Consider the following 72,089-nt stretch of genomic DNA (forward strand, 5'->3'; position numbering starts at 1 on the left):
CCACTCAATGACCGGAAGTGCCTGGTGCAAATCATCCTGTAGACCATGCTTATGGACGACGTGGGAGCAACTCATTAATCATCATTCTAAGATCTATCGCTCTTTAGAATACCTTCTCCCTTCCCACCACTATCCATAGGATAGCTCATCAGTCACTGATTGGTGGGGTGCCCACACCTTCCACCCGCACCAATCAATTTTCTGGTTTCCTACTACAGTTTGTCTCTATTCATTGCGTAGCGTTGGTGACCTGTAACTGCCGCTCAGCTCCTTTTCTTTAAAATGGGAGCTGAGCTGCAGTTACACATTGCCACCACTACTCAATGAACTTAGACAAACTATGTTTACTGTGTGGTGAGGCACTGAACAGCTTTTTCTTGTTTAACTCCTAATAAAAAATAAATAAATTGTAATTGTTTTGTTTTGCTAAATGGTGTGTTCACACATACAAGATCCAAAGCAAATTTGATGGAGCAGATTTGATGCTGTGTTCAGTCATTTAGTTACTTTGATATCTGTAGCATCAAATCTGTGCCTTCAAATCTGTTGCGGTTCCTGTATGAGTGTGAGTGTACGCTAAAAACAACACATTAGTACTCCTCTATATATATGTATGGTAAAGTTGGTTCTGATTTTACAGACTATGCTTCATGATACAACCCTTTTGCTCTTCTTATTTTATTAAATATAGATCATGGTCAATTGACTTTTCTTTATGTATTATAATAGTAAAGTGCTAAAAACTTTAATCCCTTCACATCCACAATCCATATACACTACCGTTCAAAATTTTGGGGTCACATTGAAATGTCCTTATTTTTGAAGGAAAAGCACTGTACTTTTTAATGAAGATAACTTTAAACTAGTCCTACAAATACACTCTATACATTGCTAATGTGGTAAATGACTATTCTAGCTGCAAATGTCTGTTTTTTGGTGCAATATCTACATAGGTGTATAGAGGCCCATTTCCAGCAACTATCACTCCAGTGTTCTAATGGTACAATGTGTTTGCTCATTGGCTCATAAGGCTAATTGATGATTAGAAAATCCTTGTGCAATCATGTTCACACATCTGAAAACAGTCTAGCTCGTTACAGAAGCTACAAAACTGACTTTCCTTTGAGCAGATTGTGTTTCTGGAGCATCACATTTGTGGGGTCAATTAAACTCAAAATGCCCAGAAAAAGAGAACTTTCATCTAAAACTAGACAGTCTATTCTTGTTCTTAGAAATGAAGGCTATTTCATGAGAGAAATTGCTAAGAAATTGAAGATTTTCTACAACGGTCTGTACTACTCCCTTCAGAGGACAGCACAAACAGGCTCTAACCAGAGTAGAAAAAGAAGTGGGAGGCCGCTTTGCACAACTAAGCAAGAAGATAAGCACATTCGAGTCTCTAGTTTGAGAAACAGACGCCTCACAGGTCCCCAACTGGCATCTTCATTAAATAGTACCCGCAAAACACCAGCGTCAACATCTACAGTGAAGAGACGGCTGCAGGATTTTGGGCTTCAGGGCAGAGTGGCAAAGAAAAAGCCATATCTGAGACTGGCCAATAAAAGAAAAAGATTAAGATGGGCAAAAGAACACAGACATTGGACAGAGGAAGACTGGAAAAAAGTGTTGTGGACGGATGAATCCAAGTTTGAGGTGTTTGGATCACAAAGAAGAACATTTGTGAGACGCAGAACAAATGAAAAGATGCTGGAAGAATGCCTGACGCCATCTGTTAAGCATGGTGGAGGTAATGTGATGGTCTGGGGTTGCTTTTGGTGCTGGTAAGGTGGGAGATTTGTACAGGGTAAAAGGGATTCTGAATAAGGAAGGCTATCACTCAATTTTGCAACGCCATGCCATACCCAGTGGACAGCGCTTGATTGGAGCCAATTTCATCCTACAACAGGACAATGACCCTAAACACACCTCCGAATTGTGTAAGACCTATTTACAGCAGAAGCAGGCAGCTGGTATTCTATTGGTAATGGAGTGGCCAGCGCAGTCACCAGATCTGAACCCCATTGAGCTGTTGTGGGAGCAGCTTGACCGTATGGTACGCCAGAAGTGCCCATCCAACCAATCCAACTTGTGGGAGCTGCTTCTAGAAGCGTGGGGTGCAATTTCTCCAGCTTACCTCAACAGATTAATAGCTAGAATGCCAAAGGTGTGCAATGCTGTAATTGCTGCAAAAGGAGGATTCTTTGATGAAAGCAAAGTTTGATGTAAAAACAATGTTATTTCAAATACAAATCATTATTTCTAACCTTGTCAGTGTCTTGACTCTATTTTCTATTCATTTCACATTGTATGGTGGTGAATAAGTGTGACTTCATGGAAAACACAAAATTGTTTGGGTGACCCCAAACCTTTGAACGGTAGTGTATATACCAGAGCTAAGGACTGGCAACTGCAGTCATGCAGCTGCCTGTCATTAACCCCCTTAAAAGCTGCAATGCATAGCAATAACAGCATTTAAGGTAGTCAGTGGCAGGACAAGCACCTGTCACTGGTCGAGACCACTTATCTTCATCTGTCGGATCCGCAATCTGTGCATAGAGTCTGTTCTCAGGCAGGCTCTATGCACAGACCGCCGATTATACTGATGAATGCTATGCTATGGCATAGCATTCTTCAGTATATGCAATCAGAGCATTGATTAAGTCCATTGATTAAGTCCCCTTAAAATAAATAAATAATAAATAAATATAAAAACATGTTACATATCCTAACATGAAAACTTGTCTGTCTATTAAACTATAACAATATATTTCCCGCACGGTGAACAGCGTAAATGAGAAGCTAAAAAAATAAAAGAAAACATCAGGATTGATGATTTTTTTAAATTATATGTTAGAAAAAAATGTATTTAAAAAAAAATAAAAAATTTCTTTTACACTTCTTTTTAAAAACTAGAAATCGTAAAAATAAAAGCGCTATGGCTCTTAGAAGGCAAAAAGGAACATTGCTTCAATTTGACCTGGAATGAAGGTGGTCATGAATGGGGTTAAGTAGGTTAACTAATAAAAAATTGAAAAGAAATTACAATTTTACAATTTAATATTCTGGAGATGTTATCATTTTAAATATCTATGTGAATGACCTTCAGTTATTCCACATTGCTCCTGTTATTTTACTGCCCTTTATATTTTTTCCATTATACATATTTGCATCACTGTCCTACTCAGAAAAGCCTGGGAGGACTGGATGAAAAATTATGTACTTATCCCCAGCAATCTATGATTACACAAACTGTGCACATCCAGCAATATCTCAGAACTGACAAGGACATCTCTACATATTGCCAGAACCACAATACTATACAATTAGATCTATAGCAAACTTCGTCACCATCGTCAATAGCCTTGACTAATAGAAATTTATTCATATGACTGATTTTTATTTTTTAAAAAACAATAAAACAATGTGCGCATTTGTAATAAATATGTTAGTCATTTATCATTAGCATTATTTGTATGTCACATTTACAGACTCTGTATCCACAATCTGCTTGTACCTTCGGATAGTACCTTTTGCTTGTACCTTCGGATAGCTGCTTTTAATCCAAGATCTGTCCTGAGGTCTGTTCGGCAGGTGATGCAGTTATTGTCCTAAAAAACTACTTTTAAACTGGCAGCCACGTGCCCAACGGCCCATCAGCTATCTGAATGTGCAAGTTGTTTGGGAGGGTCAGATTGTGGGTACAGAGTCCCTTTAAATGCAATGATATGCGGCCACTTTAACTAGAACCACAGTCACACATTATTAAAGTAAGATTTATTGTCAGCAAACAAAGTAAAATAGTAGGACTTAGCATTAGATCTCCCTTCTACATGGTGGTGTGTGTGTTTTTGTGTGTGTGTGTGGGGGGGGGGGGGGGTGATGGTGGAAAAGGCCTGAATCCAATGTTATAATACGTATGTTGTATACTTTGTTATAAAGGACAACTTCTTTAGCAGAGTGGTCCCTCAACCTACAATGGCCTCAGGTTACAATATTTTTAACATACAATGATCCTTTCTGGACAATTGTAACTTGAGATCAGACTCAACATGCCATGCTACAGGCAGGATCTGCGGCACATGTAACTAAGTAGATGATTGACCAATATAAGTGGCCTTTTTACTAGTAAAACCCAGTCTTAGTGTAGTGCATGCACTGGCTGACTGTCTAGTATCTCCTCTCTGCAGTACAGTGTGATACTACATGTCCTGTACTGCTATGTGTGTCTAGTATCTCCTCTCTACAGTACAGTGTGATACTACATGTCCTGTACTGCTGTGTGTGTATAGTATCTCTTCTCTACAGTATAGTGTGATACTACGTGTCCTGTACTGCTGTGTGTCTAGTATCTCCTCTCTACAGTACAGTGTGATACTACATGTCCTGTACTGCTGTGTGTGTCTAGTATCTACGCTCTACAGTACAGTGTGATACTACATGTCCTGTACTGCTGTGTGTGTCTAGTATCTCCTCTCTACAGTACAGTGTTATACTACATGTCCTGTACTGCTGTGTGTGTATAGTATCTCCTCTCTACAGTATAGTGTGATACTACGTGTCCTGTACTGCTGTATGTCTAGTATCTCCTCTCTACAGTATAGTGTGATACTACATGTCCTGTAATGCTGTGTGTGTGTCTAGTATCTCCTCTCTACAGTACAGTGTGATACTACATGTCCTGTACTGTTGTGTGTGTCTAGTATCTACACTCTACAGTATAGTGTGATACTACATGTCCTGTACTGCTATGTGTGTCTAGTATCTCCTCTCTACAGTACAGTGTGATACTACATGTCTTGTACTGCTGTTTGTGTCTAGTTTTTCCTCTCTACAGTACAGTGTGATACTATATGTCCTGTACTGCTGTGAATTTCTAGTATCTCCACTCTACAGTACAGTGTGATACTACATGTCCTGTACTGCTGTGTGTCTTTTATCTCCTCTCTACAGTGCAGTGGGATACTACATGTCCTGTACTGCTGTGTGTCTATTATCTCCTCTCTACAGTGCAGTGGGATACTACATGTCCTGTACTGCTGTGTGTCTATTATCTCCTCTCTACAGTACAGTGGGATACTACATGTCCTGTACTGCTGTGAGTGTCTAGTATTTCCTCTCTACAGTACAGTGTAAGGCTATGTTCACACTACATAAGTTTCCGGCCGTAGCGCGCTCCGTGAATAAGCGGCCGGAGATTTACGTAGTTTGCGTACAATGGAAAGTATACGATGTACGGCTGCACAGTTCACACTACGTACGAACTTAAGCCCGGATCGTATGCGGCGCCGTAAAAAATGAACCAGACCATTGTTTCGGGACGGAAATGCTGTAACTTACGGCCGTAGCGTAACATGCAGTCCCGTACGGAGTGGTGATTGTTTTCATTTGTACACCTTTTTGTGCCGATCCAAAAGGTTCTGTGGGGTGTCCGGGGCTAGGCGAAGATATCCCAGTAAAAGACCGCTGACAGATCGCTACGTACGCAGCTCGGGAAGCGTACGTAGCTTACGGGCGTAAGTTCGCGGACCGTACGTAGCCGGCCGCAACTTGCGTAAATTCCGGCCGGAGTTTTACACGTATATGTCTGGCCGCAAAAAATATCCGGCCGGACATATACGTAGTGTGAACATAGCCTAATAGTATATGTCCTGTACGTCCATTTACTAGTTTTCCATAGAGTTTTGGCCTCAACATACAATATTTTTAACATACAATGGTCGTCCTGGAACCAATTAATATTGTAACTTGAGGGACCACTGTGCGAGGAACTAGAGATAAGCGAATTAAGCGGAACTAGTGATAAGTGAAACAGTAGGAAGGAAGCAAAGCGCTTCAGCTGCATTCTGCTTATCAGGCTGCCGGTTTTGAACTCCGCTCACCTCCCTGCTGCTCCTCCCCAGTTGCTAGGATAAAATAAATTCAGTCTTGGGAAACTGGGAGAGGTTTCTCAGGACTGGATCCATCTTTCCCAGCACCTGGGGAGGAGGAACAAGGAGTGAAACAGACTTTAAAGCCGGCAGCTTGATAAACAGAATGCAGATAGGAACAAAGCATTTTGTATATTCGCTCATCTCTACAGGGAACCCAGTGCAGTTACCTTTGTGCATATAAATCAAAAGCTCATGTCAAGATGCTACACTCTGTTTTTACTAGGTTCTTGACCAACAAAAAGCTAAATTGCTTTTCAATTTATGGAAAATGTGGAAAATTTGTTGGTGAAAAAAGGAAACTGCCACCCTTTTCTCATACTCAAATCTAACACCACTTAAAGCGACTCTGTACCCACAATCTGACCCCCCAAGCCACTTGTACCTTCGGATAGCTGTTTTTAATCCAAGATCTTTCCTGGGGTGCGTTTGGCAGGTGATGCAGTTATTGTCCTAAAAAATAACTTTTAAACTTGCAGCCCCATGCCCAACACCCGGGGCTTAGAGTATCTGTGCCATAACTTTGCACCACTCCTCCATCCCTCCTCCCCACTCTCTTCATCATTAGGAAAGCCACTGGAACATTTTCACCTGTCTGAACATTGCACAGGTGCCTTAAAGGACAACTCCGGCGGGACCCCCCAAAAAAAACGAAACACAGACACCATACTCACCATCCCTCCGGTGACGATCGCCACTCCATTCGCCCGCCGTCCGCCTCACCGTCACCTGCCTCCGCCGTCCAGCGATGTCTCTTGCTTCTGGGTCCATGAGAGAGAAAAGGCTGCCAGTGCGCTTGCGCACCGGCAGCCTTTTCATTGGCTGGAGCGCATCACATGGCTTCCAGCAAGTTCAGCCAATCAGGGCTGAGCACGCTGGAAGCCATGTGATGCGCTCCAGCCAATGAAAAGGCTGCTGGTGCGCATGTGCACCAGCAGCCTTTTCTCTCCCATTCACTCTCAATGAAGACGCCGAGGAGGAAGAAGACCCGGACCGCCCCCCAGCTCTGACGTCACTCGACACCAGAGAAGAGGACTGTGACGACCGTAATAGGTAATGTATATATTCTTTAACTTCCGGGGTGGGGGGTCGGGGTTGGAAAGTGGGGGAAGGGGGCCAGACCGGGTATTTAAGCACATTACAAAGTTATATAACTTTGTAATGTGTGTTAAATAAGCCAAAAAAAATTTTCGCCGGAGTTGTCCTTTAAAGGACAAGTGCCATGAAAAACTTTTTCCCAGTAATTGAAGCACATTAGAAAGTTATATAACTCTGTAATATGCTTCAATCACCTATCTGCCTCCCTTCCCTGTCTTCCCCCCCCCCTCCACCCCCCACCAGGAAGTGTCCTGACTCACACAGACCTGATTACTGTCGTCACTGTCACCAAACTCTTCTCTCAGCTCCTTCTCCTGTTACACTAGCCTCCCCCTCCCCTGCCTTGTCAGGTGAAAGGCTTGCTCAGCTCCCATTGGCTGAACAACTGCAAGCCATCACTTGTCAGATCTCACTTGTTTATCTTCCCTCAGACTGACTCTGGCACTTAGGAAGCTCCCCCCTCCCCTCATACCCTCTCTCCTGCTGCCGTGGACTCAGTGAAGGAGTCATGTCACTAGAGAACATAAGCTGAGCAAGCAGAGTCACCTGACAAGGAGGGGGAGGGGGAGGCTGGTGTAACAGGACCTAGAACAGCCCTCCTGCTAATAACTCATCCTCACAAGAAGGAGCTGCCTGGTGACGGTGACGACAGTAATCAGGTCTGTGTGAGTTTAGTGCACTTCCTGGTGGGGGGTGGAGGGGGGGCAAAGACAGGGAAGGGAGGCAGATAGGTGATTGAAGCACATTACAGAGTTATACAACTTTGTAATGTGCTTCAATTACTGGGAAAAAGTTTTTCATGGCACTTGTCCTTTAACGATCCAGCCCATGTCTGGCCGATTACTGGGAAAGATAAGGCTGAACTAAAGCAAAGCTAAGGGGTGGCCTACATGACAGGGGTCTTTAAGGAGTTGCAGGTGTGGGGTAGTAAAGGGCGTGAATTGCAGGTATTAGACTAGAGGGGAGAAGGCGCTGTTTAGGGGGAAATAGGGGGTAAATCTTTATAGGGGATCCTTAAGGAGAACCTAATGGAACAGGTTCTGTACTTTTGACGAGTGTGGTTAATTTGGGTGCTTGCAAGGTGTGGTTGTCCGGTGGAGAGGTGGCATCTTAGGTCCTGGTTTAATAATTGGATTTTTCAATTTTATTTCAATTTTAAGTATTTCACGGGTGAATATTTTTAGATGTGACTTTTTTTTTAACCTGCCTGTTTTGAGTATTCACCCAAAAAGTCGCATAATCTGGGATTAGCGCCCAACTTATCATTTGCAATTTTTAAAAAGTCGCACAAACTGGTGTAGGCCTACATCCTGTCAGTACCAGGTGAATATGCTTGCACATTTTTTTGTGAATATTCTGAGAACATTCTGTGAATATTCTATTCACAAATTTATCAATAGTTAAATTCGCCCTATTTAGTAAAAAAACAAAACAAATACTCTGTAGAAAATCACACATTTTAGACTCAATAATAAATGTCCCCCATAGACTATTGAGGCAGAGCATACATACATAATATACAAATGCTCTACAAAACAAAGCATGCACCATGCACTACTTCAGTATTGTTTGTGCTATTCAGTATTGTTTGTGCACACCCAATATGTTCAGTAACAACACTTACAGAATCATGACAAGTATACAATATACTACAAACTGAATCTCTCCAACTTCCTCAAGGTCAATATATAGTAGAAATAGGTTGATACGGCTTATGCTGAGAGGTAGGCATTGCTGTCCCCTGTTGCTATACACCAGAATAGATGTCAACTCAAATACCCAACATGGTTATGTCACTGTTTTCCAGGAAAAAAGATTTTGTTAGTAAATGGTCTCATGACTTCATTCGTATACCAGCATGGAGCATTTTCCATCTAATGGCAGCTTTTTCCCTCTAGCTGAGCTCTAACCCTGGTCTGTAATCATAAGGCTTAAGCTCTGAAGATCAATGCGTTCTGTGTAATAGTCACTTTATTATAAGGAAAGCTTGACATCAATAAGATTTATCAAAGTTCGCTAAAATCACATTATGTTCGATAATGATGGAAAATGGCTTCTACATTGGAGACTTTTTCACAGGCCATGCATTGGCCTCTTGCATGTAGACAGCTATGGATTTCATGGATTTCTAATACAAGAAAGTTCTTAGGAGTATATACCAGTTTTGGGTGCCAGTGAAGTTTTTAATGCATTGGCACTGGAGTCTTCAGGTTTATAATGCTGATGGCCTATCCACCATTAATGTGTGATCCGTTGAGGTGCGGACACCCACAACACCCTGGGGCAGGGCCGGATTAAGGTTGGTAGAGGCCCTGGGCAACAATTTTGTTGGGGGCTCCCCCCATTTTCTTCCCCCACAAATAAACCATAGAGCAATATATATAGGTGGCTGATTACTGTCGGGGACTTCGCACCTACCCCACCTCACTCCAGGCTGTATGGCTCAGCATCCTCCTCCGTTCTGCATATGATGGTCCCTAGAGGCTGCAGTCCAGAGGAAGATGCCAGGCCCTAGAGACAGGATGGGGAGGGGTGGGCATTGTGGTGTGATCCCACTTAATTCAATGCGAGAACACAGCACTTTAGCACTTTCTGTGCTCTCTTGCCCACTGTGTTAGCCACCACAGCTAGCATGTGCAGTTGTGAATTGCAGGCAGAACCTGGACTTCCCAAAAAGTCCTATTTTCAGTTCCCAACCATATAAACTACCTGAAGCAGTAAAGAGCACCCAGAAAGTACTTAAAGGCTGTGTAGGATCTATATATCATAGAAGCTATATATCATAGGCTGCACACAGGCTATTTGTCATATGCTGCACAGGCTATATATATACACACACATACATACTCCTGCTGATATATGCCCCCATAGTATATGCCCCCATAGTATGTGCCCCCTGCTTTGATATGTGCCCGTATAGTATATTTCCCTGCTCTGATATATGCCCCTATAGCATATAACCCTGCTCTGATGTGCCAATACAAAACAAAGCCTCATACTCACCTGATCTGGGCAGGTGACAGGTCTTCTCTCTTTGGGCTCTTCTCTGTTTCTTCAGCCTGAAAGCCACTGTGACAGATCCTCCAGCATGCTCCATGATATCACATCCCTGCTGGAGAGATCAGGTTTCCTTGCTGAAGTCCCACGCTGTCCTCTCCTTAGTGGGGGGGAGTGAGGACCTCTGCAGGAGACAGGCACCCAGAAGCTTGACAGGAAGAATCCATTCAAAGACCCACCAGGGGGGAGTCTGAGCCTGGCTCTGGGACTGGCTCCTAGACACCACTTCAGGGTTTGGGCTGGTGGAGGCCCCCTAGTGGAGGCTCCCTTTAATCCGGCCCTGCCCTGGGGACCTGCTGCACCAGCACCCATGCTTGCAGCATCATTCACTGTGTATGCGTCCAGATGCATCCCTGCAATCATTTATGGTCTACAAGGTTATAAAGCCTTTAAGCCATGCCAAACAAATTGGAAATATAAGAGATGGACATACAGTATATCTCATCCAGTATGTTGTCCATTGACATCCATGTGTAGTTTGAGTAATGCATGTATATTATATATTCCAAGAGCCTTTATCTTTTAAAGGGAACCTGTCACTAGTGTCATGCTGCTCAACCTAGATCTGGGCAGTCCAATTCCAACGAAGAAAGGTTCCTAAGCACTCAATCCCTTAAAATTGTAATCATATATGAATGAGTACAAAATAGTCCACATAAAATACAGGGTATAAAGCTTCATACACACAAAAACACAGAAAAGTGCAACAGCTCACCGCAACAGCAAGATACAGACCCACCATAGACATGAAAATAATTAAAAGCAGCCCCCCCAACTGCCTAAAAAATTCCCACAAAAATAATGAGTCTCTTGGTTACTATTTGCAAACAGCGTAAACTGCCTCACCACGATAAGGTGGACTCATATCGAGGCAGACCCTACACTGTATGTACACTATGGCCTCTCCATGGCGTGTAATACGCCTATGCTCTGGGCATGCAAGATCCGTCTAATACCTGCAAAAATAATTGCATCACCTGGGTGAGACAGGTGGAGTGCACGACCAAATAGAGGCAGCCACTCCCCCAACTAGAAAACAGAAAAAAAAGGAAAAAATTGGTCAGCTCTCCTAGAACACTGTTCACACTAGGCAGGAGCACGTTGCCATGGCTGAAATAGCAAACACACAAAAACACAGAAAAGTGCAACAGCTCACCGCAACAGCAAGATACAGACCCAGGTGATGCAATTATTTTTGCAGGTATTAGACGGATCTTGCATGCCCAGAGCATAGGCGTATTACACGCCATGGAGAGGCCATAGTGTACATACAGTGTAGGGTCTGCCTCGATATGAGTCCACCTTATCGTGGTGAGGCAGTTTATGCTGTTTGCAAATAGTAACCAAGAGACTCATTATTTTTGTGGGAATTTTTTGGGCAGTTGGGTGGGCTGCTTTTAACTATTTTCATGTCTATGGTGGGTCTGTATCTTGCTGTTGCGGTGAGCTGTTGCACTTTTCTGTGTTTTTGTGTGTTTGCTATTTCAGCCATGGCAACGTGCTCCTGCCTAGTGTGAACAGTGTTCTAGGAGAGCTGACCAATTTTTTCCTTTTTTTTTTTTTTATATAAAGCTTCATACCCTGTATTTTAAGGTCCCTCCCTAGATCCAGAGACACCATTAGGACAGGCAGGTATTACCACCTTCTACAGATTTCTAGCATGTTTATGGTTAAGCAGGACCTTTGATGTTTGCTACTTCATATGTGCAGTCCCTGACCCTTATCGATACCTCTCTATTTGCATATAGGAAAAGATCTGCCAATTGGGATCTGGAACGGGCCCACTGTGAGATGTCAACAGATGACTGACAGTTTGCTCAGGTCCGATTAGCTGAGCAAGCTGTCAGTCATCTGACGCTGCCGGTTGAAGAACAAGGAAGTACTGACAACGACAGTAGCTCACCCACAACTTGCAGCACTGTGTCAAATTGACGTGGCCTAGAGTGTCTGTGCCCTAGGCTTGCACCACCTCTCCATCCCTCCTCCCCACCCTCTTCACCATTAGAAACGCCCCTGGGCAGGATTTCTCCTATTTATCACTTGTCAAAACACTGCACAGGTGCCTTAACGATCCACCACATGTGCAGTGTTCAGATAGGCATTCCTAATGATGAATGACTCCAGGACAGATCTTGGATTAAAAGCAGCTATCCGACAGTACAAGCAGTTTGGAGGAGGCAGATTGTGGGTACAGAGTCACTTTCATTTTTTTACCTAGAGACCCACATGAGCCCTTATTTTTTGCAACACCAATTGTACTTTGCAATGAGACTTTTTTTCCATTAAATATGCTGTGAAATCGGAAAAAAAATCATTTCAAATTGAAAAAAAAAGGAATTTGTTTTCATTTCAGGGAGTTTCGTGTTTACGCCGTTCACCCTGGGGTAAAACTGACGTGTTATATATGTTCCTCAAGTTTTTACGATTACAACAATATGTAACATGTATAACTTTTATTTTATTTGATGGCTTGTAAAAAATTCAAACCATTGTTAACAAATATGTTCCTTAAAATCGCTCTATTCCCATGTTTATGGCGCTTTTATCCTTTGGTCTATGGGGTTGTGTGAGGTGTCATTTTTTGCGCATATGTGACTTTTTATTCGCTTTTTATTAAATTTTTTCTGGATTTGATGCGACCAAAATTATTTTGCGCTTGTGCCGTTTACCGTGTGAGATCAGGAATGTGGTAATTTAATAGTTCGGGCGATTACGCGCGCGGCGATACCAAATATGTTTATCTGTTTATTTATTTATATTTATAAAATGGGAAAAGGGGGGTGATTTGGACTTTTAATAGGGGAAGGGAACACTTTTTTTTTTTACATTAACTAGAAGTCTTCTATATACACAGTACTGATGTCTCATAGAGATCAATGCTGTGTATATACACAGCAAAGATCAGTCACATCAGTGATAGATTGCACTGGCCTGCTGCAGGCCATAGCAATCCATTGCCGAGCCGGGATCAGCGTCATTGCGACGCTGAGGCCCGGCACGGGCAGAAGATGCGATCGCGGGGGGGGGGGGGGGAGATCCGACCCACTAGACACCAGGGAGATTATGTGTAAAGCACTTCAATGCAGCTGTCATGTTTGACAGCTGCATTGAAGTGCTTAATTAGCCGGCGCGACAACAGGACCCGTTCCGGCTAATAGAGGCGCTCCCCGGCTGCAGATCAGATCAGCGGCGTCGTTCAGAGTGGGGTCCCGGCGGGAGGTCAGAGAGGGTCAGACATCAGAGGAGATAGCCTGGTAATGAAGCTGTAAATTAACTCTTAGTTGTCCTGTTTTGGTGCCTCATCTCCCTTAGCCCCTCCCCTCTCCATAGAAAACAATGAAGACAGGGGGGAGAGCTTCAAACTGCTTTTTCATGATAAAGCATTTTTCGCCTAATAAACCCAATTACAAAGTTTCTTAAAATCGCCTGTAAAAATTTAAACTACAGTGTTCTAATGAGTTTTCTCTAATAGGGAACAATATTTTTTTTTCTTACAGAGAGCAGAATACAATGCTCCAATATGACTAACCAGGAAGATGTCTTATATCGCTTATTATTATTGAGATGGAATAAAAGATCTGCGAAATGTTACAATGACATTTCTAAACCTGCATAAGGTTTTATTCACATGTACTGCTTTATTATTGTAAACGTGCCATTTCATAAGATTGCGCCATGGTCTTTTAATTATAAATTTGCTTCCCATAGAACCAATTTAAGAAGTATTCCTTATAAAGAAACTTTATAGAAAGTTTATTATTAAAAGGAGTAGTTCACCCATTTTTTTTTCTTCAAATCAACCGGGACTAAAAAGTGCCAGAGATTTGTAATTTATTCCTATTAAAAAATCTCAAGACTTCCAGTACTTATCAGCTGTTGTATGACCTGAAGGAAGTGATGTTTTCTTTCCAGTCTGAAACAGTGCTCTCTGCTGACATCTCTGTTCTTGAAAGGAATTGTAAGGAGCAGTAGCAAATCCCCATAGAAGACCTCTCCTGCTCACCAGACTGGAGAGAATATACCACTTCCTTCAGGACATACAGCAGCTGATAAGTACTGGCATACTGGAATTTTTTTAATAGAAGTAAATCACAAATCTCTGGCACCAATTTCTGGCACCAGTTGATTTGAAAGAAAACATTTTTTTTTTTGTGAACCACCTCTTTAATAAACTTTATTTATTAAGCTCATTATGTGGGAGCCAGTTATAAGGAATTTTGGATGACTGACAGGTAGTGCTCTATGTGATGACAGTGATGCTTGACATGCTCACCACACGTGCGCCACTATTAGATTGGACAGTGCCTGCACAGGAATTCGGCAGGCCTCACAAGATTGTCAGTGATTGCTGAAAGAGTGGGGACAGTGATGATTTCCAATGGGGGGAGGCACTGCAGACAGGGACACTTCATGGAGGAGGCTTATGCAGGCACCCTTAGGTCCCTACCACACCAGCAGATTATCTGAGTTTTTTTTTTTAAGCCAAAGCCAGGAATGGATTTGAAAAGAGGAGAAATCTCACTTTTTTCTTTATGACCTGTTCTCTATTTATAGTCCATTCTTGGCTTTGGCTGCAAAAATCTGTCAGATAATCTGATGGTGGAATAGGGCCCTTAAGGCCAATTATTGTCTGGTGTAATAGAAGACAACGATCAGCCGACATCGAACATTGTCTGTCGTTGACTTTCAACATGTTGAAAGACAAATGACTAAGATATCAACGATCTGCTACCATCGCTCCGTGGAACAGGAGCAGCGGCAGCAGACCACTGCTATCTTCTAGGGGCTGCCCAGATGATCTAGCGATCACCCGGGCAGCCCCCCGCAGCTCCTTGGGGCCTCCTATGGCTCTTACCCGCTGACTTCGCTCGTTTTCTCCTTTCCATTGCCCCGTGTAATAGGGGCTTTAGTCTAGTGTGAAATGATCGCTATGGCCCATGTCTTTAGGTGAGTGGCCCCCTTTAAAATTTAAAACAATTGCTTTAGCAGAGTACACAAAACTGTATATGTAAGACATTAGAAACCCATCGAGACATCGAGCACATTGAAAATGACCTTTTATTAAATTAAAGAACATAATAAAATACATAAAAAAACAACTGTCTTAATAAAAAAAAACATTTCTACAAATACAATTACATAGAAAACAGAATGATCACAGAGGAAACATGCTTATTAAATTCTAACATTAATTTATACCACAGTTTTAGGCAGGCAGTTGTGCCTTAAAGTCCTGCTTATGACATCCGGCAGCCATCTCCACTGAGCTTTTAATGTTTGATGCCATATACACAATACAAACACCTAGTAATATTATCCCCTCCCCCCCCCCCCCCCAATACTTACATTCTGCAGTGATTTCCCAGCACTGTCTTATCAGAGAGGTAACTAATGCCTTTTGTTCACACAGTAACTATTTCATGTATATAATGTGGATCCAGCCTTGACTTCTATGGGTGTTCAGGGCATGCTCTGTGACCTGTGGGGTGGTCAACATGAGAGATGAAGGGGGGAGGGGGGGCTGTAACCACCAAAGTGGATCCTTTGCCATCTTTATAACATTTCATTGTTATCTTGCCTGTGATGATTTTCTCTCCAGAACAGAAAATCTCCACTTATTATTGTGCCACTATAAAAGTAGCCAGAATTACTGTATAACTGAAAAATTCAAGATTAATTTAAAATGAAGTAAAATGGGAAAAGAATAGAAAAGAATCAAAAATTCTTTAAAAATATATTTAATGTAAAAAATGTGATTAAAAAAATTGATCATTTTTTGAAGATACATTCCCTTTAATTGCCAATTAATAGTGCATACCTGTAAAGAAATTAGATTGGGAAGAGAGGTGAGGGGTTAGGTTTCCTTTACAGGTTCTTTCTTCAAGCTTTGCTTTCAGTCGCTGGCTGTTGAGAATAGAGCTGCAATGTGTGTAATGTGTAACTAAAAGTTAAAGGGAACCAATCAGCAATAATATAAGGTGCTTGCAGTGGCCAATAGTTGTACTGATACTCTTTCCTACTATATCTTGCTGCTTTGGTAACATCAGGTGCAGGAAATCAGACTTTTATACCAGCATGCGGGGTACACTATGTAGGCATCAGAGCAGAGACTAGTCAGACTAGAGACTAGACGTCTCTCTGCCTATGAGCGTGCTCTGCAGGGGGACTGACAGGAAAAAACCTTCTACCTCAATCACTCCAACACCAATCTCCTCCCACACCCCAGAATAAAAGTCTGATTTCACCACCTATTGGCCCCTGCGAGTACTTGTATCTGGAATATCACCCCATTGGTTCTCTTTCAGTGCAATTACTTATTATCTTTCTGGTTTGCCGACTGGTACAAGTTTCATTTATTTTTGGTTAGATTGTCATTAAAAAAAACCTTTTATATGTCAAAGAAATTGAGCTGAGAGTATACGCTCAGCGTCTTCTCTCCCGGCTCTGTATTATGTGACCTGAACAGCTACATAATGTAAGTCTATAGTGCTGACCAGGTTGCTAAAGGACATAAACATGGGTTATCCAGTCATATAACACTGATGTCTCTACCTCAGGATAGGCCATTCATATTAGTTGGCACACCAGCCAATCAGCTATTTGAAGAGGAGCGGCTTCTTCAGTGTTTACCAGCATTCATACCTGCCCAACAATACGTTTAGTAGCAGTGGTACTGTAGTGTACTGAAGTTAATGAAGCAATGCTAAAGTACCTTACATCACCACAACTAACAAACAGTATGGCAATCAAGGCAGGTGCCTAAAGGTTTGTCACTAGGGTTGAGAAAGTGCATATGTGTGAAACAGCCCGTCGCCTTTAGTGGGACACTCCCACTATGTTATTGTCTGCCATGTAACCAGATGTATGGACTAATACAGACCCGAGTTTTCACTACGTGGTGAGTGCCATTGATCATCATTCTCTCTACTCATTGGAGGTGCACTAGTACACACCATTGCATGCCCATCAGTGAGGATACAGCAAGTTGCACCCCAGCTGATCTAACACTGTTAGCCTATCCTCAATTTTATAAGGCTCAATAACCCAGTTCCCTTGTATAGCATTAACAGTATTTATTTTAAAGTGAAACGCTCTACAAGACAACCTTCCAAAATAGTGTATCTATACCATATGAAACATCAGTATATGAGTATCCATGAAACCATTATATTTTTTACAGAGATTAAGATAAAATATCGCAATTTAATGCTTCTTACAACTGTACAGAATACAGACTGGCACTTTTTCGGTAGTAGTACATTCAGAATATTAAATATTATCTCCTCTCCTAGTGGTGAATACAGCTCTGACTATGCCACATCACACTAATATAACATTATGAGGGCAGAGCACACATTAACACTAATCAGTATTACTGGCACAGCGCAAAAGAAATCAAGAAAAAGGTGACTTCACTGGTAGAATATTTGATAAACCAAAAGACATTATAAACATTGTGCTATATAGCAGAGCCGAACTTGTCATTTGTTTTGTGCACTATAATGATTCACTGAGTTAAGACTTTTACCTGCAATATGAACAATCACCGGTAAAACACTGTGGTAGGATGACAAACAATGACAAACTCGCCTTTGCTACATCATATAAGTTACACGATGCACACAACGACGGGACATACTCTGTTCAGTTCAACTTGGTCAACGACTGACTGGTTGTTAAGGGAGATTTCATTAAAATAGAAATTTCAAGTGTCAATTTATTCAGGTACTCAGAAAGAAATAATACCTTGTCACAGTGCAATCAACTCCACATCTAGAAAATGGCAACAAAAGGACAAGCACATTTTTAGACCAATACTATAAAAAAGGTTATAAAATGCCACCATGCTATTTCATTACAATCTGCATTTATAAGAAGGATGAGTCTCTTACTTCAGTTATAATAAGAACATTGTGGATAGACTGCCCTCTGCTGGACAAAGATAAGACATCACATTATGCCAGTCAGAATTATTTTATACTGCATTGTTTGAAATTACGATTTTTTAACATGACGGCAAACACAATATGCATTTGCATGTATGTAGTAATACCTGATAATAAAGATGACCCTCTTTAGATGCAGCACACAGGATAACATTCATTTGTATATCAACTAAGGAGTATCTCCCACCGGAGACAATGTCAGGGGGTCTCCAAGTGACCGTGGCCTTAGTATATGCAGCAATTTATAGAAGTGGACAATAATCATCTTAAGTGATTTCGATTTAGAAGTCCAGCATTCTTCTAGATGTGTTACCTATTGAGGAATGACAGTCATCCATGGGGTTGGCTAAGGTGTCTGCAGGTGCTCCTCTCCGAGACCTACTTCAGCCTGAGATCCTGTACAGTCCATTAGGGTTTAGTTCCAGCAGTGGTGTAGTAATCTCATGGCACCTGACAGGTGACCCCCACAGAGGATGCAGCAGCTTGTCTAATACATATGTACCCAGTAATCTTAATGCAGGTGACTACTGGCTAAAATGTGAGCAAATCATTGCCAAGGCATCTCTGCGTTGCAGTCTCTGAAAAGTGCGCACCAGGTGCAGCAGTGTGCAGGACATGTTGGAGGACAGGTGATCATGTAATGCCTTAAATCCTGTCATACAATCCACAAGATGTGGCTGGACGCCTAGAGCAATTCCTATGTCCCTGAAATCTTTCGCTCCAGGGGTCACAGTGTCCAGTTTATGTGCAAGTAATAGAAGCAGAGAATCCGGAATCTGAGAAATAGGAAGCCCTGGAAGAAAAAAAAACTTATTACAGGCTAACAAGTATGCTCTAGACACTTTAAGATGCACATGCACTTTCAGGTAACTATTCAGTTCCCTAAAGGTGTAAGCCATGCATAAAGTAACGCATACTTGGGGTATGTTCTCATACTTACCTAAAGTTGCACTGCTCAAGCAGGACACAAGATCATCACACATCTATGAGAAAAAAATATTCACAATATAAATGTGTATATCCATTTCCTAATGTATATATATAAACCCTTTATATTGGGATCACAAAATATGTCATCAAAGGAAATCTGTCAACAGGACAAAGCATTGTAACCTGCTGATAGAAGCTTCTTAAAGGAGAAATTAAAAAATGGAAGGCAGGGGAGTGCAGGAAGATAATAAACAATGTAAACTCCCCTGCCCTCGTGCCTCCGTAACGCCACTCCGGGGTCCCACTGACGACCGTCAGATGTCATTTTCTGCTGGAAACCAGGTACATCATGTATCCGGATCTTCCAGCTGCAACCTCATGGCCCGGCTGAGTGATTGTCTACTGAGCCAGTCAGTGACAGGGTAGTGTCCTGCCCCAGTCACTGATTGGCTGAGCAGGCGATCACTGCGCCAGCTATGTGACATTGCAGCTGGAAGAGCTACAGGACACCAGCGGCTGTCAGCTGGACCCCATGTCAGTACTGCAAGGCAAATAGATAGGTAAGTTCATTATATTTATTATTTATAAGGAAAAGAGTGATATTACTGACAGAGTACCTTACCTCATCCTGAGTATTTGTGCTGGAACCGACAGGAGCAGGACATGAACAGGTAGGGCGCCTCGCTTCTTTATGGGGACTCGTGTTAGTTCCTGAGTGGGCCTGGCTGGGATCGTCTGAGAAGTTCTCTAAGTCCAGCTCTGTGCATTCTACCGGTGCATGAGACCAGTGCTGCTTCTCTGATGCACAGGAATGAGCTTGTGCTGTAAGTGGCTCCACCACCCCCTGGTTAGGTTCTGCGGCAGGTCCACACCCAGAGAAGCAGTCACTGCAACCTGAGTTTCGGATCAATGGTTGAGTCTCTGATACACTACGGGAATAGTGAGGCTTCACGGGTGGAGGGGGTATTGGGCAGAGCTCCACCGATGGTGTCAGGGAACAGAGTGGGGTGGAAGCGGTGCAGTTATTTGAGGTAACGCTCTTTGATATCACATGTATTTCTTCCAGTGCTGCGGCTGTCAAACAAAATTAACATTAAAATGTTTTTCTAATTTTCCCATCTTATACTACTGGTATATGGCCACACTATCGTACTGCATGCTGATATTATTTCATAGGCTCAGTGCTCAGATTCATTTTTATTTAGATTGTCATCAGAACTTACCATAGCCCACAGTGAAGCGAGCGGCCGTAGCCGCTCGCTTCACTGTGTGAACTGACAGGTCTTTCTGTGTCCGAAATTCACTGAATTCCGTCCGCAGAAAACTGACAAGTCAGTTTTTTCCGGCGCCGTATGGGATCTCGGCCGGAGCGTATACGATGTGCGTACGCTCCGGCCAGGATCCCATTGCAAATAAGGCATTGTTCCACACCGCAAAAGTACGGCCGTAGTTCTGCGGCGAGAACTACGGCCGTAGTTTTACGTTGTGTGAACATAGCCAAATAGCGTTTATCTGCAAACCAGACACAGCCTCAAACAAAAGTTTTAAAAAAAAGTTTTACAGAGCTTAGCATAGCTGTTTAAGTAATAAAAAATATATATTATTCTGCTCAATTTGAAATCATATAAAAGCGGCACACCCCCAAAGGAGAATTCTGGACGTTTTTAAAATCTGGCCGCCGGCAGGGGGGGAGGATTTGATCAGGAGTATAAACTTACCTCTCCCTGTGCCCGTGGGGAACGGTGGGACCAGCCGTAAGGCGACCCCTGCTGGAAGGCATTTTCCCCCGAGTTGTGATGCAGTCACTGAATGGCTGAGTGGCCAGTCTATTAGCCGGGTTGTGTCTCGAAGCTGGTCCCACTGCTCACCGCGGGCAGGGGGTAAGTTCTCCTGATCAAGTTCCCCCCTGCCCCTGCCAGATTTTAAAAACGTCCAGACTTCTCCTTTACAGGTATTATCCCATGTTAGTTATCTACTACCCACAGGACAGGGGATAACAAGCTGATCGGTGTGGGTCTGACTACTGGGACACGTATGGAGACCATTGTCCTCCCATGTGAGTGAAGCATCAGCATGCAAGCTCACTGTCTCACTCACTGTCTATGGGATGTCCGTGTATAGCTGAGAACATGAATATGCTGGAAGTCCCATAGAGAGTGGATAAAGCAATGGCCAAGCATGCATGCTGCAATTCCATTCACTTGGCAGATAAGAGTCCATGGTCCTGTGAAGAAGGGATAATGTTTAATCTTGAGATAATCTTCTTGAACACTAGAGCTCAAAGTCATTCTTCATGTCACAAATACAGTCACACAGAGGGTAACCTCCACCATAGAAGCTCACTGACTGTAGGTAAGACATGTAAGTATATGTAAGGAACCATCTAACACAAATGTGACCACCATACTTAGATTGACTAAAATAAAAAGTATCGCCTCACCTTTAGCTTGTCCAGAAATGGCAGGAGATCCAAAACAGCATTTAGGGACTTGCTGCTCCCCATGGGGACTGAGTGCACACTCCCTTTGACCTTCATCTAACCTGCCAGGCTGCCCTGCAAAATTTTGTGACCTTCGAAAGGCTGAAAAACAATATATTGGGGAATCTACGATTTTCTAATGCATACATATAAAAATACACATAATGAAGTCATAAACGATTCCATTTCATTCTTATTTATGCCATGTAGCTGTGTTAGAATGGCTGCAGTGAGACGATCAGAGTCAATAGACAGTACAGCTTAATAAGTGAATAGCTGTAGCCTAAAACCTCTCTATCCTTCCCTTACTCTCTCATTTCTGCTACTCGTCTTTTCCTGCTTCTGTAAGTCATTTCAGCAGTGTCTGCCATCTGGTGGTGAGAAGTGAATATTACACCGGAGATGTGGATAAACCCCTCAGTAGTGCGTGTTTTATTGTGAATGTATTTCCTAGTGTTGCCTTTGTTTCACTTTTTTATATAGAGCAGGACTTAACTATGGCTTCCTAACTTCTAAAATAAAAATTATATTTTTATAGTTGTTGCATTTTTGGATTTAAAATTAAAGCAGATACCCTAAAAGACACTTACCTTCTTTGTTCACAAGGCTAAGCTCAAGCCCCTGCTGTGTGTTGCATATAGGTTCTAAAACGTGAACAGGCTTGTCTGCCAATCAGGGGCCACTGTGGGTGAGGGGGCCTGTGATGTCACAATCCCAAGAGACTCCCTCTGCCACCCAATGGCAACCTGCCAACATGACTGTTGGTGCCACCAGTTGTTATAATAGTCAGAGGCCTTAAAAGGCCTACAATGGCTATACTGTATGCACACTAAGGGCCACATGTATCATCCTGCGAACGGATGATTTTCGGCGGAAAGTGCCGATTTGCGTATTATTTTATACGCAAATGGGCGATTTGCAAATAAAATATTCGCAAATCGGCACTTTCCGCCGAGTACGCCAGGGGGGCGGAAAGGGGGCGTGTAGTGGGCGGAACGGAGGGCGCGGACTCAGAGTCCGCGCGATTTACCATCCGTTCCGCCCAAATATACGCCGAAAACCTACTCCAGTCCTCAGCTGGCGTAGGTTTTCGGCGGTGCGCACCGGCGCGCACGGGATTTATGTAGAGGCAGTCCGCCTCTACATAAATCTCCGTAGCGCCCGGAGCTGCGGGGGCATTTTTAAGTCCGGCGTAAAAAACGCCGGACTTAATAAATGCCCCCCTAAGTGATTGCAGGAAAATGCTATGCCTCAACTCACCTCTCTGGAACTGGCTTTTCAAGAAGCGTCCACAACAAATGACTGAGAGGGTCACCAACGTAACCAAGATTAGTGATAGGGCCACCATTATAACAGCCACTAGAAGTACAGGATCCCGGTGCGAAGGAGTAGTGCTGGTAGGCTGCCCAGGTAAAGGGTAACCTGCAATATTAAAAGATTAATTAGAAGTCAGTAACATTAGGAGGAATTTATCATTGTGTTTCTGAAGTCATTTTTCCCACTCTTCTTTCTCCATAATCTTTCTATTCTAGTACAAGAACTTACACTGAATCTCTGTACGAGGTGTGTGAGCGGTACATGGGAAGCACTCAGACTGAAGCTCACGAAATCCTTCGATCCTGGTTTTACTGTAAAACCTGAAAAAAGTAAGTTCGGTCCATTGAATCTGCCATTGACTGCCAAGTCCAAATAGATATTCAAATCTAATAGCCAGAGCAGTTAAATCATCAAAATTGCCACTGCCAAGGGCATGTACAACGCAGAGGTCGACGAGGCAGCTATAGGGATCTTGTAGAGGGGGCCTAGTCCTGCTGAATCCCATTCCCTTTAGTACTGAGTGGCAAAAACCTTTTCAGAAGAACTGCATGAACAACAAGTAAGGGGACGAGGAAGGGGGGTGATTAGGCCATGAAAGAGTTAAAAAGAAATTTGTCATGTCTAAATCACGCTCAGAGCATGGGTAGATAGCTGATAAAAACAAATGATACCTGTGTCTTAGCTGATGGCTGCTTACAAAGTTCTAAACTTCTAAGCTGAAGAGTGGTGGAGACTGTGCTAAGCTGCTGCTTGCCTCCTCCTCCCTCTCCCTCCCTGATTTGCTAAATTGATGTACCTGGGTTGGGTTCTAGCAATCATGCAGAGCAGAAAGGTGTGGGGAAGGAAGGAGGCATGCATGCTGTAGCTCAGTGTCGCCTGTATGAGCCAAAAGAAAGGTATCATTTGTAATAGATGCCTTTACTGAAATACAAGAGGGAAACATAAAAAACAAATAAGATAGCCATTAGTAGATGTAGACCATCACTTTCTTAAAATACTGTATCTCTATAGTGGTTAGAGCTGCAGCAGCCCCTTAAGGGAGCCTAAAAAGTAAGGATGGTACGAACCCACCACGGTTCGGCTGAACCCGAACGCTCGGCATCGGATTACCGCTGTCTGCCCGCTCCCGTTCACTACCTGGTAAGTGATAATATACTGACTGTGAACGGAACAGGTGAACCTGAAAGGAGAAAGAGAATTAAAATGTATTTGGAATCATTTGCGTTCTTACCCAGGGAGACAATCTCCACAAATGGAGTTAGAGGTTAGAGAGCAGTTCACTTTTAGACTGCGATTTATTATGGCACAGTTGAGGCAGCGCAGGCAGTTAGGATGTTTGCGGTCATCTTTGTATCTCCCAGGTCTACATGGCAAACAGTGACTTTCTCTTCCATTGCCACAGTCCTACAAGTAGACAAGTCAAAATTGATAAATGTGACCGTGCCATACGGCATACATCAAATATGAAAGCCGACACACCAATATAATTAATAAATTAATACATTTTATTCAGGTAACACATAAAGACAACAAAGAACCCAATCCCGTATTAAAAACACGTCTCTCAAAGGGGACATTTCAAAAAAGATTGAGTGCCAGGACAAATCGCCATATACATTGTACAAGACCTACCGCTGGACAATCCTAATAAGCATACCACAGTGAGCATACCACAACTACTAGGACTGTCCATTTGGTCTTGTACAATGTGTGGCCTTATTCACACGTTTTGTACAGTTGTAATTGCGGATGCGTAATCACGGTTCTACTTAAGAGAACTTTGATTTATATTGGGCTATTTATACAATCCGATTTTGTTCCATAATCCGTTCTGTAAAAAAAAAATGGACATGTCCTCGCATGAATTGTGATTGCAGTACAGATTACCAATAGAAGTCTAAATGATCCTTTTTTTTTTTCTAAGCAAACTAGTACTGTTCACATTTTAAGGAAACGGATGCAATTACGGATGCAAATGTGGATCACGGATCATGGAGAAAAAAATAGCGGGAGCTTTTGAGGCCCAGAAAATTCACTGAATGTGTGGTCTATGTGTCGATGTGTCCTGGAATCCTCCCGTATTTAAAACGGTCCCTTTGAGAGTTGTGTTTTTAAATTTTTTAATAAGGGATTGGATTGTATATTTTTCTTATGTGTTACCAGAATAAAATATAGCAATTTTCTCATTACACTGGTGTGCCAGCTTTCATACTTGACATATGCCTTTTCTATTGTTGTATTCAGTTACTTTATATGTCATAAACTGAGCTCCTTAGGTACAAGGTCCTTTATTTTGTTTGGTAAAAAATGTGACCGTGCAACAATACACACTTAAAGGTTACAAGAGGAATTCAGTAACTAAACAGCTCAGATTTCTTTGTGCGAAATGAAAGAAAATGTAGCGGCTGCTCTTTCCTCAAAGTAGCTTTTTATACCCTTTTCACAAGACAGAATCTTAAAGGGGTACTCCAGCCATTTAAAATTTTTGATATAGTGAAGGGGCAGCATAAAAATAGTAGACATCTTATTCTTATCTCACTACGTTCCTCCTGTGGTGCCTTCGGGTCCCCCATCGAGAGATTGAGCTACTACTTCCAAGATGGACTCGTCTTGACAGTGACAACCTGCTCAGCCAATCATTGACTAAAGCGCAAGAGCGGGCTGTCACTGCTAAGTACGTCTCAGAAATATCGTCTGGGACGTTCAGCAGGAGACCAAAATATGCCACAGGAGGACCCCGGGGGATGACTTTGATTTTTTATGCAGCCCCAGCACTATATACCAGAGTACTCCTTTAAATATGTATTGTAATAATACAAGTTCCAAAATAAATTTTTGAATTTGTAGAAAACAAAAATAGTGTAGAAAACAAAATAGGTTTCGGCAAATTCTGCATCATTCACAAAACTCACATCAGGAGGACACATCTAATGTGCATAGGGGCAGCCTTCCATCCCTTCGAGATAAGCAATATAAGTGGTCAGGGTATTTTGTATACTCGCATCTTTAGGCTATATTCACACTGCGTACGATTCTGGCTGCATTTCGTACGCCGCCGTACATGTGCGGCTGAAACTTCGGGTGTAGGAGAAATCGGCATGCGGCCGGATGCGTACGAACCGCGAACATACGCCCATAGTACAGTTATGCTTCCTAGCTTGTTTCGAAGCGATCTGAAACAGGTCATTTACTTGGAAATCTTCGCCCAGCCCAATAAAACTCAGAGAACCTCTGGGATTGAAAAATCAAGTTCAATTTGGCTGAAATAAGTACTTCGTACGGGACTGCATGGAAATCCACGGCCGTGAGTTGGAACATTTCCGTCCTCAAACAATGGTCTTGTTCATTTTTCACGGCGCCGTATACGATCCAGTCGTAAGCTCATACATAGTGTGCACTGTGCGGGCGTATATCGTATACTTTCAAGTGAACGCATCAACCTCAAAACTACGTGCGTATATTTGCGGTTCGCACTATGGCCAGAAAGATACGTAGTGTGAACATAGCCTTAACCAGTCTAAAAATTCTTTCTAGTAATATCATAATGCTAACATATGGTGGAGATGCGTGTGACATGTAAAATCTTTACCTCAGAAAGCTCATAGCCTGGCCCACATTGTTTGCATGGGACACAGTTTCCGTGTTCATCCTCAAATTCACTCTCCGAACAAAGTGCACTTTCTGAGCAGTCCAGCTGGAATGACACAAGAAGTGGGTTGTAACGTCTATAATCTAACCTAATAATTTAACTTGATTTCAAGAACTGTTCTCTTTGCCCTCCACCCCCATGTAATGTTCTAAAAGTAGGTGAATTGCTTAGATTTACTTCCCAGAGCCAGATACTGATCTCTAATGTATTGATACTGTCTGATTGCATTGCTTTTTATTAAAAACATTTTTGTACGATACTATGAGGCAGTTATGTTGTCTGAGCTGTTTATTGGCATTTGGAGGTACTATATGCTTTACAGCAGGCCCCATGGATGTTGACCTTATAGAATAGCCCAGACCCTATTCAGCTAATTTCCAGTAATAGCTTTGTGGGAATGCTGAGGGAGGGGAGGCTGAGCTGTGAGCTTCAGCTATTGTCTTTATTATATATTGGTGTCACTTTCACTGTACTCCTGTCAAGGAGGACACTGCTGCAAACCGATTTGTACAGAATCAAAAGTGTCTTAAAGAGATACTCCAGACAGTAATATCTTTTTCTTTTTTTCAGTATAATTTTTTATTTATACATCATTTTACATGACGTAGCAGCAGTAAATGGCGACATAGGACACTCTGCTGCCACCAATATTTGTGTTAGGAACTGCGAGGCTGTCCAACCTCTACAGTTCCCAATCCCCCCCTCTGATCAAGCTCTGCCGCACAGCACTATTGATTCTTATTAGAATATACAATACATGGGAAGAAGCTGCCTGTCACTACCGCACTGTTCACTGCAGCTCTGTCCATCAAGTGATGATTACTATCACAGCTCATTCTACCAGTGGCTTTAATGGGAAAACCGGAACTGCAAAATAACAATTCACATTCCAAGCACCCAGCAACCTCAGCGATTTGCCAGTGTTTGGAACATCACCAGCAGAGCAGGAAGAGTGTGAATTATGAGAGAAGTAAAGAGAGGCACTGGGGCTCTCCAGAGCATCAGAGGTGAGTATGCTAGAAAACTGTAGTTTGCTTTTTAACCAAATTGGAATACCTCTATAAGCTTTAGTTCACAATAGACTATGACAGTGGTGCATGATAGATCATTTTTTATCTATCAAAGAAGATTGAATCACTGCTGAATCTCAGGGGATCCCACCGTGCATTAAGGTCCCCTTTAAGTCATCTTTTAGTGGTAGAAACTCATCTAACGACTCCCTCCAGCTCCCTGGACCTTGAGGATACGACCTGAGGATCTTACACTGTATAAGACTTCTCGTTGATATGATCATTTACAGTCATACCTTAAAGATGAGTAGAAGACAGAGCAGCTGATAGAAAGGGTCCATCATCCCTGGACATGTAATGAAGGAGTCAGGCAGAGACTTGGTAGATTGTGCTATCTAAACCTGTAAATAACAAAAGAAGAAGTCAGTCATTCATTGTTCATTTGCTTCAGACTAGTTCTACATGTCTTTGGATTCTTGGGTAGACTATGAGACTGTATCTACTATAACATTATAAAGCCCTTGGCAGTATAGAGTTAATGTGTATCCAGTCTGTGTCGCCCACACAGTCCCTTAAAACATATCCATTGCAATCCCTAAACCTCTCTCTTGGCTTTCCACTGCCTACTCTTATCATGTTGTGGGGCCAGAACATTGAGACCCAGCAACCAGAGTGCACAGGATTAGGATACGTTACAGGTACAATCCCTGTGTCGGTTTAGGACTCAATATTTTGGGAACTGTTTCCAGGCCTTCAGACATCACTACCTTCCTATACAGAACATTGTCTGTCTACTCCAAATGTGCCAACACTGCTTGTATACGGCTACAGTAATGCCGAGCATTTTGTATCCAGTTATCCTGATATATTTCCCCAAATGTTATTGAAGGTTATATAATACCAGCACATTCCAGTAAAGCTGTCTATATGACATGAATATAAGAATATAGTTTTATACTTAGTGCATATAGGTAGAAAATAAATGTAATCTACTCCAATATACAGTTGTACCTTGGTTTAAGAGTAACTTGGATTGAGTGCGTTTTGCAAGAGCTTACAGTTTTTCAAAATTGTAACTTGGTTTAAGAGCGTTGCTTTGGTTTAAGAGCTTCCTGTGCTGGGTGGGAGGGGTAGCGGGAGAGAGGCATGGTCTGCATAGCGGGTCTACAGCTCTGTACTCTGACCCAGGATGTCCGAACCATTTGTCTGCATCACCTTCCAAATCATAGCAGATCTACTTCAGGCTGGGGCTTGCATCAGGGGACAGGACTGTGGAGGTAATCTCTTCATAGCTGTAACCCCTCTCTCCCTGGACAGAGAGCGCTGCATGTAAGTGCCCACATCTGCCCTGCTCATTCCTTCATGCTCCCTGCAGTCTCTGTCAGTCCTGATTGGTCCATGCTGAACACACACCCCTTCCCCATTGCTGTCATGTGACCACACAGACCTCTGACAGCAGCCCTGCTTCTCTATACTAGCCTGTTGTACTACACTACTGCATTATGGGGATCTGCAGTTTTATCCTGTATCTACAAACTGCTGCTGTTTTTTTATACACCATATGCTGATGGCTATACTGTACAATAACTTATAATATGACATATTCAGCTGTTTATAAATGTTTGTTTAATCTGTTTTACATGTTATTCAGAATATAAAATCATTATTTTTGGGTGTGGAACCAATTTTCTGCATTTCAATGATTTCTTATGGGACAATTTGCTTTGGTATAAGAGTGGATTTGGATTACAAGCACAGTCCCGGAACGAATTATGCTCGGAATCCAAGGCACCACTGTACAACCCTAATTTTGAGTGAAAATAAAACATATGAAAAACAACACATTTTCCAAAAGCAGATTGTAAATATTGAGCAACATTTGATAGTGTATAAGAATTTGTGAGTAACTTCTCAGCCATCTATCCCCTTAGTTATGAAATCTTGGAATTCTAAGGAATGGTGCAGATTTTTTTCTATAAATTCCAGAACAGACTCTATAAAGTAACTTCAGGCAGTATAGGAAGTGATGCTTATAAAGCAGACCTGTGCAGACATGCCATGTGTTCCTGCTTCACAATCACACCTCATATATACTGACAGAGAGGGTCTGTTATATACATACACTGCAAGGTTGTATCGCAAGATAACTAGACTGCCCTTCCTGCTGACCAGATGAAGTAGATCAATCAGAATTATTGGAGGCAATAACATAAGTCAGGCCCCACGTCTGGCATACTATAGCTTTTTCATTTAAAATTTAAATAAATAAACATATTAGCTGCCAGAAATATACTAGAAATATGTGTAATTATGTGTATAGGGAGGATGAACAAACAACTCTCCTCTTCCGTAGTATGGCTTCCTGTGTATAGTTACCGCTAAGTTTTAAATTGCTTTTTTAAACCAAAGAGACTGCTCAGTGGGCAGTGTTCTGACTTTAAAGTGACACTGTCACACCCTTTTTGCATTCTGACATCCCTACACAGGTGTAAAGGGTAAATTTAGCATTTTTCATACCTTATTTCATATCATACGTCATGGTGCTTGTTGCAAGTAAAAAGTGTCCTTTTATTAACTGCAGATTGTATTAAGTGGGCGTGGCCTCACATTAGCACCATTTAGCCCCACCCACAATGGCCCCGCCCCCTTGACACCCATTGGTTGGCCGACGTAAAGGGGGTTCCAATGGCCGACGAGGGGGTAGGGCCAACTGTGGCATTGTGGGCGGGGCTAAGTGGCACTAATGCCGCAAGGTCCCGCCCACTTAACACAATCTGCAGTTAATAAAAGATGACTTTTTACTTGAACAAGCACCATGACGTATGATATAAAATAAGGCATGACAACCACTACATTTACCCTTTACACCTGTGTAGAGATGTCACAATGCAAAAAGGAGGCGACAGTGTCACTTTAAGTCTATGTTCACACACTGTATTGACAACGGCCATTGTTTTGTTGTTTGTTCGCAGTGTCAAACAACGGCTGCATCCTTGCATGGTCACCCAGCCGATACTGCAGAATCGGACGGATGAACATTATTTTATTTCTATTTAGATTGTGGACACCTTTGGCTGTGTTTGCAATCCAATTAAAGGGGAATTCCACATAAGGACAATTTGTTTTCTATTAAAAGTACATTAAAAGTTATATAGATGTGTCTATATAATGTATTACCATATCTGTACCATTCTGCCACACTGGTAGCTGATAGAAATCCAGGAAGTGAAGAAAAATGGCCCCTGTGCCAATTGACATTGTCTCCTGCTCCCACTGCTCTCCCACCTTAGGAGACAAATCTTCCATGCCTCTGTCTCACATTCATATACAGTATGTAGAGAAGTGCAAATGTTCTATTTTAGTCACTCACATCACTGTACTGTTTTTTCCCCTATGGATCTAATAACTCTGTATTTGTCTCTCTTAAAGTGTAACTATCATAGTGACATGTCAGAAGTTTGTATCGGTCGGGGTGCGGGTGCTATGGGCCCTGCCGATCTCTACAGTGAAGAGGCCGACATGCTCAGCAGCACACACTCTGCCCCTTCATCTCTCCTCTAACTGCTAATACGAGCAGTCTGCAGAATTATAATGGAAGCCTATGGAACTTCTGGCAATTCCGTCTACCGAAAGTTCTATAGGCTCCCAATATATTGCAGAGCGCTCGTGTTACAAGTTTATAGCAGAGAAGAAGTGGCAGAGCAGGCCCTGCTTCATGCGTGTTGCCACACACTTCTCCGTAACCCCCCTTGCTTGCAGGCTCAATGGAGACCAACTGCCACTACTTCCTGGAGAATCGAACATGCCTGACACACCATAGTGGGCTGTAACCAAGGGCAACAGGCCATAAAAACAATACAGGCACACAGGGAATTACGAAGTCAATATCTCTCAAATAGTACATGTGAAATATGTATAATTGCATATGATGCATGAGTTTTCACCTAGTTTTCCTAATGTCACAACCCCTTTCCTAATGACACAAACCCTTTAAGCCTGATCATGTGGTAGACTACCACTATCACTTGAGAGTTTTGGCTGCCTTAGTGCCTATGCCCATACCTCGATCCTTTATAGTTACTATGTTGATTAGCAAACTAGGAAAACCCCATCTTGCATTACTTGCATAACTTTTATATTATTTGGTGGCTTTTAAAAAAAGTAAAAACTTTTACAGAAAATAAACGTTCCTTAAAATCGCTCTATTTCCAGGCTTATAACGCTTATATCCTTTGCTCTATGGGGCTGTGCGAGGTGTCATTTTTTGTGCCATGATGTGTACTTTCTATCGGTATCTTGATAGCGTATATGCAAATTTATTGATTGCTTTTTATTACAATTTTTCGGGATGTGATGCAACCGAAAATGCGCAATTTTGCACTTTGGCGTGTTTTTGCACTTACGCCGTTTACCTGCGAGATCGGGAATGGGATAGTTTTATAGTTTGGGCGATTACGCAAGTGGCCATATTTATTTTTATTTATAAAATGGGAAAAGGGGGGTGATTCTGACTATTATTAGGGGAGGGTTTTTTTTAATTGATGGAAACATTTTTTTAAAAATTTACACAGTAATACAACTACTCTGATCTCCCACAGAAATCAATGTAGTATGTATTACACAGCACCGATCCATGAGATCGGTGCTCTATTAGTCTGGCATGCTGCAGACCAGATCAACAGAATACCGAACTGGGATCAGCGTCATTCCGACGCTGAGTCCCGGGGTGGTAAGATGAAGGGATGTCCCCTCTGTGATCGTATACTCCACCAAGACACCAGGGACAGGGGCACAGCTTGACAGCTGCATTTAACGGTCTTAATTAGCGGGAGTGGCGATTGGCCGCTCCTGCTAATAGCCGCTGTCCCAGGCTGCAGATAGCACAGGGAATCACAGCAGTTTAGAGCGAGATTGTGGCGCGGCCCCCCTCTGAACTCCCTTAGCGACGAGATGGTGTATACATCTGTCGTTAAGGGGTCAAAGGGATACTCCAGCAAAAAGCTTTTTCCCAGTAATTGAAACAAATTAAAAAGTTATATAACTTTGTAATATACTTCAATCACCTATTTGCCCCACCTCCCTATCTTTTTCCCCCTCAATCCCCCACCAGAAGGTGAAGTAAACTCATTCTTACCTAATGATTGTTGACCCCAGGCTTTTCTGTGGAGGCCATTTTGCGACAATGACACTGGGAAACTGGTCTAAGCCCTGTTAAGCCAGCCTCCCTTTGTCAGATGACTGAGGTTGCTCAGCTCTGATTGGCTAAGCAAGAATAAAGCCATCTAAAAGCCCAAACCAGGAAGTGAAGAAAAATGAAGACACAAACTGGAGGTTCAGGGACCTGCAAACAGCGGGAGAGACAGACTAAGGAGGGATGGTAAGTGTAAAAATTATGTTTATGATTGATTGATTTTTTTTTTATCAGTGCCAGAGTACCCCTTTAAGGTAGAATGGCCCAGTAATGATCTAAAAATAGGACTCTTGTAGTGCTGCTGTTGGCCTATGTGTGTACAGTAAGCCTTGGCCAGTCCACTGCAAGTACTACAGTAGAGGCAAGGGAACCAAAGCCTAGGAAGGCACGGGTGCACTAGTGGCCAAGAGACATGGAGAAGACCCATGAGGAGCTTCAGGAAGAGGTAATCCCTCACTGGGTAGAGAGGTCAGAACCCCACTCTGTTCAATGCAAAAATAGTATACTTTTCCCCCTCATTATTATACATATAAATTACATTTTGGCTCATACAAGATCTGTTCCTATATGCTTTAGGCCAATTTCAGGAAAGAGTAATATGGCCACATTTTTGCACGTGTATTATGCCCACTAGTTCTGGCCTAGCCGCGGGTCTAATGACCCTAACTGAAAGCAATATATATCCCAATCAGGTCACAAGATCTGTGGCCAGGCCATAACTTACTGCCACGGTAATGCAGCCATATTATGCACTTCACATCCGCATCAGAGGATCCATTTGCTGCCATTCTCACTAGTCAATTCACTCCACAAAAACACATCAGGAGGATCCACTGCACAACAGACGCCAACAGATCCCATTGATTTTACACTACAATTTACAATGTGTAAATTGTAGTAGTTGGCACAGGGGAGGCCAAGCCTTCTTTGGGTCTTGCAATCTTCGGGCCGCAGGGTTCTGATGCGGGTGCATCCATGCGTGTCCACATCCGAACACTCCACTGCACGGTATGGGGCCGCTCGCTTCACAGTGTGCGTTGACATGGTTTTCTGTGGCTGCTATTCATTGAATAGCGGCAGCAGAAAACTGGCATATCAGTTGTTTGCGGCGCCGCAAGAGATGCCGACCCGGAGCGTATACTATGGGGGAGATTTATCAAAGGGTGTAAAATTTAGACTGGTGCAAACTTGCCACAGCAACCAATCACAGCTCATCTTTTCTTTCACCAGAGCTGGAAGCTGAGCTGTGATTGGTTGCAGTGGGCAGTTTGCACCAGTCTAAATTTTACACCCTTTGATAAATCTCACCCTATGTGTATACGCTCCAGCAGGGATCCCATGGAAAGAAAGGTAACGTATACTTTTGTAAAATCATGGCCGTTGTGCAATGGCCACGATTTTATGAAAATATACGTTGGGTGAACATAGCCTTAAACAACAAACAAATTTCAAGGCAGTAAGAAAACAACCAGGATTTGCAGATCCACATCCCATACACGAGATATATTCAAAAGAATTACAGAGGGAAACTGGCAAAATACAAAAGGTAATAGCTGCTGCTGGTGAGAACACTGCTGTATGGTCAGTCGCCCCTATCTATCATGGGGTGAGGACACTGGATTACTGGCCAGACTTGTGCTGATAGTTGTGCCGTGTGTAGCTATGATGTCACTGAACACTATGCCAGCTAAGACGACTACCAGCCGCTCTGTCATCTGCTTCTCTAGTAATGGTAAGAATGGACCAACAGCTTCTCCTGCTCCACTGCTTGGATGGAGATTATATGTGAGATTTGTCTGCAGGCTATAATGAGGTGTTGGAACACACAGTAATACTAAAGGCTATAATGTGCAGACATGCTGTAAAGGTTTTGCTGGGATCACATATAACAGGTGATTCTCCTTTTATTAGCCCAGCAGTATTTGGCAACCAAAACCAAGAGAACTATAATGGAAAGATTTATACCTCTTCTGAGTTTCAGACCCCCTTCCTGGCTTTGGCAAAAAATACCTCTTTGAAAGTAGCATTATCCAATATCCATGTCAGGCTAAATTCACATGCTGTACAAACAACGACCATTCAGCTTTGTTGTTGTTTGTGATCTTTTGTAGTTAGTGGGAACATAGCCTTAATATAGCTATTAATGGTCAGATGGGGCATCAGGGGAACCCACAATTCCAGACAGCTCTGGATGAGCATCAAGTATGGTAGCCTGGGCCAGCCCTAGCACCCAGGCAAGTGCGGCCGGGTGCTGATGCTGGCCCTTTAACTAACTAGGAGTGCATACAGTTAAATGCGGCGCTAAGAATGACCGGTCGGGAGCCATTACATGCACACAGCGGCTAAATTTCACATGGAATATGAGGATGCTGTGAATTAGTGAGTCTGCAGCATTTTCACTATGTTGCATAGAAGCCGCAATGAAATTCCCAAGTTTTGCAAGGTATTCTATGTGGATTTGCATAAAATCCACAGAAGAAAAAGTCAGCTACACATGGACTTGAAGTTTATATGCGCTTCAGTACATGAGGGTCATAAACCTTACAAAGTACTCTCTTTGTGCCACTTAAGAAAAAGAGGCGAAATCTTGGGACCTGTTCCTGTATAGACCTGTGTGTGTCTGTTTACACAGTGATTTCTATGTAGGCCACAGAATCAGTGTGTGGACACTTGGGCAGGGGAAACACACAAGCTAAACTAACAGGCCAAAAACTGTGGCCAGATGTCAGATGAGAATCCGTGTTGAAATATGTACCACAATACCCATTGGATGGTGTTTGCAATGGCGTTCTTCAGTTTGCTTGCAGTTTTTTTTAACAGATATCTCTACGGGAAGTAAAAATGGGGAAAAAAAACTTTTTCTAGCATTTTTACCCCCTATGGTGTTTTTCCTCCTAAGTCTACAGACGGAAAAAGCCAAAGCTTTTTGTAGAAAAACACAAAACTTAGGTGCTGCTGCAATTTCACAACACTGCACGCATTAAAAACTGCCAAACTACCCTGAAAAAAAAAAAAAAAAACCTAGGAAAAAAAACATATGGGTATTGTGCTTCATTTGCCCCCTTTACTCTCAGCTACCATCTGGCCACAATGTGCAATGTGCAAAACTTTCTATTTTACACACTATGATAAATCTGGGCCAACGTGTTGTTAAAAAAAATATATAAACAAAAAATATATTTATACAAAATATTTATACACTATACCTGCAGTGTTTTCATTATTTATTGCTGTGTTTTTCTTTACTTTGGGTGCATTTTTTGCTCTTGGTTTGTGGCGTTTTGTTCCCTGACGTCCCACCGCAGCCACTGATTGGCTAAGCAGGACGTCAGGAAGCCGGGAGCCAGAGAAGCAGGATAACGCATTAGCCTGGGTCAAGTAGGTATAAACAAATCTGTTGAGATAGGGTACGTGTGAAACTGGCTTAAAGGCGTAACCTGTTAGAAGATGTGAGGCTCTGTGGACAGCTCTTCTGCTAGCTGACTGGTGCGGTGGGAGGATCAGTGGCGGCTGGATACCACTTGGTCTTGCAGTGGAGGCAATAGATGGATTTTTGAGGTCACGGAGGATGTAAAAGTAAATCTATGTAAATATGTGACAATAATAACTTTGTCTCCTCTTATTTAATTCTGGCTGAATTTTATTCAGTAATGATAAATCTGCCCTAATATGTCTTGAAACTGAGCCCAAAAGTGCAGTTCTATGGGGTACATCGCGTGCTACCATATTCTCAGGAAATCCCCCAAAGCATTGATAACTAACATATCCCTATCATGCCCCATATCAATCATTTTTCTCCATGCAGTTTTCCAATGATCCACCCAGCTTTCCCAGAATATGACTTTATAACTAATATATAGCCCAGTACATTGTTACTATCTACGCTAAATACATATTATGAAAAACAAAAGCGGACTGTAATATACATTCTTTTTAACAAGGAAGTTTATGAATAATTTCACAAAGTGGCATCTGTCACAGCTATATGGCAGAGGTATCGGTCGGGGAGTCCCCCATATACACCCCTTCCTAACATCAAAAAATGTATGTATAACGTTTTACATCTAACGTAATTTTTCCCACTCAGCAGTTCCCAGAACTGATCCCTCTTATCCCTCTACTCTTCACTCTCTGGCACCCATTATGTCCCCACACTGTTATATATATAAATATGGGTAAATATCCTCACTGTCCACTAGTAAATCCCTTTGACTATTCTTTTTAGCAATAAATAATATATAAATATAGACAAAAAAAGACGTCTGCCAGGGACACATCCTGGACACCAGTGTAACTACCAAGGCAGTGGGCATTGCAGCTAAGAGAGTCCCTCTCTACTCGGACACATGCAGTCACAGATGAGTATGGGAAGGACATGTAGCAGGACCTTTTACTCTCCCTTCGGTGTAATCACTTTAGCCTCATCCATGTGCTGTCACCCAATATATAAACAGTGACATCCTTATTATATCTCCATGTGATGGCATTATAAGTTTCTCTCCTACTGCTGTGAGACGTGTGTTATGGTTATCATGGTATACACCAGGGCTTTTCAACTCAAATACACAGTGGGCCAAAATTAAAAAATTGGACAAAGTCGCGGGCCAACCTTGATAATTATTGAAGCGCACATTTGGCAGTCCTGGCACTGTCAGAGTAGTGTGTGGTGTTCCTGGCAATTTCAGTGGTGTAAGTCTCCTAGCGCTGTGCACTATGATAAACGCTATGATAAAACTGCTAAGGTATGATTAAACCCAAACCCATGTAATAGCCAACCCCCTCAATATTGCCCTATGTTGTAGTCAACCCAACCAAAATTGCCCCACATATTACCCAGCCCTCCCAGTAGTGGCCAAATAGTAGCCAGCTCCCCAAGAGTCCCATATAGTAGGCAGCCGCCCCAAATAGTCTCTGTTATAGTAGCCTGCCCTCCCCAATAGTCTCATATATTAGACATCCCTCCCTAGTAATCTCATGTAGTAGCCAGCCCTCTCCCATAGTCTCTTATATAGTAGCCAGCCCTCCCCAATAGTCTCATATATTAGACATCCCTCCCTAGTAGTCTCATATAGTAGCCAGCCCTCCCCATAGTCTCTTATATAGTAGCCAGCCCTCCCCAATAGTCTCATATATTAGACATCCCTCCCTAGTAGTCTCATATAGTAGCCAGCCCTCCCCCATAGTCTCTTATATAGTAGCCAGCCCTCCCCCATAGTCTCTTATATAGTAGCCAGCTCTCCCCTGTAGTCTCATATAGTAGCCAGCCCTTCACCATAGTCTCTTTATATAGTAGCCAGCCCTCCTCATAGTCTCTTATATAGTAGCCAGCCCTCCCCCATAGCCTCTTATATAGTAGCCAGCCCTCCCCCATAGTCTTTTATATAGTAGCCAGCCCTCCCCAGTAGTCTCATATAGTAGCTAGGCCTCCCTCATAGTCTCATATAGTAGCCAGCCCTTCCTAATAGTCTCATATATAGTAGCCAGCCCTCCCTTATTAGTCTCATATATAGTAGCCAGCCCTCCCCCATAGTCTCTCATATAGTAACCAGCCCTTCCCCATAGTCTCTTATATAGTAACCAGCCCTCCCCCATACTCTCTTATATAGTAGCCAGCCCTCCCCAGTAGTCTCATATAGGGCTGGGCGATTAATCGAATTAATTCAATTAATTCGCCCAGAATTTGAGAATCGATTTGACTTTTTTGGAAAATCGAAAATCGATTTTCCAAAAAAATCATTGGATTTGGGCGCGCGGGCGGGCTGCTCGCATCCTCCAGCTACTGAAACAGCGTGAGGAGCGAGAGCGCCCAGCAGTGTCCTATGTCCCCGCCTCTGACCCGCCCCCATAGCCGGACTTGTACGCGCGCTTCCTCCCGGCTGCACATGGAGGTCCCCGGAGGAGGCTGCAGATACTGAAGCATCGGGTGATCGCTGCGGGTGCTGGAGCTGTACAGCAGCGACACTATCACCCGATGCTTCAGTATCTGCAGCCTCCTCCGGGGACCTCCATGTGCGGCCGGGAGGAAGCGTGTGTATACGTCCGGCTATGGGGGCGGGTCCGCTGCGGGGAGTAGTGCGGGCGGGAGGAGAGCGCAAGTGCCGGTGGTGTGCGCCCGCGCAGAGCGGGTACACCAGGTATGTTCCCTCCTGCCCCGGTCTGCTCCATGCCCCTGCCGATCTGCCCTATTCTCCCCCCGATCTGCCCCATGCTCCCCCCAGTGTACCCCATGCCTTTCCCCCCTAGTCTGCCCCTTGCTCCCCCCAGTGTGCCCCATACTTGCCCCCCCCAGTGTACCCCATGCTCTCCAGCCCAGTGTACCCCATGCTCTCCAGCCCAGTGTACCCCATGCCCTTCCCCCCCAGTCTGCCCCATGCCCTTCCCCCCCAGTCTGCCCCATGCTCTTAGCTATGTCCCTGACCCTCATCTTTACCTGTACTACTACTACTACACCCCTCATCTTTACCTGTACTACTACTACACTCCTCATCTATACCTGTACTACTACACCCCTCATCTTTACCTGTACTACTACTACTACACCAGGCTCATCTATACCTGTACTACTACTACTACACTCCTAATCTGTACCTGTACTACTACTACACCCCTCATCTTTACCTGTACTACTACTACACCCCTCATCTTTACCTGTACTACTACTACACTCATCTGTACCTGTACTACTACTACAACACTCATCTATACCTGTACTACTACTACACCCATCATCTATACCTGTACTACTACTACTACACTCCTCATCTGTACCTGTACTACTACACCGCTCATCTGTACCTGTACTACTACTACACCCCTCATCTGTACCTGTACTACTACTACACCCCTCATCTGTACCTGTACTACTACTACACCCCTCATCTGTACCTGTACTATTACTACACCCCTCATCTGTACCTGTACTACTACTACACCCCTCATCTTTACCTTTTCTACTACCACACCCCTCATCTGTACCTGTACTACTACTACACCCCTCATCTTTACCTGTACTACTACTACACTCCTCATCTGTACCTGTACTACTACTACACCCCTCATCTGTACCTGTACTACTACACCCCTCATCTTTACCTGTACTACTACACTCCTCATCTGTAACTGTACTACTACTACACCCCTCATCTGTACCTGTACTACTACTACACCCCTCATCTTTACCTGTACTACTACTACATCCCTCATCTTTACCTGTACTACTACTACACCCCTCATCTTTACCTGCAACCCTACTACTACTACACTCCTCATCTGTACCTGTACTACTACTACACCCCTCATCTGTACCTGTACTACTACTACACCCCTCATCTTTAACTGTACTACTACTACACTCCTCATCTTTACCTGCAACCCTACTACTACACCCCTCATCTGTACCTGTACTACTACTACACCCCTCATCTGTACCTGTACTACTACTACACCCCTCATCTTTACCTGCAACCCTACTACTACACCCCTCATCTGTACCTGTACTACTACTACACTCCTCATCTGTACCTGTACTACTACTACACCCCTCATCTGTACCTGTACTACTACTACACCCCTCGTCTGTACCTGTAGTACTACTACACCCCTCATCTATATCTGTACTACTACACCCCTCATCTATATCTGTACTACTACACCCCTCATCTATACCTGTACTACTACTACACCCCTCATCTGTACCTGTACTACTACTACACCCCTCATCTTTACCTGTACTACTACTACACTCCTCATCTGTACCTGTACTACTACTACACCCCTCATCTTTACCTGCACTACTACTACTGCACCCCTCATCTGTTCCTGTACTACTACTACTACACCCCTCATCTGTACCACTACTACACCCCTCATCTTTACCTGTACTGCTAATCCCCTCATCTGTACTACTACTAATACACTAGTACATAGGGCACATATTTGGGAAAACTACTTATATGGGGCACACAATGGGCTTGTCTACTACATAGGGGCACGGGAGGAGCACTGTTACACTGGGAAGCAATATGGTTGTTGTCTCAAACGTCTATAAAATAGTTTCTGATGCTGCAGGGAGAAAAATTTCCTGTTTTTTTAGCAAAAAGAGAAAAAATCGAGATTTAAATCGAGAATCGTCCAAAATTTTAAAAAAATCGAGATTTTATTTTTTGGGCATATCGCCCAGCCCTAGTCTCATATAGTAGGCAGCCCTCCCCAATAGTCTCATATAGTAGCCAGCCCTCCCCCATAGTCTCTCTTTATTAGCCAGCCCTCCCCCATAGTCTCTTATATAGTAGCCATGGTGGGCCAGATGTAATGCAAACTCTGAATTGCCTGGCGGGCGAAAAATAGTGGCCCCACGGACCAAATTTGTCCCACAGGCCAGAGTTTGACATGACTGGTATACACTGAACTGAACTGTCACATCATTATAATGCTTATAATGTAACTTTGACTAGATCCTCCTTCTACTATGGTAAGACTTTTTACCGCTATTCTGTGACATCGCTGTGCATATTACCCCTGTTCTGTGACATCACTGTGCATATTACCGCTATTCTGTGACATCGCTGTGCATATTACCCCTGTTCTGTGACATCACTGTGCATATTACCGCTATTCTGTGACATCGCTGTGCATATTACCCCTGTTCTATGACATCACTGGGCATATTACAGCTATTCTGTGACATCACTGTGCATATTACCCGTTCTGTGACATCTCTGTGCATATTACCGCTATTTTGTGATATCACTGTGCATATTAGCCCTGTTCTGTGACATCACTGTGCATATTACCGCTATTCTGTGACATCACTGTGTGTTATCCCTGTTCTGTGCCATCACTGGGCATATTACCCCTGTTCTGTGCCATCACTGTGCATATTACCCCTGTTCTGTGACATCACTGGGCATATTACCCCAGTTCTATGCCATCCCTGTGCATATTACCCCTGTTCTGTGCCATCACTGTGTATATTACCCCTTTTCTGTGGCATCACTGTGTATTACCCCTGTTCTGTGGCATCACTGTGTATATTATCCCTGTTCTGTGCCATCACTGTGCATATTACCCCTGTCCTGTGTCATCACTGTGCATATTACCCCTGTTCTGTGACATCACTGTGCATATTACCTCTGTTCTGTGACATCATTGTGCATATTACCCCTGTTCTGTGACATCATTGTGCATATTACCCCTGTTCTGTGACATGACTGTGCATATTACCCCTGTTCTGTGACATCGCTGTGCATATTACCCCTGTTCTGTGGCATCACTGTGTATATTACCCCTGTTCTGTGGCATCACTGTGTATATTACCCCTGTTCTGTGCCATCACTGTGCATATTACCCCTGTCCTGTGTCATCACTGTGCATATTACCCCTATTCTGTGACATCACTGTGCATATTACCTCTGTTCTGTGACACTGCTGTGCATATAACCTCTGTCCTGTGCCATCACTGGGCATATTACCCCTGTTTTGTGACATCACTGTGCATATTACCCCTGTTCTGTGGCATCACTGTGTATTACCCCTGTTCTCTGCCATCCCTGTGTATATTACCCTTGTTCTCTGCCATCACTGTGCAATTACCCCTGTTCTGTGACATCACTGTGCATATTACCCCATTGTGTGACATCACTGTGCATATTACCTGTGTTCTGTGACATCACTGTGCATATTACCCCTTTTCTGTGACATCAATGTGCATATTACCCCATTGTGTGACATCACTGTGCATATTACCCCTGTTCTGTGCCATCACTGTGCATATTACCCCTGTTCTGTGCCATCACTGTGCATATTACCCCTGTTCTGTGCTATCCCTGTGCATATTACCCCATTCTGTGACATCACTGTGCATATTACCCTTGTTCAGTGACATCACTGTGCATATTACCCCTGTTCTGTGACATCACTGTGCATATTACCCCTGTTCTGTGACATCACTGTGTATTACCCCTGTTCTGTGACATCACTGTGCATATTACCCCATTGTGTGACATCACTGTGCATATTACCACTGTTCTGTGCCATCACTGTGCATATTACCCCTGTTCTGTGACATCACTGTGCATATTACCCCTGTTCTGTGGCATCACTGTGCATATTACCCCTGTTCTGTGCCATCACTGTGCATATTACCCCTGTTCTGTGGCATCACTGTGCATATTACCCCTGTTCTGTGCCATCACTGTGCATATTACCCCTGTTCTGTGCCATCACTGTGCATATTACCCCTGTTCTGTGACATCACTGTGCATATTACCCCTGTTCTGTGACATTACTGTGCATATTACCCCTGTTCTGTGACATCACTGTGCATATTACCCCTGTTCTGTGCCATCACTGGGCATATTACCCCTGTTCTGTGACATCACTGTGCATATTACCCCTGTTCTGTGCCATCACTGGGCATATTACCCCTGTTCTGTGACATCACTGGGCATATTACCCCTGTTCTGTGACATCACTGGGCATTTTACCCCTGTTCTGTGACATCACTGGGCATATTACCCCTGTTCTGTGACATCACTGTGCATTATCCTGGTACTATTACATCACTGTGCATATTACCCCTGTTCTGTGACATCGCTGTGCATATTACCCCTGTTCTGTGACACTGCTGTGCATATAACCTCTGTCCTGTGCTATCACTGTGCATATTACCCCTGTTCAGTGACATCACTGTGCATTATCCTGGTACTATTACATAACTGTGCATATTACCCCTGTTCTGTGACATCGCTGTGCATATAACCTCTGTCCTGTGCTATCACTGTGCATATTACCCCTGTTCTGTGACATCACTGTGCATATTACCCCTGTTTTGTTCCATCACTGTGCATATTACCCCTGTTCTGTGACATCACTGTGTATTACCCCTGTTCTGTGACATCACTGTGCATATTACCCCTGTTCTGTGACATCACTGTGCATATTACCCCTGTTCTGTGACATGACGGTGCCCATTAGATGTGAGATTAGTGTATTATCACTGTTCTGTGACATCCCTATGGGCATTATCTCTGTACCATGACATCGCTCAGTACATTACTGCCATGGCTACGTGTTAGGCACCTGCTGGGCACTGACAAGCTGTGTGGGCCTCATCCAAGCCCACCTGAGTTGAAGTTCCAGCTACCTCGTCCTTCCATGATTCCAGCATGGCACCTGTCGCCTGGCACAAGCAGCATTCATTATGTTTTGTCTCTTATGCCAAGTTAATCTTGTCACCTGTTCCCTGCTAAGTGCCCAGTATCAGGAGAGGTGACACATAAATGCCAGCAGTGTCACCCTGGGGTGCCCTCTCCCCTTACTTCTCCTTATTTCATTACATTTCTCTATATTTATCCACCAGGCAGCAGCAGCAGCAGCAGCTCCTGGTCCAGGCATGCCATGCTCCCACACACTGCCCATCCGCCCACCAGAGATTCCGCTCCGGGGGCACACATGCCAGTCAGTGGGGCCTCACACATGCCAGTCAGTGGGGCCTCACACATGCCAATCAGTGGGACCTCATACATGCCAGTCAGTGGGACCTCACACATGCCAGTCAGTGGGGCCTCACACATGCCAGTCAGTGGGACCTCACACATGCCAGTCAGTGGGGCCTCACATATGCCAGTCAGTGGGGCCTCACACATGCCAGTCAGTGGGGCCTCACACATGCCAGTCAGTGGGGCCTCACACATGCCAGTCAGTGGGACCTCACACATGCCAGTCAGTGGGGCCTCACACATGCCAGTCTATGGATCCTCACACATGCCAGTCAGTGGGGCCTCACACATGCCAGTCTATGGGACCTCACACATGCCAGTGAGTGGGCCCTCACACATGCCAGTCAGTGGGACCTCATACATGCCAGTCAGTGGGGCCTCACACATGCCAGTCAGTGGGGCCTCACACATGCCAGTCAGTGGGACCTCATACATGCCAGTCAGTGGGGCCTCACACATGCCAGTCAGTGGGGCCTCACACATGCCAGTCAGTGGGACCTCATACATGCCAGTCAGTGGGGCCTCACACATGCCAGTCAGTGGGGCCTCACACATGCCAGTCTATGGGACCTCACACATGCCAGTCAGTGGGGCCTCACACATGCCAGTAAGTGGGACCTCATACATGCCAGTCAGTGGGGCCTCACACATGCCAGTCTATGGGGCCTCACACATGCCAGTCAGTGGGGCCTCACACATGCCAGTAAGTGGGACCTCATACATGCCAGTGTATGGGGCCTCACACATGCCAGTCAGTGGGGCCTCATACATGCCAGTCAGTGGGGCCTCACACATGCCAGTCTATGGGACCTCACACATGCCAGTCAGTGGGACCTCACACATGCCAGTCAGTGGGGCCTCACACATGCCAGTCAGTGGGGCCTCACACATGCCAGTCTATGGGACCTCACACATGCCAGTCAGTGGGGCCTCACACATGCCAGTCTATGGGACCTCACACATGCCAGTCTATGGGGCCTCACACATGCCAGTCAGTGGGGCCTCACACATGCCAGTCAGTGGGGCCTCACACATGCCAGTCTATGGGACCTGTGCTGCTGCTGCTGCTTCCTACAAGCCCCGACTTGTCCAAGCACACGGCCCGCCGCCTCCTCATCCTAAAAATACTCAGGACTCAGGAGCCGCCTGCAGCCCGGACCCCTGTGCCCCCACCAGCCTGACACCCCCTGCTGCCCATCACACACATACACATACATATACAGTATATACTATATCCTAATCCTACATCCCTGCACTCATCACACTGGGCACCCTGGACACTGCCCGGGCACAGGTAACAGTTCACACTACTAGACACTACTAGACACTACTGGACACTACTCTGTCCCCAGTGCACACAATGACACAATCTGCGCCACCCACATGTACGACCAGAACGCGCAACCAGCACCCCGCAGCCTGGCACATGGGGTGACCTGGCCCGGACATGTTCCCACTGCGGTGCCCACAGCTCCCAGCACTGCTGCCAGTCACCCCGGGCACACACCCCCCGCGCTCACTTACCTGGATGAGTGCGGGCAGTTCTGGGGCTCAGGTCCGATTCGGATGACGCCGGACTCTGCTGGTTGATGAAATCATAAGAAATCTTCATACATTGTAGTCACATAGAGGGGCACAAGCCCCGCCCCTCCTCCTGTGGTTGGGGGGCTGCCAGGGAATGGGCGGGGTTATGTAGATTGAGGATTTACTCATTGTAAACAAAGAAGCGTGGTGCAGTGTGTAGAGCAGCAGAGGAGGGGGGAATGTACACAGCTCCGAATACACAGCTCCACATACACAGCTCCACATACACAGCTCCACACACACACAGCTCCACACACACACAGCTCCACATACACAGCTCCACACATACACAGCTCCACATACACAGCTCCACACATACACAGCTCCACATACACAGCTCCACACATACACAGCTCCACATACACAGCTCCACACACACACAGCTCCACACATACACAGCTCCACATACACAGCTCCACACACACACAGCTCCACACATACACAGCTCCACACACACACAGCTCCACACACACACACAGCTCCACACACACACAGCTCCACATACACAGCTCCACACATACACAGCTCCACATACACAGCTCCACACATACACAGCTCCACATACACAGCTCCACACATACACAGCTCCACATACACAGCTCCACACATACACAGCTCCACATACACAGCTCCACACATACACAGCTCCACACATACACAGCTCCACATACACAGCTCCACACATACACAGCTCCACATACACAGCTCCACACATACACAGCTCCACACACACACAGCTCCACATACACAGCTCCACATACACAGCTCCACACATACACAGCTCCACATACACAGCTCCACACATACACAGCTCCACATACACAGCTCTACACATACACAGCTCCACATACACAGCTCCACACACACAGCTCCACATACACAGCTCCACACATACACAGCTCCACACATACACAGCTCCACATACACAACTCTACATACACAGCTCTACACATACACAGCTCCACACACACACAGCTCCACACACACACAGCTCCACACACACACAGCTCCACATACACAGCTCCACATACACACAGCTCCACACACACACAGCTCCACACACACACAGCTCCACATACACAGCTCCACACATACACAGCTCCACATACACAGCTCCACACATACACAGCTCCACACACACACAGCTCCACATACACAGCTCCACATACACAGCTCCACACATACACAGCTCCACATACACAGCTCCACACATACACAGCTCCACATACACAGCTCTACACATACACAGCTCCACATACACAGCTCCACACACACAGCTCCACATACACAGCTCCACACATACACAGCTCTACACATACACAGCTCCACACATACACAGCTCCACACATACACAGCTCTACATACACAGCTCTACACATACACAGCTCCACATACACAGCTCCACACACACACAGCTCCACACACACAGCTCCACATACACAGCTCCACACATACACAGCTCCACATACACAGCTCCACACATACACAGCTCTACATACACAGCTCCACACATACACAGCTCCGAATACACAGCTCTACACATACACAGCTCCACACATACACAGCTCCACATACACAGCTCCACATACACAGCTCCACACATACACAGCTCCACATACACAGCTCCACACATACACAGCTCCACATACACAGCTCCACATATACACAGCTCCACATACACAGCTCCACACATACACAGCTCCACATACACAGCTCCACATATACACAGCTCCACATATACAGCTCCACACATACACAGCTCTACACACACAGCTCCACATATACACAGCTCCACATACACAGCTCCACATACACAGCTCCACACACACACAGCTCCACACACACAGCTCCACATACACAGCTCCACACATACACAGCTCCACATACACAGCTCCACACATACACAGCTCTACATACACAGCTCCACACATACACAGCTCCGAATACACAGCTCTACACATACACAGCTCCACACATACACAGCTCCACATACACAGCTCCACACATACACAGCTCCACATACACAGCTCCACATATACACAGCTCCACATACACAGCTCCACACATACACAGCTCCACATACACAGCTCCACATATACACAGCTCCACATATACAGCTCCACACATACACAGCTCTACACACACAGCTCCACATATACACAGCTCCACATACACAGCTCCACATACACAGCTCTACACATACACAGCTCCACATACACAGCTCCACACACACACAGCTCCACACACACACAGCTCCACACACACAGCTCCACATACACAGCTCTACACATACACAGCTCCACATACACAGCTCCACACATACACAGCTCTACACATACACAGCTCCACACATACACAGCTCCACACATACACAGCTCTACATACACAGCTCTACACATACACAGCTCCACATACACAGCTCCACACATACACAGCTCCACATACACAGCTCCACATACACAGCTCCACACATACACAGCTCCACATACACAGCTCCACATATACACAGCTCCACATACACAGCTCCACACATACACAGCTCCACACATACACAGCTCCACATACACAGCTCCACATATACACAGCTCCACATATACACAGCTCTACACACACAGCTCCACATATACACAGCTCCACATACACAGCTCCACACATACACAGCTCCACATACACGGCTCTACACACACGGCTCCACATACACAGCTCTACACATACACAGCTCCACACATACATAGCTCCACATACACAGCTCCACATACACAGCTCCACACATACACAGCTCCACACATACATAGCTCCACATACACAGCTCCACATACACAGCTCCACACATACACAGCTCTACACATACACAGCTCCACATACACAGCTCTACACACACAGCTCCACATATACACAGCTCCACATACACAGCTCCACACATACACAGCTCCACATACACAGCTCCACACATACACAGCTCCACATACACAGCTCTACACACACAGCTCCACATATACACAGCTCCACATACACAGCTCCACACATACACAGCTCCACATACACAGCTCCACACATACACAGCTCCACATACACAGCTCCACACATACACAGCTCCACATACACAGCTCCACACATACACAGTTTCACATACACAGCTCCACATACACAGCTCCACATACACAGCTCCACACATACACAGCTCCACATACACAGCTCCACACATACACAGCTCCACATACACAGCTCCACACATACACAGCTCCACATACACAGCTCCACACATACACAGCTCCACATACACAGCTCCACACATACACAGCTCCACATACACAGCTCCACACATACACAGCTCCACATACACAGCTCCACACATACACAGCTCCACATACACAGCTCCACACATACACAGCTCCACATACACAGCTCCACACATACACAGCTCCACATACACAGCTCCACACATACACAGCTCCACATACACAGCTCCACACATACACAGCTCCACATACACAGCTCCACATACACAGCTCCACACACAGCTCCACATACACAGCTCCAAATACACAGCTCCACACACACACAGCTCCACATACACAGCTCCACACATACACAGCTCTAACCACACAGCTCCACATACACAACTCCACACATACACAGCTCCACACATACACAGCTCCACATACACAGCTCCACACATACACAGCTCCACATACACAGCTCCACACATACACAGCTCCACATACACAGCTCCACATACACAGCTCCACACACAGCTCCACATACACAGCTCCAAATACACAGCTCCACACACACACAGCTCCACATACACAGCTCCACACATACACAGCTCTAACCACACAGCTCCACATACACAACTCCACACATACACAGCTCCAAATATACAGCTCTACACACACAGCTCTACACACACACAGCTCCAAATACACAGCTCCACATACACAGCTCTACACACACAGCTCTACACACACAGCTCTACATACACAGCCCCACACATACACAGCTCCACATACACAGCTCTACACATACACAGCTCCACATACACAGCTCCACACACACACAGCTCCACACATACACATCTCCACATACACAGCTCTACACACAGAGCTCCAAATACACAGCTCCACACACACACAGCTCCACACACACAGCTCCACATATACACAGCTCCACATACACAGCTCCACATACACAGCTCTACACACACAGCTCCAAATACACAGCTCCACACACACACAGCTCCACACATACACAGCTCCACATACACAGCTCCACACACACAGCTCCAAATACACAGCTCTACACACACACAGCTTTAAATACACAGCTCCACACACACAGCTCCACACATACACAGCTCTACACATACAGCTCCACACATACACAGCTCCAAATACACAGCTCTACACACACAGCTCCAAATACACAGCTCCAAATACACAGCTCTACACACACAGCTCTACACACACAGCTCCAAATACACAGCTCCACACACACAGCTCCACACACACAGCTCCACACATACACAGCTCTACACACACAGCTCCACACATACACAGCTCCAAATACACAGCTCTACACACACAGCTCCACACATACACAGCTCTACACATACACAGCTCCACACATACACAGCTCCAAATACACAGCTCCACATACACAGCTCCACACATACACAGCTCCACATACACAGCTCCACATACACAGCTCCAAATACACAGCTCCACACACACACAGCTCCACACATACACAGCTCCACATACACAGCTCTACACACACAGCTCCAAATACACAGCTCCACACACACATCTCCACACATACACAGCTCCACATACACAGCTCCACACACACAGCTCCAAATACACAGCTCTACACACACACAGCTTTAAATACACAGCTCCACATACACAGCTCCACACACACAGCTCCACACATACACAGTTCTACACATACACAGCTCCACACATACACAGCTCCAAATACACAGCTCCACACATACACAGCTCTAACCACACAGCTCCACATACACAACTCCACACATACACAGCTCTACCCACACAGCTCCAAATACACAGCTCCACACACACACAGCTCCACACACACACAGCTCCACATATACAGCTCCACATACACAACTCCACACATACACAGCTCCACATACACAGCTCCACATACACAACTCCAAACATACACAGCTCTACATACACAGCCCCACACATACACAGCTCCACATACACAGCTCCAAATACACAGCTCCAAATACACAGCTCCAAATACACAGCTTCACACACACACAGCTCCACACATACACAGCTCTACACACACACAGCTCCACACATACACAGCTCCAAATACACAGCTCTACACACACAGCTCCAAATACACAGCTCCACGCACACAGCTCCACACATACACAGCTCTACACACACACAGCTCCACACACACACAGCTCTACACATACACAGCTCCACACATACACAGCTCCAAATACACAGCTCTACACACACAGCTCCAAATACACAGCTCCACACACACAGCTCCACACATACACAGCTCTACACACACACAGCTCCACACACACACACAGCTCTACACATACACAGCTCCAAATGCACAGCTCTAAATACACAGCTCTACACACACAGCTCCAAATACACAGCTCCACACACACAGCTCCACACATACACAGCTCTACACACACACAGCTCCACACATACACAGCTCCAAATACACAGCTCTACACACACAGCTCCAAATACACAGCTCCACACACACAGCTCCACACATACACAGCTCTACACACACACAGCTCCACACATACACAGCTCCAAATACACAGCTCTACACACACAGCTCCACACATACACAGCTCTACACATACACAGCTCCACACATACACAGCTCCAAATACACAGCTTCACATACACAGCTCCACACACACACACAGCTCCACACATACACAGCTCCACATACACAGCTCTACACACACAGCTCCAAATACACAGCTCCACACATACACAGCTCCACACACACAGCTCCAAATACACAGCTCTACACACACAGCTCCAAATACACAGCTCTACACACACAGCTCCACACATACACAGCTCTACACACACACACAGCTCCACACATACACAGCTCCAAATACACAGCTCTACACACACAGCTCCACACATACATAGCTCTACACATACACAGCTCCACACATACACAGCTCCAAACACACAGCTCCACATACACAGCTCCACACACACACAGCTCCACACATACACAGCTCCACATACACAGCTCTACACACACACAGCTTTAAATACACAGCTCCACATACACAGCTCCACACATACACAGCTCTACACACACAGCTCCACATACACAGCTCCACACATACACAGCTCCACACATACACACCTCTACACATACAGAGCTCTACACATACACAGCTCCACATACACAGCTCCACACATACACAGCTCCACATACACAGCTCCACACATACACAGCTCCACACACACAGCTCCACATACACAGCTCCAAATACACAGCTCCACACATACACAGCTCCACATATACACAGCTCCACATACACAGCTCCACACATACACAGCTCCACATACACAGCTCTACACATACACAGCTCTACACATACACAGCTCCACATGCACAGCTCCACACATACACAGCTCCACATACACAGCTCCACACATACACAGCTCTACACACACAGCTCCACACATACACAGCTCCAAATACACAGCTCCACACATACACAGCTCCAAATACACAGCTCTACACATACACAGCTCCACATACACAGCTCCACACATACACAGCTCCACATACTCAGCTCCACACATACACAGCTCCACATACACAGCTCCACATACACAGCTCCACACATACACAGCTCCACATACACAGCTCCACACATACACAGCTCTACACATACACAGCTCCACATACACAGCTCTACACATACACAGCTCCACTCATACACAGCTCCACACATACACAGCTCTACACACACAGCTCCACACATACACAGCTCCATACATACACAGCTCCACACATACACAGCTCCACACATACACAGCTCTACACGCACAGCTCCACATAAACACAGCTCTACACGCACAGCTCCACATAAACACAGCTCCACATATACACAGCTCCACACATACACAGCTCTACACACACAGCTCCACATACACAGTTCCACATACACAGCTACACATACACAGCTCCACACATACACAGCTCTACACACACACAGCTCCACACATACACAGCTCCACATACACAGCTCCACACATACACAGCTTCACATACACAGCTCCACATACTGTACACAGCTCCACATACACAGCTCCACATACTGTACACAGCTCCACATACACAGCTCCACACCCTGCATACACAGCTCTCACACTACACATACTGTACACAGCTCCAAATGCACAGCTCTACACATACACAGCTCTCACACTACGCATACACAGCTCTCACACTCCACATACACAGCTCTGACACTGCACATACACAGCTCTCACACTCCGCATACACAGCTCTCACACTCCGCATACACAGCTCTCACACTCCGCATACACAGCTCTTACACTCCGCATACACAGCTCTCACACTCCGCATACACAGCTCTCACACTGCACACACACAGCTCTCACACTCCGCATACACAGCTCTCACACTGCACATACACAGCTCTCACACTACACATACACAGCTCTCACACTACACATACACAGCTCTCACACTACACATACACAGCTCTCACACTCCGCATACACAGCTCTCACACTACACATACACAGCTCTCACACTCTGCATACACAGCTTTCACACTACACATACACAGCTCTCACACTCCGCATACACAGCTCTCACACTACACATACACAGCTCTCACACTACACATACTGTACACAGCTCCAAATGCACAGCTCTACACATACACAGCTCTCACACTACACATACTGTACACAGATCCAAATGCACAGCTCTACACATACACAGCTCTTACACTACGCATACACAGCTCTCACACTCCACATACACAGCTCTCACACTACACATACACAGCTCTCACACTCCGCATACACAGCTCTCACACTACACATACACAGCTCTCACACTCCGCATACACAGCTCTCACACTCCGCATACACAGCTCTCACACTACACATACTGTACACAGCTCCAAATGCACAGCTCTACACATACACAGCTCTTACACTACGCATACACAGCTCTCACACTCCACATACACAGCTCTCACACTACATATACACAGCTCTCCCACCTTCATACACAGCTCTCACACTCCACAAACACAGCTCTCACACTGCACATACACAGCTCTCACACTCCACACACACAGCTCTGACACTGCACATACACAGCTCCACACATACACAGCTCCACACATACACAGCTCTACACATACACAGCTCTACACGCACAGCTCCACATAAACACAGCTCTACACGCACAGCTCCACATAAACACAGCTCCACATATACACAGCTCCACACATACACAGCTCTACACACACAGCTCCACATACAGTTCCACATACACAGCTACACATACACAGCTCCACACATACACAGCTCTACACACACACAGCTCCACACATACACAGCTCCACATACACAGCTCCACACATACACAGCTCCACACATACACAGCTCTACACACACACAGCTCCACACATACACAGCTCCACATACACAGCTCCACACATACACAGCTTCACATACACAGCTCCACATACTGTACACAGCTCCACATACACAGCTCCACATACTGTACACAGCTCCACATACACAGCTCCACACCCTGCATACACAGCTCTCACACTACACATACTGTACACAGCTCCAAATGCACAGCTCTACACATACACAGCTCTCACACTACGCATACACAGCTCTCACACTCCACATACACAGCTCTGACACTCCGCATGCACAGCTCTCACACTCCGCATACACAGCTCTCACACTCCGCATACACAGCTCTCACACTCCGCATACACAGCTCTCACACTACACATACACAGCTCTCACACTACACATACACAGCTCTCACACTCCGCATACACAGCTCTCACACTGCACACACACAGCTCTCACACTCCGCATACACAGCTCTCACACTCCGCATACACAGCTCTCACACTCCGCATACACAGCTCTCACACTCCGCATACACAGCTCTCACACTACACATACACAGCTCTCACACTACACATACACAGCTCTCACACTCCGCATACACAGCTCTCACACTGCACACACACAGCTCTCACACTCCGCATACACAGCTCTCACACTACACATACACAGCTCTCACACTCCACACACACAGCTCTCACACTCTGCATACACAGCTCTCACACTACACATACACAGCTCTCACACTCCGCATACACAGCTCTCACACTACACATACACAGCTCTCAAACTACACATACTGTACACAGCTCCAAATGCACAGCTCTACACATACACAGCTCTTACACTACGCATACACAGCTCTCACACTCCACATACACAGCTCTCACACTACACATACACAGCTCTCCCACCTTCATACACAGCTCTCACACTCCACAAACACAGCTCTCACACTGCACATACACAGCTCTCACACTCCACACACACAGCTCTGACACTGCACATACACAGCTCTCACACTCCACATACACAGCTCTCACACTGCACATACACAGCTCTCACACACCCATACACAGCTCTCACACTACACATACACAGCTCTCACACTGCACATACACAGCTCTCACACTCCGCATACACAGCTCTCACACTCCGCATACACAGCTCTCACACTCCGCATACACAGCTCTCACACTCCGCATACACAGCTCTCACACTCCGCATACACAGCTCTCACACTACACATACACAGCTCTCACACTCTGCATACACAGCTCTCACACTCCGCATACACAGCTCTCACACTCCGCATACACAGCTCTTACACTCCGCATACACAGCTCTCACACTCCGCATACACAGCTCTCACACTCCGCATACACAGCTCTCACACTACACATACACAGCTCTCACACTCCGCATACACAGCTCTCACACTACACATACACAGCTCTCACACTCCGCATACACAGCTCTCACACTACACATACACAGCTCTCACACTCCGCATACACAGCTCTCACACTCCGCATACACAGCTCTCACACTCCGCATACACAGCTCTCACACTACACATACACAGCTCTCACACTCCGCATACACAGCTCTCACACTCCGCATACACAGCTCTCACACTCCGCATACACAGCTCTCACACTACACATACACAGCTCTCACACTCCGCATACACAGCTCTCACACTCCGCATACACAGCTCTCACACTGCACATACACAGGACTGCCGGCATCCCATTGCACCTTGGCTATCTTGCCTCTGAAATGGAGTACCGGTAATCCTAACTTATGCTACTTAATTACACACTGACAACTGTTTGTTCTTTATAAATGCATGGGGGTAGGCCACAGCTTTTTTAATTTTCTTAAAACTATTTTAAACTTTAAAACATATATTTGTGTAATGTGAGGATAGGACCTTGCGCTGGCGCCTTCCTGGCGAGGACACCGGAATGCCAGGCCACCGCTCCGGCGGTGGGCATGTCTTAGTTGTTCTGCCGGGTGCCTCGCCAATGCTTCTCCTTCCTCCTCTGCAAGGTCCCCCCCAGTGCCAAGCTGTGACAACAGTATTAACAGTAAATAAACACATACAAATAAACTTCTTCCACAGAAAAACATTAGGGAGGGTGGGTGGGAAAGCTGTTTAACCTCTGCCTGTCACGCTGGTGTGGTGTTCTGCCACTTCCTGCCAGTTACTTTTGTTAGCCTTTTTCCCCGCCCGCCAGACCGCCCCCAACATGGACCGCCTTCTAGGTGCTTGCTACCCCCCTGTCCCCGTCAGTCACAGTCACCGGCTGCTTAGCCAGCACCAGTGACCCACTCTCACACTCCGCATACACAGCTCTCACACTCCACATACACAGCTCTCACACTACACATATGCAGTGTCCCAGAACATGCAGACTACTACTCCTATTATGCCCATTTCTATTTCTGTGTCAATGCCTGTTCTGGTAAGTGTTTGCACTGCAACTGCTGCTGGTTTTCCCCTAGTATTCTCTGGTAATGTGCATTTTCATGTGTATTGTCATGTATTCCTGTGTATTATTACAGTGTACAGTGGTATGCAAGGCTGTTGATCACGTGACCTGTAACCATGGTTCCTCCAATGGCCGACTAGTTCTGGCCAGGAGCAACCATGTGACCTCCCACTTCCTCCTAACAAGTTAGTCTTCCCCCTGCTTCCAGGCAAGGAGGATGTGTGTCGTCCCTCTCCTGCCTCAGAGGAGTTGGGCTTCTTCTCTGCAGCCTTTTCACCATAAGAAAAGTGACTGATTCTGCTGCTGTATTCAAGTCTTCGGCTGTATCTGCCTGCTCAAGTGACCGGATTCTTCTCTCTCATCTGGGTGTCATTCCGTTATCTCTCCTCATCGCTGCAAGGATTCACAGCAAGTATTATTCTCAAGCTAATCCACCCAGCAACGCTATTTCTCTCATACTCCTACTCCCATCATCCGGCACGTATTCTCACAGCCTATGCAGCACCACTCCTGCCTTATTTGCCAAAGCCTGCTATATACCCGGTTGCATCCGGACAGAACTGTTGCTACTAGTTACCTTTTCTATAATAAAACCGCTGTTACTGAACCCTGGCATTGGTGTCCACTAACTGGTGCCCTAAGTGCAGCGAAGAATCGCATGCCCATCATCACCCGCAGATTCCTCAGACCGGCCCTACAGCTGTGCTGCCCTCAGGCCTATACCGTGACAAGTATAACCCCTGCAGCTGCCCCGGTCATTGCCCGCTCATAACACCAGCACTGCGGAAGTGGCCCCCAGGGGCCAGGGCATCGCATTTTTGGCGTCACGAACAGGATCTACCCGCCACGCGGTGTACCAGATCTACAGTTTAATATCGTCTCCAGAGACTGTGCTAAAATTGCCATGGGAGTTCTGATAACTGAGTCGCTGCACGGCTTGGACTGTACACAAAATGGCCGCTTCTTGCTGTTATTTCTACCTGCGCCATCCCCCGGTGACGAGGGGGTTAACTGCCATGCGGCCGAGAAGCGGGAATTGCTTGGCGCCATTGATAATGACTGTGTCTCTCCTGATTGGCCGGCCGCTTCCACTGATGTCACAGTTGCTGGGCAGATTGGAGAGTCGAGCTTTCTGCCCTCTCGCTCCTCCCCTTCCAGCTACAAGATCCGGGCACTGGAAAGCAAGATGGCGGCGAGTACGGAAGACATGTGTACAGCTGCCGCTGCGGTGCTACCGGAATTTCCGTCCTGCTTGCCTGAGCTGGACCCGGCCTGTCTGCTAGTGCCACTACCGTCGGACGACGACAGCTGGAGTTCCGTGATATCGGAGTCTGACCGGTCTGCCTGTTCCGAGCCCGGTCATCCGGCGCCTGGTGCATCCTCCGCCTGCAGCTTGTCACCGGAGCAGGATCGTTCCAGCGGATCCAGTCTAGCATTCTCCACCGGAGGATCGACTTCGCCTGAAGGCGACGAAATAGTGAGTACCGGACCTCCGGACACCCCGTTACCCGGCCCTAGCAGAGGGATCGCCCCGAAGGCCTCCTGTTTCTCCAGCCCCTGGCGACTCCCCGGGCCAGAGACGCCTTCCCTGCCGCGGTGGGTGTTTGGTGATGACCCCATTGTAAAGAAAATAGCGGACGAGATTCAGCAAGCTCTCTCCCGCCTGCCTCCGGTGACCAAGGCCTCCACTTCCACTATGGCTCAGTCACCTACTACCCAGAGGGGCATGCCTGCCAAGTCTGGCCTAGTGCCGGAAGGATCCCCTGCTGTCCCGTATCCCAAGTATGCTCCCCTGTGGGACCATCCATATACTCCATTTGCTGAATCCAACGCTGCTTCCGAGCGACTGTTCATCCGGAAGCTGGAGAGGCCTAAGCCAGGTGAGGCTCCCCTAGAGCGGAGACGGGGGACCGTTACTAAATTTGATAAACAGCGGGGGTATGGCCTCATCATGGATTCCTACACCGGCCTACTGGTACTCGCTAACAGAAGGGCCGTGATGCGCGAGTATCAGCCGGGCTACCTGAATAACCTCAGTCCCGGGGAGGTGGTAGAGTATACCCTGGTGGGTTCCCCGAAAGGCCCCTGGGCAGCCGCTATCACCAGGCCAAAACATGCGGTGCAACGGCCCTTCCTGCCTTCTCCATCAGAGCAATGGGACGAGGACTGGCCTGATTTCAAGCCCCTGGGCTCACTTGTCGCCGCGCCCCCTGCTCCGGGCCCATCTACTTCGGCTGCTAGCACTGCTCCTTCCCCTGCCGTGGCTAAAGCTGCTGTCTCCTCCACTACCACCACCTACCACGTGGCCCCTACTGTCTCTCCTGTGACCACAGTAGCCCCTACTGTCTCTCCTGTGACCACCGTGACCCCTAGCCTCGTGGTCACCACCGCAGCAGATGATGCTCCTGCTCCGGCTTCCTCCCGGTATTATCCCTGGGAGAAAAAGAGGGGTGCCACTTGGGGTCCTCCAGGACATTTCTGTTAAATGTCCTCCCAAGGGCTGAGTTCTATGACTGTGTTTTTTTTTTGTGTGCTGTTTCACCATTCCAGTGTATGCAACGTTCAAGGTTCGTGCCTGGTCCTCCTGACCAAGTTCCCTGTACTAACCAGCCATGAGCTGATGGACACTTACCATAACAAAAGGTTCTCTAGTGCCTGTCCCAGAGCCTTTTACATGGACAATGTCTAATTGCCTAAAAAGAGACTCTACCTAACAGAGACACTTAACCCATTCCTTCCTAATGCACTTTCCTGTGATTGTGTGTTCCACACAGGGTATTATTGCACTTATTTCATTATTGCATTTTTTTTCTACTATTGCATTTCAGTGTTATCAAAGTCTTTGTATTTCCTCCTCTGAGTAAGCACAAGGTTACATAGATTGCCTCAGAGTAGAGTGCCTCTTTTGTAAAACAGTATATTTTCCAGTGTCTAAGACAGATAGCTCCTCCTCTGAGTAAGAGAAGTCAGTTTACATATACCTCAGAGAAAGTCCAGTTTATGTAGGAGTGTATTTTCTCATCCAGTCTCATTATTGTGTATTATCATATCTATAGCTGGAAAGATTTAGTTGAGCCAGTTCGTATGCAGATTTTTCTCAGATTTTCATTCAGATTTTTCTCAAATTTTCATTCAGATTTCTCTCAGGTTTCATTCAGATTCATGTGAGCCAGTTCTCTTCAAGACCTCGCAGTATTTTGTTGTCCCTTATGTTTCCCTTCCTTTTGTTTCCAGTATTTGTTCGCCTCTGTCTTGTCCCAACACAGTAGTAATCACACATAGTCATACCTAACCTTCACACTGGTCCATACATATCGCACCTTGGATACCTTTTCGTGTGTTTGGCCTGTGGAGTGTTTGTGTGTGTGATTGAGTGGTATGAAAGGGAGCTCCCCATGTATGTTTGCTTTTATTATTTTGTTCTTTTCTCTTCCAGGTATCCAAGACACTACTCAGACACGCCAAGGTAGTACACAGGTCTTCACAGTTCTCTTTTCCAGTAGGGTAACACATTTAACAGAAAACCTACTGTCTAACTGGCTGGAATATTGAGGGTCACCCGCCAGCAGTTAAGTTGTCCTGGCTTACATGTCAGATGGTTCACGCACTAGCTACCTGGTCGCCAGAGTACGTTAGGCACCCCTAGGTGAAGTCCTGCCACTAGGGTTTCTCATCCTCTCTCTCTTCTCACCTGTGCCTTGGGCGTGGGAAACACACACCTCATCACACTCACTCTCATCATTCATTCCTGTTGTTTGATTGTCCAGTCTATTCATGTTTGCTGCCTTCTAGATTCGCCGAGGTCGGCTCAAATTTGCTAGGGAGGTATGCAGTGTCCCAGAACATGCAGACTACTACTCCTATTATGCCCATTTCTATTTCTGTGTCAATGCCTGTTCTGGTAAGTGTTTGCACTGCAACTGCTGCTGGTTTTCCCCTAGTATTCTCTGGTAATGTGCATTTTCATGTGTATTGTCATGTATTCCTGTGTATTATTACAGTGTACAGTGGTATGCAAGGCTGTTGATCACGTGACCTGTAACCATGGTTCCTCCAATGGCCGACTAGTTCTGGCCAGGAGCAACCATGTGACCTCCCACTTCCTCCTAACAAGTTAGTCTTCCCCCTGCTTCCAGGCAAGGAGGATGTGTGTCGTCCCTCTCCTGCCTCAGAGGAGTTGGGCTTCTTCTCTGCAGCCTTTTCACCATAAGAAAAGTGACTGATTCTGCTGCTGTATTCATGTCTTCGGCTGTATCTGCCTGCTCAAGTGACCGGATTCTTCTCTCTCATCTGGGTGTCATTCCGTTATCTCTCCTCATCGCTGCAAGGATTCACAGCAAGTATTATTCTCAAGCTAATCCACCCAGCAACGCTATTTCTCTCATACTCCTACTCCCATCATCCGGCACGTATTCTCACAGCCTATGCAGCACCACTCCTGCCTTATTTGCCAAAGCCTGCTATATACCCGGTTGCATCCGAACAGAACTGTTGCTACTAGTTACCTTTTCTATAATAAAACCGCTGTTACTGAACCCTGGCATTGGTGTCCACTAACTGGTGCCCTGACTAAGTGCAGCGAAGAATCGCATGCCCATCATCACCCGCAGATTCCTCAGACCGGCCCTACAGCTGTGCTGCCCTCAGGCCTATACCGTGACAAGTATAACCCCTGCAGCTGCCCCGGTCATTGCCCGCTCATAACACCAGCACTGCGGAAGTGGCCCCCAGGGGCCAGGGCATCGCACATACACAGCTCTCACACTACACATACACAGCTCTCACACTCCGCATACACAGCTCTCACACTACACATACACAGCTCTCACACTGCACATACACAGCTCTCACACTCCGCATACACAGCTCTCACATTACACATACACAGCTCTCACACTACACATACACAGCTCTCACATTACACATACACAGCTCTCACACTCCGCATACACAGCTCTCACACTACACATACACAGCTCTCACACTCCAAATACACAGCTCTCACACTCAGCATACACAGCTCTCACACTGCACATACACAGCTCTCACACTCCGCATACACAGCTCTCACACTCCACATACACAGCTCTCACACTCCAAATACACAGCTCTCACACTCAGCATACACAGCTCTCACACTGCACATACACAGCTCTCACACTGCACATACACAGCTCTCACACTGCACATACACAGCTCTCACACTGCACATACACAGCTCTCACACTCCGCATACACAGCTCTCACACTCCACACACACAGCTCTCACACTCCGCATACACAGCTCTCACACTGCACATACACAGCTCTCACACATCCATACAGTTCTCACACTGCACATACACAGCTCTCACACTACACATACACAGCTCTCACACTGCACATACACAGCTCTCACACTCAGCATACACAGCTCTCACACTCCGCATACACAGCTCTCACACTGCACATACACAGCTCTCACACTCCACATACACAGCTCTCACACTCCGCATACACAGCTCTCACACTGCACACACACAGCTCTCACACTCCGCATACACAGCTCTTACACTCCGCATACACAGCTCTCACACTCCGCATACACAGCTCTCACACTCCGCATACACAGCTCTCACACTACACATACACAGCTCTCACACTCCGCATACACAGCTCTCACACTCCGCATACACAGCTCTCACACTACACATACACAGCTCTCACACTACACATACACAGCTCTCACACTGCACATACACAGCTCTCACACGCTGCATACACAGCTCTCACACTGCACATACACAGCTCTCACACTCAGCATACACAGCTCTCACACTGCACATACACAGCTCTCACACTGCACATACACAGCTCTCACACTGCACATACACAGCTCTCACACTCCGCATACACAGCTCTCACACTCCACACACACAGCTCTCACACTCCGCATACACAGCTCTCACACTGCACATACACAGCTCTCACACATCCATACAGTTCTCACACTGCACATACACAGCTCTCACACTACACATACACAGCTCTCACACTGCACATACACAGCTCTCACACTCAGCATACACAGCTCTCACACTCCGCATACACAGCTCTCACACTGCACATACACAGCTCTCACACTCCACATACACAGCTCTCACACTCCGCATACACAGCTCTCACACTGCACATACACAGCTCTCACACTGCACATACACAGCTCTCACACTACACATACACAGCTCTCACACACTCTGCATACACAGCTCTCACACTACACATACACAGCTCTCACACTCCGCATACACAGCTCTCACACTACACATACACAGCTCTCACACTCCGCATACAGAGCTCTCACACTACACATACACAGCTCTCACACTCCGCATGCACAGCTCTCACACTCCGCATGCACAGCTCTCACACTCTGCATACACAGCTCTCACACCCCACATACACAGCTCTCACACTCCACATACACAGCTCTCACACTGCACATACACAGCTCTCACACTCAGCATACACAGCTCTCACACTCCGCATACACAGCTCTCACACTGCACATACACAGCTCTCACACTCCACATACACAGCTCTCACACTCCGCATACACAGCTCTCACACTGCACACACACAGCTCTCACACTCCGCATACACAGCTCTTACACTCCGCATACACAGCTCTCACACTCCGCATACACAGCTCTCACACTCCGCATACACAGCTCTCACACTACACATACACAGCTCTCACACTCCGCATACACAGCTCTCACACTCCGCATACACAGCTCTCACACTACACATACACAGCTCTCACACTGCACATACACAGCTCTCACACGCTGCATACACAGCTCTCACACTGCACATACACTGCTCTCACACTCCAAATACACAGCTCTCACACTCAGCATACACAGCTCTCACACTGCACATACACAGCTCTCACACTGCACATACACAGCTCTCACACTGCACATACACAGCTCTCACACTCCGCATACACAGCTCTCACACTCCACACACACAGCTCTCACACTCCGCATACACAGCTCTCACACTGCACATACACAGCTCTCACACATCCATACAGTTCTCACACTGCACATACACAGCTCTCACACTACACATACACAGCTCTCACACTGCACATACACAGCTCTCACACTCAGCATACACAGCTCTCACACTCCGCATACACAGCTCTCACACTGCACATACACAGCTCTCACACTCCACATACACAGCTCTCACACTCCGCATACACAGCTCTCACACTGCACATACACAGCTCTCACACTGCACATACACAGCTCTCACACTACACATACACAGCTCTCACACACTCTGCATACACAGCTCTCACACTACACATACACAGCTCTCACACTCCGCATACACAGCTCTCACACTACACATACACAGCTCTCACACTCCGCATACAGAGCTCTCACACTACACATACACAGCTCTCACACTCCGCATGCACAGCTCTCACACTCCGCATGCACAGCTCTCACACTCTGCATACACAGCTCTCACACTCCGCATACAGAGCTCTCACACTACACATACACAGCTCTCACACTCCGCATGCACAGCTCTCACACTCCGCATGCACAGCTCTCACACTCTGCATACACAGCTCTCACACCCCACATACACAGCTCTCACACTCCACATACACAGCTCTCACACTCCACATACACAGCTCTCACACTGCACATACACAGCTCTCACACTCTGCATACACAGCTCTCACACTCCACATACACAGCTCTCCCACCTTAATACACAGCTCTCACACTCCACATACACAGCTCTCACACTACACATACACAGCTCTCACAACCTTAATACACAGCTTTCCCACCTTCATACACAGCTCTCACACTCTCAGTGTTTAGTCAAGGGGACAGTGATGCCAGGTACACATCTCACAGCTACACATCAGCTGCGACTTCTTCACCTCACTATTACACATATGGTGTGGTCACACAAGGCTCAAGAATTCCTCAATCAGCTTGAACCGGGAAGTTAAAATCTGCAACAAATGTGCAGGTGAAAAGCAGTGTTCACACTACCTTTTTCCTTTCCGTTTATTTATTTATTTATTTATTTTTCTTCAATCTGTTTTTGCAAAAAAAAAACATTTTAAAAAGTTAGCATTTGTTTCTATTTGTTTTGATCCGTTTTTGCATTGGCTTACATTTAAAAATAAATTGGATTAAAACAGATCTGTTCTTTTAACGTACACAAAAATGTAGTCAACCTTATTTTTGTGTTCGTAAAAAAAAAAAATATCCGTTTTGATCTGTTTTGTAAAAACTGGAAGTCAATGGAGAACGGATCGAAACAGATGCACACCAATGCATACGTTTTTCCATCTGTTTTTTGCAAAAACGGATGAAAAAACGGATAAGAAAAACGTAGTGTGAACCCAGCCTTACAGTCCTCTCTGAACATACACCCAACTCAATATGACTATCGTATTGTCACTGTATAAGAATTTTGCACCAGTATTTGATGCACTTTTTGGGTTTCTTAAAAAGTGAAGTATAATAAATGGATGCGTTTTGCACTTTTTTTGAAATTTGCTTTGACCTTTTAGAGACATTTTTGAAGTTTCTGCTGCTTGTTTCTTATTCTTCGGCATGCACGTGATTTGTAGTGGCGGCTGCTTTCATTTATTATAATTACTCATATGCCATGTGACAATGTAATACACTTCATGCAGAGAAATTGGCTTCAAGGAGGTTTCTAGCTTTTTGGCTCTAACTTCTCTTTTTGACTTTTTGACTCCAGAGGAAGGTAAAAACCCCTATGAGGCAGATGACAATTGCCCCATTACGGGGAGGAAATTCCTTCTCGACTCCAATGGCAATCAGAATAATCCCTGGATCAGCGTCCTGTCACATGATATCTAGTGCCCATAACTTGTAATATTACATTTTTCAAGAAAAGCATCCAGGCCTTGAACATATTTAATGAATCAGCCATTATAACATCATGTGGCAGAGAGCTCCACAGTCTCACTGCTTTTACAGTAAAGAATCCGCGTCTGTGCTGATGGTGAAACCTTGTGGCAGCAGCAGATCATTGCTGTCTCATGGTGATCGCCCGGGAAGCCCTCTGCAGCTCCCTGTCCCCCCCCCCTTCCCCGCCTGGCTCCTATCCGCTCCTCCTCGCTTGCTGTCGGCGCATGTAATATTGCCGACAGCGTGCAAGGGGAGGAGGAACAAGCGGGCACTCGCTTGCTCTCCACATAGCCCTGTGTAATAGAGGCTTTACAAACCTAGATGTAAACGGTTCATTACAAACAAAAGGTTCATTACAAAGATGTCTGTACTGTCCATTCATATATTTGTACATTGTAATCAGATCGCCCCTAAGACCTCTTTTTTCTAAAGTAAATAACCTCAAGCTTGATAACCTGTCCTGGTACTGTAACCCACCCATTCCCTTAATGACCTTTGTCGCCCTCCTCTGCACCCGCTCCAGTTTAGCTGCGTCCTTATATACTGGTGCCCGGTGCTGTACACAGTATTCCATGTGTGGTCTGACCAGTGATTTATAAAGAGGCAAAACTATGTATCTATGTAGCTAAGCATCTATACCTCTTTTGATACATCCCATTATTTTTTTAGCCTTGGCAGCTGTTGCCTGCCACTGATCACTAAAGTTGAGTTTACTGTCCACCAATACCCCCAGGTCCTTTTCAGAAGCAGTTTTACCCAGTGTTTTTTTATTTAGCACATAACTGTATATTAACCCCTTCCCGCATGAGGGCTTAACTGTACGTCCTCATGCGGGTGGGGGCGTTCAGAGAGGGGTCACGGGTGCGATGGGACCGCGCCTGCTAATTAGCCTTTTAAATGCAGCTGTCAATGCTGACAGCTGCATTTAAAATGCTCCTTTGCCACTTTCCTGGTGTCTAATGTCTAGTCTACTATCTACAAGTACACCCAGATCCTTCTCCATCAGCGACTCTCCCAGAGTAACACCCACTAGTACATATGATGCATGTGGGTTAATAGTACCCAGTAAATTTATCCACATTGAACCTCATTTGACCGGTGGACGCCCAAACACTCAGTGTGTCTAAGTCATCCTGTAACATCTGCACATCCTCCATAGACCATACTGTACTACAAAGCTTGGTGTCAACTGCAAAGATAACAGAAGGGGGCCCAGTACTGACCCTTGGGGTACACCACCTATTATCGGGGACAATTTTGAGTACGAATCATTGACCACCACTCTCTGGGTACGATTATTAAGCCAGTTTTCAACCCAGGTACACATTAAACTTTCCAAAACGATAGACTTTAATTTACCCATCAGACGTCCATGAGGAACTGTGTCAAACGCTTTTGCAAAATCCAGGTACATGATATCCACAGCCGCGCCCCCATCCAGGCTTCTACTCACCTCTTCATAGACACATATCAGGTTGGTTTAACAGCTTCTATCCTTAGTAAAACCATGCTGGTTATCACTACATATTCCTGGATGTAGTCCCTTATAAGCCCCTCAAATAGTTTCCCCACAATGGACGTTAAGCTTACAGGTCTATAGTTACCTGGGGAAGTCCTAGAGCCCTTTTTAAAGATCAGCACTACATTTGCCTTACACCAGTCCCTTGGCACAATACCAGTCAGCAAAGAATCACTGAATATTTCATGCATGGGTAGAGAAATTACAGAACTGAGTTCCCTAAGAACTCTGGGATGTAATCCATGAGGCCCCGGAGCTTTGGTTACATTGAGTTTATTTAATTTATCTTGGACCATATCTATAGTAAACCAGTTCAGTACATTACATGTGTTAGCAGCACTGGCCCCACCCACCTCAGCACTGACCCCGCCCCAGCTCCATCCTCTTCTTTTGTATATACCGAGCTGAAGAACCCATTAAGTTACTCAGCTTTCTCCTGATCCCCAGTTATTAACTCTCCTTCACCATTATTTAGGGGTCCTACATGCTCTGACCTTGGTTTTTTGCATTAATATATTTGAAGAATGTTTGGGGGTTTCTTTTGCTGTCTATGGCTACCTGCCTGTTATTGTGAATTTTTGCTGCTTTTATTAAATTTTTACAGGTTTTGTTGACTTCTTTGTAAGGGTGGGTTCGTATTAAGGAATTCTCGCGGATAAACTCAGCGGAATTCCGCCGGCTGTACGCGCTCACGGACGTGCGCCTTTCCTTTAGCTGCATCAGTATGTGACAGCAGCCGATCGTTGTAATCCTAACTACTTGAGGAACATACATAACAAGTCAGTTTTACACTAGGGTAAATGGCGTAAATACAAATACTCTCCAAATTTAAAAAAAATGTCACACATTTAATTTTTTTCTTGTTTTACTGTGTACTTTATACAAAAATTAAGCTGGTCACTTTAAACTTCCATCAGTGGCGCAAATAATAAGGGCTCATGTGGGTCTGTAGGTGAAAAAATGCAGGCGCTATGGCCTTTTAAACACGAGGAGGAAAAAACAAAAGCGCAAAAACAAAAATTAGTCCGATCCTGAAGGGGTTAATCCAGGAGTCCCACAGTGTCAGCTCTGCCCAAAGAGACTACACAATCTCAAAGTAAAGTAAATGAATTTATATAAAAGTAGCACATATATAATGCATTTGGTAAATAAATTCCCTCATGAATCCTATGTGAACTTATTTACAAAACATTTTATAAACTGTATGTGCTACTTTTAAATAAATTCATTCAAATTGAGAAGGTAGCAGGTGTATCGAAGCTTAATAAATGATTATTACCAGTTCAAGTATGAGCAAATGGATCACATGTAAGAGGTCAAAAGTCATATCCAAAGCAAATGTTTTCAACCACATGAAACCTCAGAAACTCTACAATTGTGCGATGCCCTCAACGATGTTCATCATCGTGTTAGCCAGTTTACACCAGTTTTTTTTCTCAAATGGAAAAGGAAAGAATCCTTGAACTGGGAGACTTTAGTTTATTACTCCTGTAGATCAAGAGGTGAACCTCTGCATGGATTGATTGTCGGATTAGATGGCGCTTAGTCACTCATTCTGTACTGTGATTACATACTGTACGATACTCATGTGAACCAGGGGACCTGCACGTGGTACATTGGCCAATATAGTTTGATCAAAATATATACCAACATCCTGGCGTTGGTTTTTAAATGTAGTCGAGAGGCATTAGTGTCAGACACAGGTGTGAGATGCAGCGCTCCTTTCTCTTTTTGTCCGTATTTTATGTTTCTCTCTTTTCTTAGTGTTAGCACTCCTCCTTGTAAGACCCATGTGACCCCAATTAGCAGGAAGCACCTGTGCACACATCACAAGTACCTCCTAGTTTTCCAATTCTACCTGCAGGAGCAATGGTGAGTAGTAAGACCATGTTCACACTTGTGTTGTTTGGTGGCTTCTTTCTGCGCCGGTGGTGCCTGCTGGGTTTACGGGGGCCCTTGGGGTTTGGTCCTGTGACAATGGGGTTGCAGGGACATTCTATGGCCTACCTTCCCTGCTTGCGCTCGCTTTGCGGGGTTGGCGGTCGCTGACTGACACAGTGTTGAGTTAGTGTAGGAAATATGGTTTGATCAAATTAAATACCAACATCCTGGCGTTGGTTTTTAAATGTAGCCGGGAGGCATTGGTGTCAGCCATAGGTGTGAGGTGTAGCAGCTCCTTTCTCTTTTTGTCCATATTATACATACTGTACAATGCCTGGAGTGTCAAATAAAGTGTACACAAATCATCAGAAGGTCTTTATACGACAGTGGGCTCCATTGACCTCATATGGTAACTAGAGATGAGCGAACTGGCTGAGGTTCGGGTTCGTATGAACCTGAACTATCGGCTTCTGATTCCTCCTGTCTGCCCGCTCTGTGGAGAGGGTGAATACAGCCTGAGGACCGCCTAGAAAACTGGGATACAGCCTATGGCTATGGCTGTATCCCAGTTTTCCAGGCGGTCCTCAAGGTGGTATCCACCCTCTCCACGGAGCGGGCAGACATCGGAACTCAGAAGCCGATAGTTCAGGCTCATACGAACCCGAACCTCGTCCGGTTCGCTCATCCCTAGTGGTAACCCAGGGGGTGCCAGGTGTTGATAGCAAGGGCAGGTCATGTGGTACCACTGTGGCACTTGTCATGGGGCCTTAGTGGTATATGCCCTCCCTGGATCCCAAACACATGCCCAGTAAAGGTTTTTGGTGTAGTAAGGATGTATCATAGAGTCTAGGAAAATTCAACCACTGGAATGCTTTACTTGAACAGTTCTTAGAGTGACAATACAGAATAACTTTTAGGATCAAAGTTTAGCCACAGCAGTTTGCGCTGGAGTATGATTGCCAATTCCCTTGTAATACTTGGAGATAGTTTTGGATAGGAGATACTTGAGTTGCCAAAGTCTCTTAAGGGTAAAAACACACGTACAGTATCCGCTGCGGATTTCTCGCTGCAAAATTCTGCCCATTCACTTTAACTCGGGAATGTCATCCTGCTGTGAGTATGTCAAAGTTCCTTAACCCACGCGGCCTGGGTAACATACTATACCTGGTTCCCGCTTCGGCTTGCTTTGAGAGGCTCCCGGTGCTCAGCCAATCAGTGCCCTGCGGTGGGGGGTTGCCAAGATTAACAGGTTGGTTGTTTACATCTGTATATGAGTTATGATTAATATCATAAATATTTAAACAAGCATTTGATGAGTATATTGTACCCCTGACGAAGTTCCGGTCACAGGACGTAATGGGGTTGTTCAGATCCCTACACAGCTGTGGAATCTCCCACATGGTGATACCAATTCAGCTGTTTACAACACTTGTCATTTTGCTTTATATACACTTGTATTCATGTGGTTGGCACTATGCAGGCTTTGTTATACAGTAGTTGTTTACATTTGACATTGGCACTTAGGGATCTACAGTATGTGGTAATGTACATATTTATTGACTGATGCAGGATTTGTTTATGTGCAAGTGGGTCTATTCCTTATACTGTATAGGTTGTCTGTGGATGGTAGGGACCACATGTATTGTACTGGTCTCTATGGAATGCTATGTTTTTAAATGTTTTTAATCAGGCTAAGGGTTTGTTATCAATTATGTATACCTGAATATTTGTGTTCCATAAAAAATTGATCTGTATCCTTTACCCATGGTGGTGTCCCTAGCGTTTCATGACATACACTTTCTCTTTTTTGTATGATACATACTGGTTTGTATGTCTGTCTAAGAGCACCTGACATTGGGTTGTGCAATTACTTTTTGTCTTAGTTCTCTGCAACTTTCTAGAAAAGGCCTGTGATAGGCCAGGGCAGTGGGACGTGTCTGGCAATCATACTCTGGCACTATAAAGAACATATATATAAATGCACTACCCCACAAAAGACTTTCAATGTGAAAACTTTTACAGCAAAGAAATACTCTTTAGTGGCATCTTGTGGCCAAAAGTGAATACTACAGTTCTGAGCAAGGCAATACAGAGGAGTATAGCAACCTCCAGCAAAATACCTCAGTGCTGACTGACCACACCATATGCTTCACATCTGTTCCCGTACACTGCACTCACACTGCCATTCACAAAGGTTGTGGCAAGGAGCAAGACAGCAATGGAGGCTGAAACTGAGGTCTGTCCTCCTCAGTGATGAATCTTGCTTTTGACACATTGATAGCCAGAGAAGAGGCCTTCACAAGATAATGTTACATCACACCTACTCCTGGGATTATGGTATGAGGTGGTATAATGTATGCTGGACTTCTCTAGTCTTTATTTTAGATACACTTACAGCTAGGCATTACATTCATTTGGTTGTGGAACCAATACAGAAATCTCTTATGTGTCCCAGGAGCCGGTCTGCATGTGCTACTATGACTTGCAGCGTCTCTGGACTTGTCTCTTGTCAAAAACATCTGGAATGTAATTGATCAGCAATGGCAAAGGGAGCTGCCAGCAGCGAATCGTGATCATTTACCTGGCCAAGTGCATTCAATGTGGCAGAACACTCCTCAGACAATGATTAATAACCGTACTGTTAGCACGCCAAGGCATGTGTGTGTGTGGTGATCATTTTTGATACTGAATAAATGAAGATGTTTTGAATATTTTGTTTCCTATTTTCTATCATTTGCACATGTCTGTCAATCGTGGGATTTTTTGGTCAATCCATGCCTTTTTCTTATTGGTGTTGCCATTTCAATGTTGAGGAGCGTATAAACTTTTTTCATGCTTTAAGCAAG

General features: G+C 45.3%; 1 protein-coding gene across 1 annotated transcript; it reads right to left on the minus strand.

Annotated features, from left to right (window-relative positions):
* Window positions 1-15,842: 15,842 nt before the first annotated feature.
* On the minus strand, window positions 15,843-45,730 carry EDA2R (ectodysplasin A2 receptor). The gene is made up of 10 exons (XM_069986122.1): window positions 45,627-45,730; window positions 27,710-27,814; window positions 26,344-26,448; window positions 23,986-24,158; window positions 22,983-23,074; window positions 22,698-22,859; window positions 21,399-21,539; window positions 19,581-20,032; window positions 18,969-19,011; window positions 15,843-18,821 (listed from the first exon to the last, which is right to left on the minus strand). Exons 2-10 carry the CDS (start codon window positions 27,755-27,757, stop codon window positions 18,553-18,555), a joined length of 1,485 nt encoding a protein of 494 aa, XP_069842223.1. The 5' UTR covers window positions 27,758-27,814; window positions 45,627-45,730; the 3' UTR covers window positions 15,843-18,552.
* Between the last annotated feature and the right edge of the window lie 26,359 nt (window positions 45,731-72,089).

Source organism: Dendropsophus ebraccatus, chromosome 10 (genome assembly GCF_027789765.1).
Source record: "Dendropsophus ebraccatus isolate aDenEbr1 chromosome 10, aDenEbr1.pat, whole genome shotgun sequence".
Taxonomy (NCBI): Eukaryota; Metazoa; Chordata; class Amphibia; order Anura; family Hylidae; genus Dendropsophus; species Dendropsophus ebraccatus.

Excerpts from the sequence above, each read along its gene's own strand:
- EDA2R (XM_069986122.1), bottom strand. The coding sequence starts at position 27,757 with ATGATGGACCCTTTCTATCAGCTGCTCTGTCTTCTACTCATCTTTAAG. Across the intron at positions 24,159-26,343 it reads CAGGCTATGAGCTTTCTGAG|GACTGTGGCAATGGAAGAGA; the intron begins GTAAAGATTTTA and ends GTCTACTTGTAG. Across the intron at positions 22,860-22,982 it reads ACCTCGTACAGAGATTCAGT|GTTACCCTTTACCTGGGCAG; the intron begins GTAAGTTCTTGT and ends TTAATATTGCAG.